The 72089-nt window shown below is 41.4% G+C and overlaps 2 protein-coding genes across 4 annotated transcripts; both read left to right on the top strand.

Annotated features, from left to right (window-relative positions):
- Positions 1-16383: 16383 nt before the first annotated feature.
- On the top strand, positions 16384-46195 carry LOC136869551 (uncharacterized). Of its 2 annotated transcripts, XM_068227121.1 has the most exons (5): positions 16384-16480; positions 31739-31944; positions 41018-41167; positions 45150-45236; positions 45290-46195. In XM_068227121.1, the coding sequence occupies exons 1-4, from the start codon at positions 16474-16476 to the stop codon at positions 45231-45233; spliced, it is 447 nt and encodes a 148-aa protein (XP_068083222.1). In that variant the 5' UTR covers positions 16384-16473; the 3' UTR covers positions 45234-45236; positions 45290-46195. The 2 variants fall into 2 exon arrangements, with proteins under 2 accessions (XP_068083222.1, XP_067000960.2); XM_067144859.2 differs by having other exon boundaries at positions 45150-46195.
- Positions 46196-52945: 6750 nt separating this feature from the next.
- LOC136869525 (uncharacterized) lies at positions 52946-69870 on the top strand. 2 transcript variants are annotated; one of them, XM_067144856.2, is made up of 5 exons: positions 52946-53075; positions 58525-58860; positions 66033-66238; positions 67730-67879; positions 69359-69870. In XM_067144856.2, the coding sequence occupies exons 2-5, from the start codon at positions 58593-58595 to the stop codon at positions 69443-69445; spliced, it is 711 nt and encodes a 236-aa protein (XP_067000957.2). In that variant the 5' UTR covers positions 52946-53075; positions 58525-58592; the 3' UTR covers positions 69446-69870. The 2 variants fall into 2 exon arrangements, with proteins under 2 accessions (XP_067000957.2, XP_067000958.1); XM_067144857.2 differs by lacking the exon at positions 58525-58860 and having other exon boundaries at positions 52948-53075.
- The last annotated feature ends 2219 nt before the right edge of the window (positions 69871-72089 follow it).

The raw sequence follows: 72089 nt of genomic DNA, 5'->3' as shown, positions 1-72089 counted from the left end.
CAGCTGGTGGCGGAGCTGTTGAGGATCCAACCAGCCTTAGGGCTGAAGACTGAACATACATGCACATGATTTTACCCTTGGGGTTTTAATTTTACTGTTTGTTTACGTGTCTTTTTATAGGCTCTCTCCGTGGATTAATGGTAGTGTGTCAGTCAGTGGACCCCACGATCGCGGGTTCAAGCCCAACAGAGGTACTCGGATTTCTAAGAGGAGTAGTAGTAGTAGTAGTAGTAGTAGTAGTAGTAGTAGTAGTAGTAGTAGTAGTAGTTGTTCCACGTCTGATGGCAAATTTGGCATTTGTTACCATTATATTTATTTATTTATTTATTTATTTATTTATTTATTTATTTATTTATTTATTTATTTATTTATTTATTTATTTATTTATTTAAATTTCACTGCAGCAACACTCCAGTATCATTTCATTTTGTCTGTCATTAATCATTGCCCCAGAGGAGTGCAACAGGCTTCGTCAGCCGGCACAATTCCTATCCTTGCCGCTAGACGGGGGCTTCATTCATTCCACTCCCGACCCTGCCGAATGACTGGAAACAGGCTGTGGATTTTCATTTTTCATTTATTTATTTATTTATTTATTTATTTATTTATTTAATCCGTTTACCCTCCAGAATTTTATTTTTCGGGACTCAGCGAGAGATCCCACCTTTACCGCCTCAAGAGCAGTGTCCTGAAGCGTGAGACATTTGGTCTGGTATACAACCGAGAAGCAGGGCCAGTACCTCGCTCAGGCGGCTTCACCTGCTGTGCTGAAGAGGGGCTTTTTAGGGGGGAGGGGGTGAATATTGGAAGGGATAGACAAGGAAGAGGAAAGGTATCGGCCGTGGCCTTGAGTTCGGTACCATCCCGGCATTTGCCTGGAGAAGTGGGAAACCAAGGAAAACCACTTCGAGGATGGCTGAGGTCGGAATCGAAACCCTCCTCTATTCAAATGACCTCCCGAGGCTGAGTGCACCCCGTTTCAGTCCTCGTGCCACATTTCAAATTTCGTGGTAGAGCCGGGAATCGAACCCGGGACTCATTGTTTCTGTGGTGATTGGCAGTGAGGTGTGTTGTCTGAATATCAAGAAGAGAGTGTTAGAACAAATACAAACACCCAGTCCCCGAGCTAAAAGAACATATCACACGCGATTAAAATCCCCCACCCGGCCGGGAATCGGACTCGGGACCCTCTGAACTGAAAGCCGCAACGCTGACTACTCAGCCAAGTAGATGGGCACTTTCGCTCAAACAATAATTTGAAAAAGATATTTAAGGTTTTCATCTGATTGGCCATCTTACATATTGTAATCTATATAAACAAAGGGAAAAACAATAATGTTTCTTTCTAAGCGTACCACTAACTACTTTTACGGTTTTCGGAGACGCCAAGGTGCCGGAATTTAGTCCCGCAGGAGCTCTTCTACGTGCCACTAAACCTGCCGACACGAGACTGACGTATTAGAGCACTTTCAAATACCATTGGACTAAGCCAGGATCGAATCTGTCAAGTTGGGGTCAGAAGGCCAGCGCTCCAACCGTCTGAGCCGCTCAGCCCGGCAGTCCATAGAGTAATGTATAACTTGCGAAGTAACATGTTCTATGATATTCTCCCTGAAATTTCGCTGAAACATTTTATCCTAGGTGAAACCTACGCAAATAATTCCGAGTTTCCAAACCAAACGCCAAAGACCTAGTTGCTAACACTGAACCCGATCTTCAGAAACGAAGTTAAAAAACATAGTGTATGAGCTTTGGTGAATATCCAGTCATAAGTCGACATATACCGCACAAAAAATTGTAATTTCGTTTCTAATTGATTTTGTATTCAGGACCCAATAAAAGGTTACTTCATTTGACCGGGATCAATTCCGAAAGGGGCACATCTGTTAGGTCACGACCAGTTCCTTCCCAATCCTAGCCGTTGATTGATTGATTGATTGATTGATTGATTGATTGATTGATTGATTGATTGATTGATTGATTGATTGATTGATTGATTGATTGATTGATTGATTGATTGATTGATTGATTGATTGATTGATTGATTGATTGATTGATTGATTGATTGATTGATTGATTGATTGATTGATTGATTGATTGATTGATTGATTGATTGATTGATTGATAATATAGGCTACATAAAATTGCTAGGCCATGGAAAAGTTTGTTTATCTTAATTTTTACCGAGCGACTGGCCACAATGGTTTGGGTCATGTAGCTCTCAACTTGCATTCGGGAGGTAGTGGGTTCGATTCCCACTGTCGGCAACCCTGAATATGGTGTTCCGTGGGTTCCCATTTTTACACTAGGCAAATGCTGGTGCTGTATCTTAATTAAAGCCACGGCCACTTCCCTTCCGCTCCTAGCTCTTATCTAACCTATCGTCGCCATAAAACCTATCTGTGTCGGCGCGACGTAAAGCAAATTGTAAAAAAAAAAAAAAGTTTTTTTCATATAGATACTGCAATCCCTCCGAGTGAGTTCGAACTGTGTAGCTGTTGGCTTGCATTCGAAAAATTGTGCGTTCGTGGGTACAAATATCACAGTATGCGGCCCTGAAGATGAGTTTCCGTGGTTTCTTATTTTCACGCCATGTAAATCTGGGGCTGTACCTTAATTAAGGTAACGACCATTTCCTTCAAGTCCTAGCCCTTTCCTGCCCAGTCGTCGCCTGAAGATCTGCCTCATTTTGTGCGACGTTAAAACATTAGCATAAAGTAAGATACTGGACTCCTTGTTGAAGGAAAAAATGACTCCCAGCGTAGATAAATAACTGGGTGAGTGGACATCAACCCGATTGCCACAATATACTCTTTCACCCTTTCATCATTATTGATGTGGCTTATATTCTCGAAGCAGAGAGCACGAAAATCAATCATAAATTTGAATTCCTTTAATTTTCATCTCAGATATTGGTCACATTTTAGTAGGTAGATTTTCACGTTTTGACTCGTCACTGTTTGTTGTTTATCTGGTGTAGTTGCCAGTATAAATCTAGAACTCAATAAACGGAGTGCGGTTTACAAAGAAGTTTAATTAAGCCGCGCTCTTACCTAACTGAGTTTTATTTCACACTTCATGCCGCGTGTCACGAAACAAAGAACTCTGACAGCATTCCCACATGACAGGAGGGTGAAAGTGTCACGAAGTTTGAAGTTGAGGAACTTTGGACTAGGAAGTTAAGCGTCTATTTTGTCGCAAAGACTTGGAGACAACAACGCACCATAATATCGTAGAAATATACTGCACAGCTTGAATTAACTTGTTGCGCTTACTCTGTAAATAAAAACACTTTATTCATGAAAAGTTTTTAACCATAAACCTGGAGGGAAAATTAAGTTACATTCTCAAAAACGTAACATCAGAAGGCACATATATTTCTCTACGGGCGCATTCTTATGAACTCATCAAATGAAAGATAATAAGTATTTAATTGATTGATTAGGTAGTGATATTCTGCGCTCTCTCTCTAAGAAATAGGAGTGTATACATTATGTAATTTGTTCTTTATATCGGATTGATGCAGTTCGTAGAATTTGTTGGTTAGGAATTCATTTATCGTTTGTCAAACTAACCTCATACTAGGTAATTTTATCACAAATAATTAGAATGTGCGACATCTACAACAATCACTGCTTGCAACGTAATGCAGTCAAATAAAGCTGAAATATATTTTTTTTTCCACCCTTGAATCATCTTAGAATAATGAACTGATTGTTAATAAAATATTCACGATATCGTTTAGCAGTACGGAAAATTTATGTAAGAAAATCATATGGAGCAGGAATAGAATCATTTCTTTCATAACAGTGTTCAATAGTTACAATGTTAGTGCTAGTGTTTGTAAATAGTAAGTAAACCAGGCAGCCCGCGAGCGCCGTACTTTCTACTTACAAATGTCCCGCATGCAATAATGATGCATGGGATGCCTAATCACTTATTTTAGAAGGAGCGCTACAACGTGCTGTCATAGCAGTAATTTTATTGCAAACGTTCCATAACAGGATGCATTTGTTAAAACGCCAAGTCCGGCTCCATGGCTAAATGGTTAGCGTACTGGCCTTTGGTCACTGGGGTCCCGGGTTCGATTCCCGGCCAAGTCGGGAATTTTAACTTCGTCTGGTTAATTTCTCTGGCTCGGGGGCTGGGTGTTTGTGTTCGTCTTAAATGTATAAGTTCAATTATGAAGTCAATAATTAATACTCAGTCGTCAGAAACATTCAAAATTGTAGCTGGCTAAATGGTCGTTAGGACCGAAAGCAAAATTTAAACAAATAAATAAATAAGTAAATAAATAAATAAATAAATAAATAAATAAATAAATAAATAAATAAATAAATAAATAAATAAATAAATAAATACGCCAAAGATGCAGGAAAGAAGATGTGATAACATCCATTTATACACGTGCTGACATTCCACTCTATACGAAAGTTGTTTGCATGAAACGAAAACTAATACTGTTCGGCGAAATACGTGTGTAGAAGGCAGACGTCTGTTTTGAAACTCCTGTGAATACCGTCTGCGAGCTTCGGCTGCATTCCGATCAAATTCTCCATAGATTAAAATTATGTCTGTGTATTCGTCGTTACCGAATACACTAGCCATTGCCGATATGCAGACAGAAAATGTAGTGCTGCTGTAACATACACCAGCCTGGTATTATGCGGTCGAAAACGAAGTTTACTAATGCAAGGGTTTGCATTAGACGAATCCTCTCGGCCGTTATTCTTGGCTTTCTAGACCGATCACTGTTTCACTGTGAGATAGCTTCTCTGCTGTTCTCAAGTAAATTGAACGGACCTCGAATGAGACCTCGGATCCAGCTAAAAATCCTGACCTGACCAAAAATCGAACCCGGGGCCTCCAGGTAAAAGCATGCACGTTACCCCTAGACCATGGGAGCGGCAAATAGTAAGAATTGAAATATAATTTGGTATCGAAGCGTTTCCACAAAGGAATTATGTTTAGAATGTTGAACGTTCAGTTGGTGATTCCAAACTGAAATGCTTTTATGACATTGCCTTTGTACCTAGATATTTGATGGTATTCTATAATTTACTATTAAATTTATTTTCAGTTTGTTTCTAAGTTCTTTTGTTTATTTGTTTTGTTATTTTTGTTTGAATTTTGCTGAGTTTAGGGAACCAAGTGTCAAAATACAACTAGTCCGTCCACTGTAATTGGAGCTAGTCTCTGTTACAAACGATATTTAAATAAATAAATAAATAAATAAATAAATAAATAAATAAATAAATAAATAAATAAATAAATAAATAAATAAATAAGTTCTAACGGTATCCTTAGCAGTGTACTGTACGTTGAATAATGGTCCATCCGTATAGTCAACAGATTGTACGTCACCGTGTTCAGTTACAAAAGCTGCTTCAACCTCTAGTGAATCTCATGCGGCAGGCACCTCGGCGGTTATAGTGAACGGTGGTTGTTCATGTAACGAGGCTTTCTTTTATGCTTATACATTTGAACTGTTCCCATTGGCCTCAGGTACATAGTACACTGACTGACAGAGCAAATGCAACACCAAGAAGGAGTGGTTCGAAAGGGATGAAAGTTGGGGAAAAAAACAGAGACGGCACGGACGAAAAATTGATGTTTATTTCAAACCGATATGCAGGTTACACAATGCGCACGGCATCGACTCAGTAGGATGTAAGACCACCGCGAGCGGCGATGCACGCAGAAACACGTCGAGGTACAGAGTCAATAAGAGTGCGGATGGTGTCCTGAGGGATGGTTCTCCATTCTCTGTCAACCATTTGCCACAGTTGGTCGTCCGTACGAGGCTGGGGCAGAGTTTGCAAACGGCGTCCAATGAGATCCCACACGTGTTCGATTGGTGAGAGATCCGGAGAGTACGCTGGCCACGGAAGCATCTGTACACCTCGTAGAGCCTGTTGGGAGATGCAAGCAGTGTGTGGGCGGGCATTATCTTGCTGAAACAGAGCATTGGGCAGCCCCTGAAGGTACGGGAGTGCCACCGGCCGCAGCACATGCTGCACGTAGCGGTGGGCATTTAACGTGCCTTGAATACGCACTAGAGGTGACGTGGAATCATACGCAATAGCGCCCCAAACCATGATGCCGCGTTGTCTAGCGGTAGGGCGCTCCACAGTTACTGCCGGATTTGACCTTTCTCCACGCCGACGCCACACTCGTCTGCGGTGACTATCACTGACAGAACAGAAGCGTGACTCATCGGAGAACACGACGTTCCGCCATTCCCTCATCCAAGTCGCTCTAGCCCGGCACCATGCCAGGCGTGCACGTCTATGCTGTGGAGTCAATGGTAGTCTTCTGAGCGGACTCCGGGAGTGCAGGTCTCCTTCAACCAATCGACGGGAAATTTTTCTGGTCGATATTGGAACAGCCAGGGTGTCTTGCACATGCTGAAGAATGGCGGTTGACGTGGCGTGCGGGGCTGCCACCGCTTGGCGGCGGATGCGCCGATCCTCGCGTGCTGACGTCACTCGGGCTGCGCCTGGACCCCTCGCACGTGCCACATGTCCCTGCGCCAACCATCTTCGCCACAGGCGCTGCACCGTGGACACATCCCTATGGGTATCGGCTGCGATTTGACGAAGCGACCAACCTGCCCTTCTCAGCCCGATCACCATACCCCTCGTAAAGTCGTCTGTCTGCTGGAAATGCCTCCGTTGACGGCGGCCTGGCATTCTTAGCTATACACGTGTCCTGTGGCACACGACAACACGTTCTACAATGACTGTCGGCTGAGAAATAACGGTACGAAGTGGGCCATTCGCCAACGCCGTGTCCCATTTATCGTTCGCTACGTGCGCAGCACAGCGGCGCATTTCACATCATGAGCATACCTCAGTGACGTCAGTCTACCCTGCAATTGGCATAAAGTTCTGACCACTCCTTCTTGGTGTTGCATTTGCTCTGTCAGTCAGTGTATTTCACAATGCTGTACTCCCCGTCGCTAAAATGGTTATGCTGGTGAGATGAGAATCGTTTGTATAGAAGCATTTCTGTGGCTGGAAACGATCATACTGTAGATCAGAGGTGCTCACGCTGGACATTCCTTCCCGCGAGCGCCCAGCACTGTAAGTGGGCGGACTGGCAGGCGATGAGCGCAGCGCATGCTATTCAACCACAGTACGCTGTGGCTACGTCACAGGCCGTGAAGGATGGGCGAAGTTCTCCCGGTCACTCCCGATCACTGCTGCGATAACCGAGTTTGAAATGGAGGCAGAAAACAATGAAAGAAAGAGAGCAGAAATCTACGTCATTTTCAATTTATATTATAAGAACAAAGTTCGGAAATTAAGTAGCCTGAAGATGGGATAATTGTATAAATGTCTGTGACCGTTGAGGTTGGTTTGGTTGGTTACGTAAGTGATGAAAGGCATGTTGTCGGTAATAACCCCTCCCAACTGAACCGAGTTATTGTCACGTTCGTTCATTAATTCATCTGTTGTCAGTACATGCAGGAAGTGTTCAACGTAGCTATCTACATCTTATGGTTTTTAAATAAATAAATTCATTAATTACATCTATATTTTTCAGATTTCTATCCGTTTTAGGTTAACTCAAGACCGTATCAGTGGTTTGTTTTTAGCTTTCGAGTCTGTTTGTGCGTTTGTCTGTTCCACCATCACGGCGAAACGGCTGGATAGATCTCGACCTAACTTCATATTTATTTACAATATAATCATCCAGGGGAAGGTTTAGATATGAATATGATTTAAAACCACTGAATAGACTGGGGGTTTATAGGAAAATCCAAAAATTTGCTTCAAATTTCTCTTATACTATAGATTTCCGTAAAATTCGTGGACTATGTGTGAAACGTACCTTCATTGTAAACAACTCTTTTCATATACATAATTTCGCTTACTCTTAAAATGACGCGAAAATTGCTATTTTCTGGGGGTTTCATGCTCTGCATTGTGTGACCGACAGGCCGACAACCAACCTACCGGTTACCATGGCAACGTTTCTGGCTGCTTGCCAGCAGGGAAGTAATTTACTTCCGTTTTCGTCGTCATTCCTGTAAACTCGTGGTTGTTCGATGGGTAGAAGGCAAGCGAGACACCAAGGTGCCATTCTACAGTGTATTTCTCTCTTTATATCGAAAACTCCCCATATTCATTGTGAACGGAATTAGCCAACTGAGCCTGATGTTATTGTATAAATTCCCAAACTCGATTGTAAATAGCAGTAGAGAACGTGGTTTGCCATTATTATCAAAATTTCCCAACGCGCACCGTACTTTCTGTAGGCAGACTTGAAAGACTCTAGTGAGTTACTGCTGCGGATGTTATTTGGAACAGAGTTCCATAATCTAGTTCCCGTCGCAATAAATGATTTATTATAGGCAGCTGACCTGCTAAAGGGAATGACAAGTGTAGTAACAGAGCGTGTATTATGCTGGTGAAAAGAGGATGACAGATGAGGGAGTTCTCTCAGTTAGCAGTCTGAACACCAACACGGCTTCATGAAGATTTCTGAGTTCTTTAAATTTCAGGAGGGAAATTTGCTTGTAATAAGGTGTGACATGAGTATAGTAGGGTAACGAAAGTATAAATCTGATGTAGAATCCATGGTCTTTGTAGCTTTCTAATATGTTCTTTCGTAGTATCTATTGAATATTTATCGAACATATGGATGATGATAATAATAATAATAATAATAATAATAATAATAATAATAATAATAATAATAATAATAATCCGCCTCTGTGGTCTAGTGGTTAGTGTGATTAGCTGCCACCCCTAGAAGCCCAGGTTCGATCCCGCCTCTGCCAAGGAATTTGAAAAGTGGTACGAGGGCTGGAACGTGGTCCACTCAGTCTCGGGAGGTCAACTGAGTATAGGGTGTTCGATTCCCACCTCAGCCATCCTCGAAGTGGTTTTCCGTGGTTTCCTACTTCTCCTCCAAGCAAATGTCTGGATGGTACCTAACTTAAGGCCACGGCCGCTTCCTCCCCCTCTTCCTTGTCTAACCCTTCCAATCTTCCCCTGTTGAGGCCCATGTTCAGCATAGCAGATGAGGCCGCCTGTGCGAGGTACTGGTCCTCCTTAACAGTTGTATCCCCACGACCCACAATCTCACACTCCTGGACACTGCCCTTGAGACGGTAGAAGTGCGGTCCAAGGGAAAACCCCATCCTGGAGGGTAAACAAATTAAGACAGAAAAAAAGGAGAATACGTTTTCGATGTGGCCAATGGCATATGTATTTAAGAAAATAAATTGTAAGCACCTTCCCTTAAACTACCACTTCATCCAAAGTGAATAAAAATTTATAGCCTAGACTGTAGTACCCTATTCCCAGACTTCACATATCGATTTTCATTATATTCTGTCCCCCTATTTTCTCGTGTTTTTGCGCATACATACATACATACATACATACATACATACATACATACATACATACAAACATAGATACATACATACTTAGAGGAGAGTCGTATAATATGGAATACCATTTACGTTTGGCAGTATAACTTATTACCGAAATCAGTTATGAAATATAAATAAATATGGTTTGAAAATTCAAATAATTAGCCGAGATTCTGTATATTTTTAAAATTGTAAATTGTTAATGTCTTAACGTCAAAATTATTTCTTTCAAAAAGTTGCACTTGGTGGGTAATACGGAATAGTCGGCTAATATGGAATAGTAGAGTAAATATTATGTAAATTAAAATACAACTTCAATAAATTCTTTCATTTACATTTAAGGAACGTTCTTACAGGTGGACGTACACAAATTTTAAAAAATCGAAAGAATAAAATTGGTAATTAACTTAAATGATAATCTGTATACACTAATTATTCATGAGTTCTTTTTCTTTACAGTCACTTGTTCATTCAGTGACAAAAGTCACAGATGCAAAAACTGAGATCTATAATTAAATGTTATAATATACCAGGATTAATGCAATTAATTTTAAATTTTAATTAATTTTAAATTTCACTTTACTTTGAAACTAAAACAATATTTCCCATTGAAACAAAATCACCGATCACGTAACACCTGCTACTTAAATAAAAATGCTTACGAGTTTCTAATTTATATAAAACCTATTATACATTCTAATTTTAATTTGACATACGAATCCAAAATTATGTGGGGAATTACGGAATACATTACCTATACGTCGGATAATATGAAATACCTAGTATTCCATATATCCCGACACACCATGTTTGAATTAAAGGATTCGTCATGCCATAAACTTTGCACAACAAGGAAGTTACACTGGTGTAGCAATATAAGCAACTCTTGTACAATATGTAACATTGGATTTCCCAGGAATAAACTCAGTTTTGGTAATTAATACAAGCTTTAAAAGAATTACCTGCAAATGCTTTTCAAATATGAAAAACAAATAGTCTTGCTCCACGTACTAACCTCACTCACGAGCATGTCGAAACTGAATACAAAGCATCATGAGAACATTTACCGTGATTCGACGAGTTTCCACCTGAAAGCAGTAGCTTACAGGCAAGATATTGTGGTATTCCTTATTGCCCGACTATTCCATATTACCCGATTCCCCTCTACCTACAAAGATGACGGAAAATTTAAAAGTGCATTTCCTTGCTACTGTGGACACGACCAATACAGATAAGAATGTTTTTTAATTATGAACAATGTACAGACAAAACTCTTATTTTATACGCAGTGTATAGATTTGTATACCCAGTCAAACAGAAAAAGCGGGACCTTTATTCGTCCCTTAAGCTTTTGTCGAGACAGCGCAACAGCCACTAAACGAAGGAATAATTCTGTTTAATACGGGACATCTGGTCACCATAGAGTGTAATAACATACACCTATGTATCATAATAATGCAAATAATTATGTACGAAGATGCAGTTTCTAGAAAAACGTTGTCATGAGTACGAGTAGGTTGACTCTGTTAACTCTAACCGTAAGAGAAAGGCAATATTCTCAAATCCTTTAGGCATGTTAATGTTTGTCCCAGACAAATTAATACGAAAATGGGCCGATGACCTTCGATGTTAGGCCCCTTAAAACAACAAGCAATTAATACGAAAATAATTAAAATTGATCAAAGCTCTCCGATTATATCATGTCAGTGTGACAATATACATCTAATTGTAAATATAATGTAAGCATTCTCATTCCCTATACAGTAATTGCCTTCAGACTCAGTTCAAGCATCGAACTTGTTTAGAGTTGCTGTGTGCGAAACAGAGAGTGCTTTACTCTCTCCATTCTCATCCAGTTTTTAATTTGGCACTGGGGGTAAATCAGCGTTCTCTGTGTTGAGGCTCGCGGCGCTGCAACCATAACAATATCTGCGGGTGGGATGCTGCCTCCAGGGAGCTCTGCATTGCGGCGCGGGGGTGGAGGGGGTGGAAGAGGTGACGCTTGCCTCCAAGGCACCGATCGCTCCCAGCGGGAAGACCTCAACTTCACGAGCTGTGAAAACACTAACACGTATAGCTCCCAGAATTAGCCAAGTCTGGAGATGAGACGGGGTATTTCATTTCAATGGCACGTCGCGTTCGGTAATTCTGAGTAGACTGGCAAACGTATATCAGCAATGAGGACACGCTGTCAATTATAATAATAATAATAATAATAATAATAATAATAATAATAATAATAATAATAATAATAATAATAATAATAATAATAATAATAATAATAATAATAATAATAATTCATTCATATCATTTTTGCCCTTATGGTCAGTGTTTGAACTCGAATATCTCATGATGACACAACTTTCACTTCTTTCTCTTCTTCCTCTTCTCTTCCCAAAATCTCTTCATCCTTTGGCTGTGCTCCTGTTTCCTTTGTTCTGTCCACAATGTTCCTGTCTTCTTCTTCTTCTCATTTACTATAAATTTTGTATTCCTAATTTTGTTTCTGAATTCTTTTCTGTCTCCTATCATTTGCCTGTTGATCCCCACCTGCCTTAAGTCTTCCTCTATTTCATGATACCAATTTGTTTTCTTGCTTGAACTGTTTACTACATCAAAGATTTTCTTTGTAAGTCTGTTGCTGTCCATTCTCTGTATGTGCCCATAAAAAGTTAGTCTGCGTTTCCTGATCATGTCTGTGAGTATGTCAGTGTGCTGGTACAGCTCTTCAGTAGGTCGTTTCATCGATATGCCATCTCTGTGTATTGGTTCAAATATTTTTCTGAGAATTTTACGTTCTATTTTTTTCTGTCTCTATGATGTCTGATGCTCCAATTGTGGTCGTTTCTGACGCATACAATGCTTCTGGTAATACGACTGTTTTGTAGTGTCTATGTTTGGCCTGTCTTGATATGCTTTTCTTATTATAATGTGACCATGTGAGTGTGTATGCTTTCTGGAGTTTTTCCGTTCGTTCTATGTTAGACGCCTTGTTTGATCCTCCTATTTGTATGTATTCCCCTAAATATTTAAATTTTTCTACTCTTTTTACGAATCCATATACAGTATGCATGGTGTGCACATTGTTGTTTTGTCGTTCCATGTGTTGGGTCTTCTCGTAAGATATCTGTCTACCTGTTTTGGCAGCTATTTCATGCAAGCGTTCCAGTGCTTCCTTTGCCTTCTGTGTATTATTGCTAAGTATGGCTATGTCATCTGCAAGTAATAATAATAATAATAATAATAATAATAATAATAATAATAGGACTAATATAAAACAGAACAGGCTTAAGAATTTCTGTAGATAAAACCAAATGTATGACAAAGAGCCTATAAAACATGCTCCAGAATTTCTAATATCAGAAATTGGTCGAATAAGGCAGGTAAATAAATTCAGATATTTGGAAGAAACAATTCAAGAAAATGGTTTGGAAAAATCCGCTGTAAAAGAAAGGATACACAAGTTGGAAAGAGCATATGGTGTAACTAGGAATAACTATAGCAAAAAGTGTTTATCTACAAAACCTCAAAATACAACACTACAGCACAGTAGTCAACCCGGAATGCCTATACACGAGTGAATGTCTAGCATTGAATTACAAGCTCAATAAATTAGAAGTGCTGGAAAGAAGAATTATACGGAAAATACTCGTTCTGCTAAGAACTACAGAACTCTGGAAATCAAGAAGTAATAAAGAAATATACCGGAACATAGAAAATATAACAGAAACAATGCGGAAGAGGCGAATGATATCATTTTGGACATTTATACAGAATGGATGACAACAGGTTAACCAAACAGATCGTCAAATGTATTTGGAACAAGAAGTCAACAACCTGGATTCGTGAAGTCAAGAAAGATTTGGAAAGAAACAATATACGAGAAGATACAGCAACAGAGAGAGAGAGAGAGAGAGAGAGATTTTTATAAAGAAAGTGTTAAAAATGGAAGGATCCCAAGCTTGGGAGGGAAAGAAAACAGACTCAACATGGTCCGAGGAGACGAAAAGGAGACATAGCGAGCAGATGAAGGAGGATTGGAGGAAGAAGAAGGAATAACAAATGATGAATCATTAAAATTGTCACATGGTCCCGAGAAGACCCTAACGGAGGAAGAAATAATAATAATAATAATAATAATAATAATAATAATAATAATAATAATAATAATAATAATAATAATCTAGTCTACCTACACTAATATTATAAAGAGAAAGTTTGTGAGTTTGTTTTGTGTGTGTTGTTAAATATTCAGCCCAAAGACTTTGGATATTCAACAGCTCTGCCATCAGCTGCCATAGATGACCTAGGCGTCACTGAAGAGGAGTACAACGGGAATGAGATGTCATACAGTTTCCCGTCACTTTGTCATTGCATTATAAGTAAAGTAGTTATTTCATATCAGTCAACCAAGCCCACTGAAATGCACGCTCCAACTGAGCGACATTTGCACACCATTCATTACAGGCACGGGTTGCACAAGGGAGGACATAACCACCATCGCTCATACCTCAGCCACTTTCATATGTTGAAGTCCAGGATTAGACTGATTGTGAGAGAGATTAATGAAAACAACAAATTTGTTCTGGCTCATAACAAAAATAGCGCACCGTGAACTCTAAATCCCGCCAGCAAAGGCAATTTCTATACGGTGGCTCATCTCCGGAACCACTCAACGGAATTTTAGTATTTCTTTGACCATCAGAAGGCGTTTTTAAAAAAGTTGTGCGTCCAGCACTCTTAAAAGTAAATACGCAGGTTGAATTGTTAGTCCTATTAAAAATGGAGCGAGCCAAGTGTACTTAGAATTCAATTTTCTACTACTACTAAAATAACAACAACAACAACAACAACAAAAAGATAATATTCTTCTTAACTAGCGTAAAATAGACCTACCTCGCTGTTTTTATGACATATGCTTATGCTTAATCCGATACGAAATGGACGAATTGTAAGCCGTATATACCAGAAGCATACACGAATGTATGTTGAGCGCTCAACCCGGAGGCTGGTTTTGTCCTCAACAGCTCCGCCATCGGGCGTCATAGTTGGCCCAGGCGTCACCGAAAAAGCATACTAGAGAAATGAGGAGTGTAGTAGTTTCCCGTTGCTTTCCTCACTGAGCCAGAAGTTATTACATATCAGCCTAGAAGGATTAAATTAAATTTCCTACAAAAATGCGCACAAGAAAGTCCTTCGTAACTCTAACAGTTTGCCAGAAAATTGCGCCTTAGGAACATTTGGGACATACGCCCATACAGCTCATACGTCGAGCGTGGCTCAGCTGCATGTATTAGGGTAAAATCGTTATTGATATCTAATAGTCCCACAATCGCCATACTATTTCATACTGTGAGAGAAACTTTGTTACATTGCAAGGCCAGTGTCAAAGAAAAGAAATTTGGAACAAACCAAGAAAAATTTACGTCTGGGACTCTTAAAAGACAACAGTTCATCAGAAGTATGTTAGAAGAACATGTAATATTTTCTAGCTACGGGAAATGACACGTTAACGAACGTACAGGCTGAAGGGTGAGCTGAAAAGTGATAATGATTGATCACAAGTATGTTTTTATGGGACTTTAAAATCCGATCTCTAATTCATTAAAATGCTGGTGGAACCGCGGATACTACTACTGCTACTACGACTCTTCCAAGTCATTTCCCGATTTTATTGGGGTCGGCACAAACTTGACGATTAGGTCTAGATTTACGGCCGAATGCCCATTCTGACGCCAACCATATGTGGAGGAATGATGGTTGGTGGTGTGCTGTGCTGTGTGTAGATGAAGAGAACTGTATTAAGAAGAACATAAGGACCAAGTTCCCGAGCTAAAGGAATCAAGCATATGCAGTTAAAATCCTAGTCCCAGCCGGAATCGAACCCAGGGCCCTCTGAATAAACGGTCACTATGCTGACCATTCAGTCAAGGAGCCAGATGATGATGATGATGATGATGATTATTATTATTATTATTATTATTATTATTATTATTATTATTATTATTATTATTATTATTATTATTATTATTATTATTTGTTTATATGCCAGTCTGACTCCTTGGCTAAATGGTCTGTGTAGAGGACTTCGTTACATCACACCGACACAGACAGGTCTTATGGCAGTAATGAGATAGGAAAGGGCTTGGAGTGGGAAGGAAGCGACCGTGGCCTTTATTAAGGTACAGCCCCCAGCATTTGCCTGCTGTGAAAATGGGAAACCACTCTTCTACTGCTTTTTCCCACAACTATGAGGTCGTGGGTGTGAACTGTGTCGAACATGTGGATTTGGTCCTGTTTTACGTCTGGATGCCCTCCCCGACGCCAAACCTGTATGGAGGGACGTAATCACTATTGCGTGTTTCTGTGGTGGTTGGCAGTGTGTTGTCTCAATAATAAGAGAAGAGTGTTGGGACAAACACAAACAGCCATTCCCCGAGCCAGAAGAACTAATCTGACGCAATCAAAATCCTCGACCCGGCCGGGAATCGAAGGCCTCAACGCTGACCATTCATCCGATGAGTCGGACATCAACTAGATCTACATATACAAGAGAAATACTCAGTCTATCGTCATTCACACACTCAGCTGCACAAAGAGCTTACCGAGATTAGGCCTACCTCTTGAAAACTACCAACTGACGTGTGTTCTGTACAGCTGAGTGTGCGAATTATTATTATTATTATTATTATTATTATTATTATTATTATTATTATTATTATTATTATTATTATTATTATTGCTGTTGCCGTTTTCCAACCGTCCGTTCAATTGCTATAGATTTTAAGTATCATCTGATGTCGGAGTTTTGTTTCACACAAGTTCTTTAACATGCCGGAATCCAAGTACATGGAATAATTGTCGCATTTAAATATCCTAAAATGCCTCCGATTCAGCAGGTAACGAACCCGCTATCTTGTTCATTTGTACGCCTCCTTTATCTTTCTCTTAAGTTGGCACCGCTTGTGTAATCATGGTGACGTCATTCCACGGCCGGCGACATGTTGCTGCGAGGGCGATTGTCAGTTGTTTGCTGTGCGCCGAGACCACGCGCTGTAGACTAGGTGCTGTTATTCTTCTGTGTCATGAACGGTGAGTAACTGTTATTCTAGCTCTGAATCATTATAAAATTGTTATTATAGACACTGACTGTGAAGAGGAAAATCTGAGCCGAGTGTCACTTGAAAGAGCAGTTATATTAAACCAGTGATGCAGTTCAGTACGGTACCTTAGGTAACTTCTTGAGTGTATTGTGTTTATGGACAATATGCATCATGTTAGTAAGCGTTTAGCATTCAGTTCGTAATAAAAGGTCGTGTAATGCCATGCTCAATTTCCCACACAAGCTGACTAACATCGATTACTGAATGCTCTTGGGAATCGATAGTGCATGTCAAGCTGTGCATCTTCGTTTCATGTCAGTAGTCTCAACAATTTGGACTCCCATTCAGTATTTATTAATAGATTCGCGTCTTGTGGGATGTTTTGTGCTTCTTCATTACACCGGGCGAGTTGGCCGTGCGGTTAGGGGCACGCAGCTGTGAGCTCGCACCCGGGAGATAGTAGGTTCGAATCCCATTGTCGGCAGCCCTGAAGATAAGTTTTCCTTGGTTTCCCCATTTTCACACCAGGCAAATGCTGGGGCTGTACCTTAATTAAGGCCATTGCCGCTTCCTTCCTATTCCTAGTCCTTTCCTGTCCCATCGTCGTCATAAGACCTATCTGTGTCGGTGCGACGTAAAGCAACTAGCAAAAGAAAAACCTTCTTCTTTGCCGCCTTTTCCACACTTAAGGGGTCGCGAGTGCGAATTGTGACGCACATGTGGATTTAGCCCTGTTTTACAGCCGGGTGCCCTTCCTGACTCCAACCCTAAATGGAAGGATGTAATCACTATTTCGTGGTTGATAGTGTAGTATGTTGTCTGAATGTGAAGAGAAATGTGTTGGGACAAACACAAACACCCAGTCCTCTAGCCAGAAGAATTAATCAGACGCGATTAAAATTCCCGACCCAGCCGGAAATCGAACCCAAGACCCTCTGAACTGAGGGCCTCAACGCTGACAATTCTCCAAGGAGTCGGACTCATTTTGTACTCATACATTCATATAATAAATATCTAGTTACGACGTTATGATAGCATTGTTATATACTCTTCCTTAAACGACTGAAGCCATAGACTCGGAGGTGTGGCATGCAGTGGCGGCTCGTGGGTATCAGCAGTGGGGGGCGCGCCTTACTTTCATAATTGCACAAATGTTTTGAAACATTTTATCAAGATACACACTTCGAACACTAAACGGTGCAGTGCATAAGCAATTATTTTTATTATTTTTATTATTATTATTATTATTATTATTATTATTATTATTATTAATGCAATTTAGTACAAAATAGTGCATACCTTCATCTTCTGATCACGTCCTCGTCGGCATTTTCTTCTTAACCATGTTTTCGAGGAAATCCGATCTCTGAGATGAATTCGAAAACAATGCAGGTATCGCTAAAAAATTGAAAAGAAAATCCTCACTTTAGGAATATGATTCGTTGATTGTTCCGTGATAAGATTAAGCTTATGGGCATAGCAATGTACGCAATATGCGTACGGATAGTGCTCACAAACCTTTGCCTGAACTCCACCAAGAGAGCCGCTAAAAACATGGGCTCCATCATAGCTCTGTGCAATCAACTTATCGCGACAATGGCCTACCAGGGGATTAATCTGTTATAGTAAGGTTTCTGTTATTCCACTCGCCGATTTGTCAGATGGATAAAATAATCCCCAGAATCTTGCATGTACCGATCCGTCGTGAAGGAATCTCAAAACAATGACCAGCTGATAATGGTTCGAGATGTCGGTTGTTTCATCAAACTGTATACCAAGAAATTCAGCCTCTTTAATCTGTTGAGATATTTCATCCCTACGCACTGCCAGTATGTAACTTTAAATATAATTTTGAATCATCTTTGACGTTCCTTTAAATACACTAACTGTTTCTAAGTGTTGCTTCATTACGCTATCCAGACCAGCCGTGAAGTTAACTAATCCCTTAAATACACCTGGGCTTACGTGCGGCCAGTATCCAGTATTCGGGAGATAGTGGGTTCGAACTCCACTGTCGGCAGCCCTGAAGATGGTTTTCCGTGGTTTCCCATTTTCACACCAGGCAAATGCTGGGGCTGTACCTTAATTAAGGCCACGTCCGCTTCCTTCCCATTCCTAGGCCTTTCCTATCTCTTTATCGCCATAAGACCTGTCTGTGTCGGTGCGACGTAAAGCAAAAAAAAAATACACCTGGATTTAAAGAATTATCTTCTTCATTGTGGCCTCGGAATGGCAATTCAAATTTCGCACAAAAACGTACGTAAGTGATGAGTCTCTTTAATATTTGCCTGTTCTTGTTCACGATCGAATGAAGTTTACGAATAGTTTCACTGTAGTGATCACTTAAACAAGAGCCGGGCTGAGTGGCTCAGACGGTTAAGGCGCTGGCCTTCTGATCCCAACTTGGCACGTTCGATCCTGGCTCAGTCCGATGGTATTTGAAGGTGCTCAAATACGTCAGCCTCGTGTCGGTAGATTTACTGGCACGTAAAAGAACTCCTGCGGGACTATATTCCGGCACCTCGGCGTCTCCGAAAACCATAAAAGTGTAGTTAGTGGGACGTAAAACAAATAACATTATTATTATTACTTAAACAAGACACGACATTGACTTTACCAAGCATTTCGAAGTCCATGGTTCGTTCGTAATCTGTTTTCCCTCCAGGGTCGGTTTTTCCCTCGGACTCTGCGAGGGATCCCACTCCTACTGCCTCCAGGGCAGTGTCCTGGAACTTCAGACTCTGGGTCTGGGGATACAACTGGGGAGGATGACCAGTACCTCGCCCAGGCGACTTCACCTGCTATACTGGACAGGGGCCTTGTGGGGGGTGGTAAGTTTGGAAGGGACAGACAAGGAAGAGGGAAGGAAGTGGACGTGGCATTAAGTTAGGTACCATCCCGGCATTTGCCTGGAGAAATGGGAAACCACGGAAAACCACTTCCAGGATGGCTGAGGAGGGAATCGAACCCGGGCCTCTGGGGGTGGCAGCTAATCACACTAACCACTACACCACAGAGGCGGCAAAGCCCATGGTAGACTACTAGTGATATGTTCTTGGGATCTTTCATGCTTTTTAATTTTCTCATTAATATACTTGATATCACTTGCCCTGTGGTGATCCATTTATCTCCTTTCCTAGAACGGGAGAACTGCAGGCAAGGAAAGCAGTAAAAGGTTTCTGAGATATCACTTCCACATATCCACGGGTTCTTGTCATATACGTCAGGAAAATTAATATATCTTTGGAAAGCCTGATTTTCATTTTTCTTGGTCTCCGATTTTTTTCATCGAGAAGTCTGGTGTCGGTTTACCCCACTCCTTCAGTTCGACTTTCTTCTCGATAGAAAGAGAAGAAAACGTTAGTTCTTTAATATGTTCGACGGTAATCACACTGTACAAAGTGCAAACATAACACTACGCCTATATATAAATCAAAACCCTTCTCCTAATTTCACATTGTCACAGTCACCTCACGAGATCATTCATCAACACAAAGCTAAAACATCGCTCTCCCCACTGAGTATGGCCAGCATGAGTCAAGGGCTAGGAGACAGTAGCTACAAAGTGGCGTACGGCTTTTTAGTGCCGGGAGTGTCCGAGGTCAAATGACTAAATGGTTAGTGTGCTGGCCTTTGGTCACAGGGGTCCCGGGTTCGATTCCCGGTAGGGTCAGAAATTTTAACCATCATTGGTTAATTTCGCTGGCACGGGTGCTCAGTGTATGTGTCGTCTCCATCATCATTTCATCCTCATCACGACGCGCAGGTCGCCTACGGGAATCAAATCAAAAGACCTGCACGTGACGAGTCGAACATGTCCTGTGACACTCCCGGCACTAAAAGCCATACGCCATTTCATTTAAGGTAAGATTTTGTAGTATAGGCTACTGCAATCTGAATATCAACGTACGGTAATTCACTTGTATCAGTGTCCTTTTAATGACAAGTCTTGCATACGCGTACCACACACGCACAAGCACCTTCCTTGTGTTCTATCATCATGTTGTAGCCTATTACCCCCTCCCCTCCGCCAAAGGCCGATCCTGGATACGCTACTGGCTTCATATATGATACTTTAAAAAAATGTATATCACTTAACGTTGAATACATAATAAAGGGTGCGGCAGAAATACCTGACGAATTTCAGACGTAAATAACTCAGCAATACAACAAGCCATTCACAATTTTGTTGCGCAGTTTAAAAGAGCAGTGTTTGCCATTTATGTCACATACAGTAGATTGGAGCGAAATAAAGGTCGTATTAGCCACAGCTTTCAAACAGGTGTTATTGTCGTGGTGCACACAGTCTTGGCCTTGGAGAACACGTGCATCGTCTCGTCCGGGCCAGTGTTGCCGACTTATATTTTCAAGATCCGCTAAATAATACTAGAAATCCGCCAAGAAATCCGATCTCAAATAATGAGCAATAAAAATGAGTATTAATATTAATAATAATAATAATAATAATAATAATAATGAAATGGCGTATGGCTTTTAGTGCTGGAGTGTCCGAGGACAAGTTCGGCTCGCCAAATGCAGGTCTTTTGATTAGACTCCTGAAGGCGACCTGCGCGTCGTGATGAGAATGAAATGATGATGAAGACGACACATACAGCCAGCCCCTGTGCCAGCGAAATTAACCAATTAAGGTTAAAATTCCTGACCCTGCCGGGAATCGAACCCGGGGCCCCTGCGACCAAAGGCCAGCACGCTAATAGTAAAAGTAAATATCAATACTCACCTGATCTCTGAGTTTCACTGGGAGTGGTGAGAGGAATATTCTTAAAAAGTCAATTAGCCGTCCTCATTCACGTCAAAGAGTTCAAAGGCGGGCTCGTCTGTTGCTGTGCTAGTGCTAGGACGTGGATCGCCCGTGCTGCCACCCTGCCTGTGAGGCGGCGCGGCGAGCTAAAACTTGTAGGCGTTTTAGTACCGGGTGCAAACTACGTGAATCCTCTACTTCAAGGCCCACACACAGAACAGGCCAGTTCATTAGCCGGTCTTCCGTCATAGCATAAATATGAATAGTTTCATTATCTGTCGTCATTCGTCAACTAAGAGATAAGTACCCTTTCCCCATGCATTACAAATTTATTATACCATGATCTCGTAACATCAAATCCAAATAACATGTTTTCCTCATGTGACTGCTAGCTCCTGACAAGAAATACAGAATAGCTCGGAGACAGACTGGAGTAGACATTTAAAAAAAAAGCACACAATGGATAGAACGCTAAATTTCGCTATAATAAATCTAGAATTCCGCCAAGATATCCGCTGTCCGCTAAATGATATATTTCTCCGCCGACAGTCTTCTAATTCCGCCAAATTTAGCGGAAAATCCGCTAAGTTGGCAACACTGGTCCGGGCTAGTCAGTCAGTCAGTCAGCCAGTCGCTAGCATAGCGTGGAGTGGTGAACACTGAGGTTTCGTGATTGAGACTTATTTCAAAAATGCCGACTCTGTTACTACAACACAGCGTTTGTTTCGCAGACACTTTGGCTTAGGTCGACATGAGAAAGTTCCGAGCAGGAACACCATTCTGTTATGGATGAACAGTTTGAGAAAAAGTAGTTCGAGTCTGAAATCGAAGCCGCTTGGTAAGCCTCGTAGCGTCCGAACACCAGAGACCGTCCCGTGCAGTGAGACACGCCGTTACGTAATCTCTTCAACGTTCGGTGCGTAGGCATTCACGTGCTATGGGACTCTCGGATCGCACCGTAAGGAGGATTTTACACGCAGACATGAAGTTCCATCCGTAAAAAATGGTGGGTGTTGAGAAACTCAGTGAGCGTGATTAGGCCAACCGCAGAGCGTGTTGTGAGACTATCCTGGAAGCTGTAGCAGCTGACACCAGTGTCCTGGCAAGTGATGAAGCGCACTTTCATTTGTTAGGCTATTATTTTCAAAACCTATTGCGTATGTGTACGTGACGCAAATGGCAAACACTACTCTTTCCAACTGTGCACTAAATCTTTAAATGGCTTGTTGCGTTGCCGAGTTATTTACGTTTGAAATTCGTCAGGTATTTCTGCCGCACCCTGTATTTTTGAAATAAGCTAAATAAAGAATACAAGACTAAATAATTTTTGAAAGCAGTACAACAAAACTCAATTCATAATTCAAAATATACTTCATTTCCATTACCTGTATTTAATTAAGAATTAGATAGGCACAAAAATACTAAGACATAAACATCAAATATTTAAACTGACATGGAATAAAGCTGCATTTATGATATTTTTGGGAGCAGTCAAATTCTGCCTAAAGAATACAAAACTTTGTTATCTAGGTAATTTTTAATTCTTTCTTAAATATGGGTCTGACAACAGTTTTATTTCCGGAGAGAGTTTATTGTAAAATATTGCTCTCTTTTTTAAAGAATTCGGTTCAGTATACTGTTTACTTTTACCCTTACACTAAAAGAGGTAGTTATCTTGACCTCTAGTTTCTTAATTGTACATGTTATGGTGGATTACAATCTTATGTGTATTATTCCTTACCAGTAAGATAACTTTAAATACCGGTATGTTAAAAAATATTTTTGCTGAAATGCAAGCCTAGATGATTCTCTCTATTTTATCCCAAACTAACTACCCTTTTCTGTAATTTGAATAACCTGTCCATGTGAGTATGTGCTGCACATTCCCTTATTTAAATACTATATGATAAATGAGAACGTATTTAGCCATATTACATTGTACTCGAAGTTTGATACTCAAGGTTTAAGTAGTTATAAGTTCGTTTTAAAACGAAGGATTTAATATTAATTTTCTTACAAATTTCATCAATCTGTCCTTCCTATGTTAAATTATTGTCTATTGTAATACCCAAGTAATGTCAATGTCTACCTCCAAATCGAGTTTCCTCTTAAATAGTATATTATATCGTACCTCCACATGAAAGCCTCCGTGGCTCAGGAGGCAGCGCGCCGGCCTCTCACTGCTGGATTCCGTGGTGCAAATCCTGGTCTAGGATTTGAATGAAAAAGAAAACCAGTAAAGAAACAAACCATTTTAGGCGGGTTTTACGGAACTGCGTTTAGGCCGGAAGTGATTTTCGAATTTTTTAGTTTGATAGAGCTATACATGACATAATTTGAAATATTTCCCGGCCCTTTAGACCAACTCTCGGCACAATTGAGGAAATTGTTTAATTTTATGTTTTTCATAGTATGGAGAGCCCTAATTTATCAACTAAGAAATTTTTTCAACATTAATAAAGTTATAATTTTGTCCGTACACTTCGTTCTTCGTTTCTAACGTGGGTATGTTTTTGGACTGAGGGTGTATCTGGAATTAGCATCATCAGTTTAGCGTAGAGAACTTTGCGTGGACAGAAAACCGACACCGTGGTAAGCGGTGTTCATCTATCTAGACTAAGTTGTCGTCATCTTCTTCCTCGCATTATTACCGTGTGCCAGAATTCTGTCTTCTACATACAGTGAGTTCCCAGAATCTTTGATTGGCGGTTCGTCTAGGTCATAGCAAAGCCCCTTACATACGGTAACGTCACCGAAGGCAGCAGAATTTTTCTCATAATACGTATTTTGCGAATATTTATGGCCATAAATTGTGTGCTAAATTAGCGACCGTTTCGTTGGTCGTAGATCTTGATAAGTGGGGCTATCTTGTGACACGGCATGGGAATGTTGTTTCCTGGATCAGCTGCCATATTGTTGGGCGTAGATCTTGATAGGTGGGGTTATCTTGTGACATGGCATGGGAATGTTGTTTGCTGGATCAGCTGCCATATTGTTGGACGTAGATCTTGATAGGTGGGGTTATCTTATGACATGGCATGGGAATGTTGTTTGCTGGATCAGCTGCCGTATTGTTGGACGTAGATCTTGATAGGTGGTACTATCTTGTGACATGGCATGGGAATGTTGTTTGCTGGATCATCTGCCATATTGTTGGACGTAGATCTTGATAGGTGGTACTATCTTGTGACATGGCATGGGAATGTTGTTTGCTGGATCAGCTGCCATATTGTTGAACGTAGATCTTGATAGGTGGTGCTATCTTGTGACATGGCATGGGAATGTTGTTTGCTGGATCATCTGCCATATTGTTAGACGTAGATCTTGATAGGTGGGGCTATCTTGTGACATGGCATGGGAATGTTGTTTGCTGGATCAGCTGCCATTTTGTTGGACGTAGATCTTGATAGGTGGTGCTACCTTGTGACAAGGCATGGGAATGTTGTTTGCTGGATCATCTGCCATATTGTTAGACGTAGATCTTGATAGGTGGGGTTATCTTGTGACATGGCATGGGAATGTTGTTTGCTGGATCAGCTGCCATTTTGTTGGACGTAGATCTTGATAGGTGGTGCTACCTTGTGACAAGACATGGGAATGTTGTTTGCTGGATCATCTGCCATATTGTTAGACGTAGATCTTGATAGGTGGGGCTATCTTGTGACATGGCATGGGAATGTTGTTTGCTGGATCAGCTGCCATTTTGTTGGACGTAGATCTTGATAGGTGGGGCTATCTTGTGACATGGCATGGGAATGTTGTTTGCTGGATCAGCTGCCATTTTGTTGGACGTAGATCTTGATAGGTGGTGCTACCTTGTGACAAGGCATGGGAATGTTGTTTGCTGGATCATCTGCCATATTGTTAGACGTAGATCTTGATAGGTGGGGCTATCTTGTGACATGGCATGGGAATGTTGTTTGCTGGATCAGCTGCCATTTTGTTGGACGTAGATCTTGATAGGTGGTGCTACCTTGTGACAAGGCATGGGAATGTTGTTTGCTGGATCAGGTGCTATATTTTTGGACGTAGATCATGATGGTACATATTTCTTTTGATTTATCGGGACTCTTTATCTCCTCTGTGCCGGCCCCACGGTGCAGGGGTAGCGTACCTGCCTCTTATCCGGAGGCCTCGGGTTCGATTCCAGGCCAAGTTAGGGCGTATTACTTGATTCGAGGTCCACTCAGCCTAAGTGATTACAATCGAGAAACTATCTGACGGTGAGATTGCGGCCATGAAGAAAAACGGCCGAGAGGATTCGTCATGCTGGCCATACGACACCTCGTAATCTGCAGGCCTTCAGGCTGAGCAGCAGTCGCTGCCCTTCGGGGCTGTTTTGCCATGGGGTTTGTTTTTGTTTTTGTTCATCTCCCCTTTGTGTGGAGTTCAAGGATGCATTATCTATACCCCCTGCAAGTTGTAAGAGGCTACTAAGAGGGGGAACAACGAAAGAATCTGTACTCGTTCTCTCGTCTTCTAAGGACAGAAACATATACATGATTTTCCGTGTAGCAGAGAAATTTACCTCGGTCTAGGTAAACAAATGTCAAAATCAGCTTCAGTTCATTGTCTGTCTGTCTGTCTGTCTGTCTGTCTGTCTGTCTGTCTGTCTGTCTGTCTGTCTGTGACATCACTGGAAAATGGCGGAACATAATTTCTCAACATTCGGTATTTAAGTTCAGGGAAAGATGGATTGTGGACTATATATTATTTCATTAGTATACAGTGGCATCGGTATATTAACGGAATCAAAAACAGAACATGTCAAATTGTCCCGGAAAATATTTACAATGGGACTGACGCGGGACTGGCCCTTGTTAATGACCATCGCAGAAGATGCTGGGAATGGCCTTATCTGAAGAAATGAAAAACTGAGGATCCAAAAGTCGTTACTTCATTTCACTTTGTCAAAAACTATTGGTAAAACACAACACGCGAAGGTTCGCCTGGTCGCTTTAACGCATGCACAACAGTAAATTTGTAAGAATTCAGAAGCAGGTCTTTTTTGAAAATGTTTCGACACGACGATATCTTAATTCCCACTTGCACAGATAAACGGCGTAGAGATTTCGTCGGACTTCGTTTACTCGAGCAATGTTTTCTGGTGTTCGAAATTTTTTCGAATAGTTCACGGTTTTTATTCGCTGCAGAGCCCGTTACACGCCATTTTAGCACTAGGTTTTGCGTTGCAGACGTTGCTGGAGGTTTTGCCAAAACACTTCCAGTCTTAAACTCTTGCACAAATAGTTTCACACACATTTTCCACGAATCGTGCTTCACATAACGCTCGACAATGAACACGCGCTGTTTTGTCGTGAGCACAATTTTGTGTTGCATTCAGCTGTTCACTAAACACTAGTGATGTGCGCGAGTGATGCCTGGAATCGCGGTACTCGATTCTTTCGAGTCCAGGCTCGGACTCGCTTCGCTTGCGAAGGCTCGATGATAGCATGACGTCACACGTTCGTTCACTCGCCGGCTCGTAGATGGATGAAGCATGCGTACAAGCGGTCGCTGAGGGTTTATGGGATTGCGACAGCGCGGTACGATATGAAAAAACAGAATGAATGCGCAAAAGAAATAACCTAAATTTGATAATTACTTGAGAACGATAATAATGCCACTTAATACGCATAATAAGATATGAAAATATCCGTTTACGGCGTCTCGCACACACTTCACTGAATATGCCATCTATTCTAATATTGATAATATAGCTTATCTGGCCTTCATAGCCCAACTTGGCCGGTTCGATACTGGTTTATTCCGGTAGTATTTGAAGGTGCTCAAATACGTCAACCTAGTGTCGGTAGAATTACTGGGACGTAAAAAATCTCCCGGGGGACTAAATGCGGTACCTCGGCATCCCCGAAAACCATACAAATGTACGTACTTGGACGTAAAATTTATAACATTATTATTATTATTATTATTATTATTATTATTATTATTATTATTATTATTATTTCAAATCCCTGTCACGGTATGTATGTTGTAATTAGTGTATTTTAAACATGTGCTATTTGTAGACTATAGACGGTATTTCTGCACACATTGTATTGCTTCGCTACTGGTAAATTATATCTCATGTAGCCATTATGCATACACGGCGTAGATGTGCTAATATGATCGGTAGTATGACAGATTTATTGTAACCATAGCCTATTGCTAACCGCGCCAAAGCCTACAATCGTCCGGGGGAACAGGTGAATTACAGCAGTTTATATGTACATCATACTTTCGGCAGATATAATGTCGGGTATTAAGATGAGGCGTCCAGAATGTGACGTACGTTCACGCAGCAAATCAGCGGACAGAACGTCATTCTGTTCTAGCTAAACAGCTGACAGTTTGTTAGTAAGTCACAACCTTTAGTGCCTATGATGATGATAATAATAATCATAACAATCGAATTATTGACGACCGATGACTGAACAACATCAATCATCAGCAGCAAACATATTGCACTCCACACCACAAAAATATTCTGTGGGTGACCCTGAATGCTGTGCACTCCAGTACTGTAGATTTTAGTTCTAAGGCATGTCCACAGATAGCGACACCAGTATGCTTGGACTCGAGTCTGGAGTCGAGTAATACCGATTCTAAGAGCACATTACTCGATTCTACTCGATTCCGTCGCTAGCCCATCACTACTAAACACGTCTGCTCCTCTCACTCACACGTAATGACACAGAGACGTACTGGGGAGTTGCGCACGCGCAGACATGTAACTGCAACCGATTGGTGCATCGAAATCACAGTTACCAGTATTTCCTGTGGTCGGCAGTTCTCCTGTTCATTAACAAGGGTCAATACCCCGTCAATTCCGGGTCACTTTTGTTTTGCCCACCTCTATAATAGTGGAGATATCCACTAATTAAGATTTTTGTGCCTAGTTCATCAGTGGTGAACATTGCTGACGTGTCAACAATAAATGATTTGTCCTGCTGCTGCAACTCATCTTCAGTATTACCGCTTCAACGGTACAGAACCTAAACCGTGAATGGCAGGCTCAACAGTTAGTCAAAAATACATCATTAAACCATCATGAAAACTAATATTTCTTGTAGACATGATTTTGAAACTTCCTTTACATTGTCATTCTCTGCTGATTTAACCACACGATGGAGCTTTCGAGCTAGTCATTTGCTTTACATATAGCTCGGATCCAAACTATTCTGACTAATTTCAAGCATATTCTCGTTTATAATGTAGAAGTCGCGTGAATCCGAAAAAAAAGGAATATGTTTCATATAAAACGGGAGGGTCGAAGAAGGAAGAGATTGTATTTCTGGTCATTTATATTCTCAGATCAGCTCTCGGGACCACAAATTGGAAGTGTCACTGCGTGACTCTTATCTAGTCGAATTCTAGCCTGATTAGATAAAAAATGCTATCATATTACAAATATTTATGCCTGTGTGTCCTGGTGTAATCATGTCATGGAAAGGTTTCCCTTATCAGATAAAGAGAGGTGTTATCGAACATGTTTATGAAATGAAGGGAAACGATGAATTGCCTTCCCAGTTTTAAAAAATCACTTGGATTGCCTTCTATTTACGTGAGCTATGGTACGTAAATTGCCTCCTCTTTACATGAGATACGGTGCATAAATTGCCTCCTCTTTACATGAAATATGGTGCTTAAATTGCCTCTCTCTACGTGAGCTGCTGTGCATAAATTGTCTCCTCTTTACACAAGGTACTGTGCATAAATTGCCTCCTCTTTACATGAGATATGGTGCTTAAATTGCCTCTTTCTACTTGAGCTGCGGTGCATAAATTGCCTCCTCTTTACATGAAATATGTAGCTTAAATTGCCTCTCTCTACGTGAGCTGCGGTGCATAAATTGTTCCCTCTTTACGCAAGATACTGTGCATAAATTGTCTCCTCTTTACATGACCTGCGGTGCATAAATTGTTAACTATTTACATGAGATACGGTGCATGAATTTCCTCCTCTTTACAGGAGCTGCGGTGCATGAATTTCCTCCTCTTTACAGGAGCTGCGGTACATCAATTGTCTCCTCTTTATATGAGCTGCGGTACATAAATTGCCTCCTCTTTACATGAGACACAGTGTAAAAATTGCCTCCTCTTTACATGAGATACGGTGAAAAAATTGCCTCCTCTTTACATGAGCTGCTTTACATAAATTGCCTCTTCTTTACGTGAGCTGCGGTGCATAAATTATCTCCCCTTTACCTAAGATACGGTGCATAAATTGCCTCCTCTTTACATGAGCTGCGGTACATAAATTGTCTCCTCTTTACATGAGCTTACTTACTTACTTACTGGTCGGCGCTACAGTCCATGTAGGTCCTTGGCCTCCTTAATCACCTGCCTCCATTCGTCCCGGTCCTCGGCTTTCCTTCTCCAGCATTTAACTCCCATCTTTCTAAGGTCATACTATGATATCATGTTTCCTTCTCTTAAGCCGTTTTCCTAGCTGGGTCGTCACCAAGTTATCCGTTTTTCCTGTAGTACGTCTTAAGGTATCCGTAACATTTGTCTTTTTACGAGGTAGGGGACTTACCCCTACGCCCAACCCCCAACCTGGAGGACCAGGGTATCACTCTTAGTCTGGATCATCACCTTAGACCTGTCCGGCTTGGGTGGCCCTACCAGGAGCATGTGCTCCCGCCGGCATAGCTCTAAGGATCATTTGAACACGCAAACCTCCAAACACCCGGCAAAATGTATTTTGCCTTCGTCAAGGTGGTGATACCTTCAGGAGGTCTTTACATGAGCTGCAGTACATAAATTGTCTCCTCTTTACACGAGCTGCGGTACATATATTGCCTCCTCTTTACATGAGATACGGTCCATAAATTGTCTCCTCTTTACATGAGCTGCGGTACATAAACCGTCTCCTCTTTAAATTAAATACGGTGCATAAATTGCCTCCTCTTTACATGAGCTGCGGTACATAAACCGTCTCCTCTTTACATTAAATACGGTGCATAAATAGTCTCCTCTTTACATGAGCTGCGGTACATAAACCGTCTCCTCTTTACATTAAATACGGTGCATGAATAGTCTCCTCTTTACATGAGCTGCGGTACATAAACCGTCTCCTCATTACATTAAATACGGTGCACAAATAGTCTCCTCTTTACATGAGCTGCGGTACATAAATTGTCTCCTCTTTACATGAGCTGCCGTACACATATTGCCTCCTCTTTACATGAGATAGGGTGCATAACTTGCCTCCGCTTAACGAGAGATACGGTTAATAAATTGCCTGCTGTTTAAATAAAAGAGTGAACATGCTTCATGTTCATACAAACGCCACTGTAACCACGTTTTCTTTACTATTTGCAGACTTAGGACTGTCAGTAATATAGGCTTAAGTAAGTAATTCGAACAACTTACTGGTAAGTACGAAACTTGATGTATTATTTTGTTAGCCTGGTACAAAAATTCTCCGCTGCTTTACGCCTTAACTGGTTACTTATACTTTGTCTATTGAAGGTTTGTTCACTAGGCCTCTCATGTCTGTGTTCGGCTATATTTTCTACAATTAACAGTTGATATTAATTTCAAAGAAACTCTTATATGATTTTGTAGTACATGGCCTTCTTTGTACTCCACAGCTCATCCTCTTGTTGAAGCTAAACTTGAATCCATCGATGCTATGTGTTTACCCCTTTTTACTGACCATAGATTAAATGAACACAAAGATTCGCTTATATACTTTCGCATGAATATTGAAACGTCGTCTGCCATGACGTCGTTTGGACGGGCGAAGAAGTATTACCGTGCGAGATGTACTCTGTGGCGGATTTGGATATTCGTCGTCCTTAGCAAATGTGAAGCCATTTGCGTACAACAACTCCAGTAGGCTAAACAGGGGGCAATTAACGTTCTTGTAAGGTGGCAAACAGCTCTCGTGGAGGCAATTTACATGGCTCCGGAACGAAAGGGTATAATATTGAACGTCAATGAAATAAATGTCCAAATGTATAAAGATATGCGGCACAGACTAATCAATTAAATGCATTTCAAGACATTCACTCTTTTATTGTCTGAAATGCATTTCCTTGGCCTTACCCCTTTATATTACCCTTCGTTATACTCTATTGGTTATTCCCAAGGAATGATGATCTTGTCAAGACTCTTTAAATCTCTGGGCTGAATGACTCAGATTGTAGGGCACTGGCTTTCTGAGCCCAAGTTGATGGTCCGATCCTAGTTCAGTCCAGTGGTATTAAATATCAAATTTTGGAGGTGATCAAACTCGCCAGCCTCTTGTTAATATATTTACGGGCACGTAAAATAATTCCTGCTGGACTAAATTCCGGCATCTCGGTGTCCCTGAGAACAATATTAAAGAATGAAACCTCACAGATGATACATTAGACGCTGAAGTTTATTGTTCACTGGCAGCCCAATCTAGAGGGGGCTAAGAAGACAACTTAGGCTACTTTTGAGGCTCTTTCCCCTTCAACTACCTCATTTCTTATTATGACTTTTTCAGACTGCATGACGTGCTACTGGGTAAACGAGGCCTGGGGTCATGTAGACGACTCGGCGGTGCTAGTAGGGGTGGATGAAGATGGAGGATACCTCTACGTGGGACGTGCTGCACATGAAGGAGACCTTCTACCAGCAAAAGTGGCTCCCACACATCAGGGGGCCTTCGTCGCTTACAACGGCAGAGAACATAGCAAGTTTCACTACGAGGTACGGCGCCAATATCTCTGAATAAGCGAAACAGTTATATTATTTGGAATAGACTTCCAGCTTATTAAGTCTACCGAGTATTTATAATACCGGGCACTAGTGGGAAGAGGTTGACAATTTTTGTTTAATACTTAACATTTTTAAATAGATATTATGACAACGATGGGAGAGGAAAGTGCTAGAAATGGGTTTGAAGCAGGCGTGGAAGGTACAGCCGCAGCATTTTCCTGATGTGAAAATGGGAAACGACGAAAAGCAATCTTCAGGGTTGATCTCCCGAATGCAAGCTCACAGCTGCGCGCCCCTAACCGCACGGCTACTCGCATGGTGTTAACATCTCTTTGGCAATGTACTATTTATGTAGGCCTACTCTGCGCGACCTAATATGCTTGAAATCCATTTGAAACACAGTGTGGTCGTGAAAGCTAAAAATTCAATTCGTATGGTGTACAGCGGGCGACTAGCGCACACACAACAGTTACGCTGACCGTAACGCCAGACTTGTAGCTCAGATCGCTGCCAACAGACCAAGAATCACCGAGCCAAGCGGGAGAGCACTGGACGCGAAATCCGAAGGTTGAGGGTTAGGTCCCCACAGGTGTCTGATTGGCCAGTTTTGTTCTGTACTGAACATCTCTGTGGTACTACACATGCTGAAAGTCCATATCAAGTATCGTGCGGTCGTGGAAGTTTCAGTTATATCGTTACCTGTTGTCGTTCAAATAGCTTCAGTGATCCCATCTCAGCAGCAAACGTACAGCTTTATCATAACTTTTCCACTTGCTGCAAAAAAAAAAAAAAAAAAAAGTTCAACTCACCTGAAAACAGAATGCTCTTATTTTCTCTGTATGAATGATGCTATGCTGTTGTGTAATAGTCTAAACTGCTGCAGACCGACCGAAAGCTCGTTTTGTCCCTTAGAATATAAGAGAATGATCAGGTTCTTTGAAATGTGCGTAAATAGCCCACAATTGAACTGATCTGTATAGTTAAGGCAAGGTCGAACGTTTGTGTCCCTAGACAAGAGCTTCTCAAACTTCTTCTCACTCATGACAAAAAGTTCAATGTACTGGTATGAAAAAAGAATTCTAAATGACAAGTTTGAAAAATTCAGTCAAGCAACTCAATATTGAAAATATCCTAGGGATATGAGCTACGAATTTTAGTTAGATAAAGTATAATAAAGAGAAAATATGTTTTATTTATTCCTAAACATTATAATCTTTTTCTTATTCATCGTTATCGTGTTGATTACTGTATATTGGCAGTTTGTCTTTTTTACCACTACGAGTGAGTCAATGCAGAGTTTAAATTAAGCAACTACATTCGATGTGGACATTTTTCAAAAAAATCAAAAAACTTCTGAGGAACACATTACAGAAAATGTATGTAAATGAGTTAATCTGGCCAGGATTTGAATTTTTAAAAACGAGTAAAGAAACAAGCGATTTTAAGCTGTTTCTCCCGAACTGCATGTAGGCCGGAAGTGATTTTCGAATTTTTTTTAGTTTGATAGAGCTATCGAAGACTCACAATTTGAAATCATTTTGGGCCCTTTAGCCCTTCAACTTTCGGTACAATTGAGGAAATTGCTTAACTTTACGTTTTTCGTAGTATGGAGTCCCCTATTTTATCTGCTAAGAAACGTTCTCAGCATTACAATATCAGTATTCACCTAATTTTTAAGGCAGTTTTAATTGAGTGAAAACCGTTAAATACACGTCACAAGAAGATAAGGTTATTAAATGAAATAAAAAAATTATAACACATCACAATAAATTTATGAGTGTATGTGTGCATTAAGTATTATGCAATAATAATAATAATACAGCATTTGTATAGAAGTTTCACAGAGCAATGTATGCTAACCTCAATATCAAAATAATAACTAAGAATGAATGATTTTTAATATTAAATTGAGAATTCAGAGATTATGAAATGAAAAATGGAAACCTGCAACCTGTTTTCCAGTCGTTGACCGGGTCAGGGATGGAATGAATGAAGCAGATACAGGCTATTAGTACGATGGGGTCGCCACTCCCAAAGTGATTTATTTATGACTGATAAATGCTATGAAATGAGAATGGAGAGTGTTGCTGGAATGAAAGATGACAGGGAAAACCGGAGTACCCGGAGAAAAACCTGTCCCGCCTCCGCTTTGTCCAGCACAAATCTCACATGGAGTGACCGGGATTTGAACCACGGTATCCAGCGGTGAGAGGCCGACGCACTGCCATCTGAGCCACGGAGGCTCAAAGAGAGATTATGAATCAACAAAATTTAAATGGGATGGTTGAGCCTACACGGCGTGACAGTTTTCCGACGTGTGATACCCCAAGTGAAACTTTCAAGGGAGGTATAGCTCCAAATTTAGTTTACTTTGGTACCGTACTTTCTATTTTTTTTTGGTACACTATGTATGAAAAACATATTTTACATATACGTTCTTGAAAAACGGATCGTAAACTGGATGGCACTTTCTTCGTATTTCTTTCCATATTTTAATTCAGAAGGACGCCAAAACGATGATGTTAGACGCAGTTTCTCACGATTTAAAGATAAGAGGTATAGAACTAAATGAGGCTACGGAACTAGTTACAAATAGAGGATTGTGGTGGCGATTAGTACATTCAAAGGGGCTTGCAGACTGAACGCTGAATGGCATAGCAGTTTACACTGAGTGGCCAAAAGTCATGGGAAGACACTGGATGTGATGTTAATAACGAGCTGCTCCTCTGCGAGCCCTCAAAACGGCAGCAATTCGGCGAGGCATCGACTCTACAAGGTGTTGGAATCGTTCTGGAGGAATCTGGACACACGCATCTTGCACTGCTACCCACAATTGGTCTTGTGTATGCAGTTGGTGTGGGGTTCATGGAGTGTACATCAGCATCAACAGCATCCCATAAATGCTCGATTGGATTATAATAGGAGGATCTGGAATGCCAATCCATGGTTGTAACTTCACTGGAGTGTCCCTTCAACTACCTGCGTGCCTCCACAGAGCGGTGACATGGTGCATTGTCCTGTTGAAACATGGCTTCTCCATCAGGGAACTCTAGCGCCAGAAAGGGATGCAGATGTTCTGAAAGAATGTCCACATAATGTGTACCTGTCAGCGCTCCCTGCAGCCGAACAGTGGGGCCTAACTGCGACCATGAGAACGCCACCCAGACCAGAACTAAGCCACCTCCCGCGTGGATACAACCTTTTTGACACGCAGAATAGCTTCATAGGGCATTCGCCACACTCTCGCGCGCCCATTGGTTCGATACAACTGGAACTGGGATTCGTCGGACCATACCACATGCCTCAACTGTTCTATGGTCCACTGTCGATGTTCGCGGGCCCATGCACGTCGTTAAACTCTGTGTCGATGTGTCAGCAAAGGGACACGAGTTGACCATCGGGTCGTGATATCTAAGCGGTGCAGTTGCCTCCTTACAGTCCTTGACTCCCAACAATCAACTGGGCGGTGATCTGACTCACATTAGCCCGTCGAGCGCCCAGTATGGTTCTGCGGAGGTGACATGATGTCCGTTCGTTAATCACCTGTGGTCTTCCTGTGCGGCGGTTTACGCGGGTGGTAACATTATATCTGCGATATTCAAGATACACCCTCGATACTGATGACCCCGGAAACCCAAATTCGCGTGTAATCTCCGCAATGCTATGACCCATGCGCCGTGCGACGATGATCATCCCACGTCAAAGTCGCTTAACTTGTGACGTGTTGTCATCTTCACGACACTGGTGTCTGTGACAGACATCTCAGCTACGCCGCAGCTTGCTGCAACGCTCAACGGTCATACAAGGCACATTTTCTAATAGACCACCGCTTCCCATAACTTTTGGCTACTTCATGCATAATGAAGATATATGCACGTATGTATTTTAGTGTTTCTCTGGAAGGCTGTTCGCGTACCCTACAAACTCTCGGCTTGAGAACTACTGCTCCAGAGGAATACGCTTGAATATCAACGATTTCCTTGGTCACAATATTATGACACTCTGTATGACCAAATTAAGGTTTAAACAACTTTAGTAGTTTTGCTTGAACGCATAGGCTTTCCTTTGAGTTATGTCGAGCCGGTTGGAGGGGTTGCCTGTTAGAGCTTTGGTATTGCTGACCTCGTAGATATATCCTATCCAACAAAGACGAAGTGGAGAGGAAAATAACTTTTGCTTTAAGTTATTTTGACCTTCATAATTAGCATTTGCATTTTTTTACAATGTTATCAACAAGCAAGTTATTTATCTTTTTTTCTCCTTCACACACCCAATGTGACCTGTATTGTTGTTTGTCAAAATACTTTGACTCGTAGTTGGATGCTTCAGTAACAGTACGAAGTGAATGTGGAGGTAATGAAATGAAATGAAATGAAATGAAATGAAATGGTGTATGGCTTTTAGTGCCGGGAGTGTCCGAGAACATGATCGGCTCTCTAGGTGCAGGTCTTTTGATTTGACTCCCGTAGGCGACCTGCGCGTAGCGATGAGGATGAAGTTATGAATACGACACATACACCCAACCCCCGTTCCAGTGAAATTAACCAATGATGGTTAAAATTCCCGACCCTCCCGGGAATCGAACCCGGGACCCGTGTGACCAAAAGCCAGCACGCTAACCATTTAGCCAATGGAGCCGGACAATGTGATGGTAAGAGTAACAACACACTCTCACTGCACTTCACTGAACTGTCCTCTTGACTCGACTCTTCATTAATCCTTACCACGTTTCCTCCCTCCTCTTGGATGGCCTTCTACCTGCCATTTTGCCGCGTTGTTAGGTCCTTTTCCTGTTTGAGCTCCTCATCCGTGACTTTCAATTTTGCCACAGACCAGATACGCCACCAAATACCATTAGATACCACCAGCTTTTGATCCTTTATATATGCCCTAAGACCCTGGTGCCTAGCCCTCCCTAGATGCTTCTTCAGAATTTTCAGGTTTTCGTTCTCTTCTCTTCCCAAGTCCCTCTTGACCCAAATTTTTTCACCATGCAATTTCCTTGCATTCCTTAACACTATTTCCGCCATCAGAGTTGATATTAATTTCACTTTAATTGGTCTCTCTCCGTTCACTTTTCCTACTCTTTCAACATTGTCAATGTCCGCTTCGCTGAAATTGATTTTCATTTTATTTTGGACGACGTCCACCATTTTATATATAATGTTCACTTTTTTCTCACTCCTTTCTTCCTGCAACCCATCTAGGAATATATAATTCTTTATCCTTTCTTGGCTAATGTTGTCCATGTCCTTCTTCAAAAATACCACCTCCTTTTCCAGGTTTTTCTCCTTTAATAATCCAGTTGCAATCTCATTACTTTCTACCTATTTTACCGTGTCTCACCATTGTCCTTGGAACCGTGCGTTCATATTTTCGAATCCCTTAGCTCGGTCCTTTCTCATTTCCTTTACCTGCTCGACTCCAGCGTTTTCTTTAACAGCTGCTCCTATCAATTCCTTAAACTTCTCCCAGTTCATGTTTGGGCCGGGGTTCAACTCCACACCCCCTATAACCAGTAGCATGGTTATCACCGCCGCTACCATTAGCACCTCGTCCAACTTCCCCTGCACTCCCTTGCTCGCTGGCCGCTCCGCCGTCTTTTTCAGCCTTCGCTGCCAGCTCCCAATCACTGCCCGGTATTGCTCAATGCGCACCATGTCTCTCCGCACTCACCACTCAACACGTCCACACTGGTTGGTTGCTTGCTCAAGTTGAACTGTGGAGTAAGCCTGACAGTTCACGTCTTTTGTGGAAGGACCAAATTTTTCTGAAAATCTCCTTGTCATCGATTGCCCTGTCATGAGATGGCAGAATGAGAATTTTACTTACAGTGTATAGATATTTTATATTTTATTTTATTTTATTTTATTTTATTTTATTTTATTTTATTTTATTTTATTTTATTTTATTTTATTTTAACTGTGCCAGGCGGAGTGGTTTAGGCGGAAGAGCACTAACCTTTTGAGACCATGTTGGTGGTTTCGATCGTATCTCAAAGTGCTTAAATGCGCCGCAATCATGTTGGAAGATTTACTATAGTCGTCTGACGAGAAGTCGCGTGCATGCTGAGTAAGGTGTGTGGAGGGTAAGCTTGGCTGCTGTGAATACGCCAATATCAAGTCTCAAGGCCTGACAACAAACATCTCCGACCGCGGTGATTCTTGTGAACGAAAGTGCTGTTGTGAAGTTTCAAACTGGTAATGCAAATTGCGCTTTAGTTACACATTTACTGTAAGTACTGCACAATGAACAGTTTAATAACGAACACGCATCTCTTTCAGAGAGCTCACATTGTTTATCACGACTAATGTTTGTAGCTTAGTGTAATATCTGTTTACTCATGCCGTACCTACAAGCTGCCACGACTTCTCGTGAGACGCAGATAGTACTGACACGCGAAAACCCGAGTGTGTTTGGCTGCGTGGCTCGGGCCAAGTAGCTGATAGCTTGTATTTGAGAAACAGTTAGTTCGGATCGGATTATCGGCAACCCTGAAAATAAGTTTCCGTGGTTTCCCATTTTCATAATAGGAAACAGCTGGGTTTGCGCCTTAATTACGGTCACGGTCACTTCTTTCCTAATTCTAGCCCTGTTCCATCCTATCGTCGCCACAAAAATAACCCAATGAGTTGGTGCGACGTTAAACCACTAGCAAAAAAGCCGTGTGAAAGAAGAACTGCGGGACAAAGTTCCGTCTCTCTGATGTCTCCTAAGACCATAAAATGTATTATCCAGTAATCGGGAGATAGTGGGTTCGAGCCCCACTGTCGGCAGCCCTGAAAATAGTTTTCCGTGGTTTCCTATTTTCACACCAGGCAAATGCCGGGGCTGTACCTTAATTAAGGCCACGGCCGCTTCCTTCCACTTCCTAGGCCTTTCCTATCCCATCGTCGCCATAAGACCTATCTGTGTCGGTGCGACGTAAAGCAAATAGCAAAAAAAAGTATTATTATTATTATTATTATTATTATTATTATTATTATTATTATTATTATTATTTGACCTCTTCAACATCCATAAAAACGTTGCCATCGGTATATAATACTACGGATACTGTTCCCATATCAGTTATAATTATATTTCAGTTATTTTTTCATGATAAAATGTATTCTGTAGTAAGGTGAAAGATAGAATATGTCTATATTCAAGACGGAAAAAAATGTGTCTCAAATAAATAGTTGTAAGAGCGAAGTAGAGAAACGTTATCTGTGAGCACAGCCGGTATTAAATATATATATTTCTGGTGCATTTCACGTAGTCAGTCATTCTGAAATTAAAATAAATACAGTACAGTGGAAGTCCGATTAAACGCGAACCGATTCACAGCGGATTCGGATGGACGCGTTACAAAGTATGTCTCCGAGGGAAAAAATCATCAGTAAAATGATGATTTTTATGTATTGACGAGAGGGATTCTGCATTCCAATCTGTAACTGTTCCCGACTCCGCGCTAAACAGACTTCAAGGGATGACTGGATGGGGGATTTAGAAACTGCGTACCTGTATATTCACAGATATTGTGGGACGTGAACAATTGGCCAAGCTTTTGTGTACACAGGGGAAAGTTAAGATGACCTTCCGCCACACCCACCCCCTACCAACAAAACAAAGCAGCTCGATTTCTTCTGGGTGGGAATACTTGGGAGAAAGGAGACGAGCCAAGTATTTGGGCGAGCTGCTCGACTGTTCCGAGCTGTCAGTGGAGAGAGGTGTCCGGCTCCATGGCTAAATGGTTAGCGTGCTGGCCTTTGGTCACAGGGGTCCCGGGTTACATTCCCAGCAGGGTCGGGAATTTTAATCAACATTGGTTAAGTTCGCTGGCATGGGGGCTGGGCGCATGTGTCGTCTCCATCATCATTTCATCCTCATCACGACTCGCAGGTCGCCTACGGGTGTCAAATCAAAAGACCTGCACCTGGCGAGCCGAACATGTCCTCGGACACTCCCGGCACTAAAAGCCATACGCCATTTTATTTCAGTGGAGAGATGGCGTTGGGTGGTGTCATTAAAAGTAGGAAAGATCACAATATGAAGACAAAGTTGTAATTTAAGAGGACAAATTGGGACAAATATTCGTTTATAGGAAGGGGAGTTAGAGATTGGAATAACTTACCAAGGAAGATGTTCAATAGATTTCCAATTTCTTTGCAATCATCTAAGAAAAGGCTAGGAAAACAACAGACAGGGAATATGCCACCTGAGCGACTGCCCTAAATGCAGATCAGTAGTGATTGATTGAGTGATTGAACTTAAACTGTTTGCCTTACAAAACAAGTGGTCATGTTAGTTCCTAGCTTTTATCAGATGATATTTTAGTTATGTCTGGAGTTCGGTGCAGGTGCTGTGATGTCACAAAAAAGAAAAGCATACTCTTTGAACGATAAATTTAACATAATCGATCGTGTGAAGAATGGAATGTATAGTGTATTTCATAAAATTCTGTTCTCTTGCAGCCTACTATTTTTCCCCAATCTTTCGTCGCCCTATAGGTAATTTTCCACTTACCGCGGTTAAGCTATATAACGCAGGGTAATGCATGTTCCACAGCAACCACGTTGTACTGAAGTACTTTGGGAAGAGTAATCAATATTAACCCTTAGTCAAGTTATCTCCATACAGGCTACGATGGCTCCTTGGAGGGGTAGAAGGTAAAGGCTTCCATTATCCGTAACCTCGGCGCTTGGTAGTGTGGAGTGGTTAGCTCTACGCCCGGCCGCCTTTCCTTCCAGGAATTAACCTGGTACTCATTTTTGGTGTAGGCTGACTGAACGTCAGGGCCATATGCACCTCTGGAAGTGGAAATCTCGTTTTTTTTAAATCGACTTTCTGACGGAGAATCAAACCTACGTCCTTCCGGATGAACCGATCACACCTTTACCGCCTCGGCCAGGCAGCCCCTAATATTAACCCCTACGGTTTATAATATTAAACGTATACTAAAATAATAGAAGTGCTCTTCGTATTTGAATGTCTTGTATCTGACATAAAATCAAATATTTGTGTTCTCCTCAGAACAGAATTCTGCTGTCTGGACATAACACCTCTTTCTCTCCCCCTCTAGTTGCTGACAGTTGTGAATGGCTCTATGGACTGGCAGAAGGCTAGTGATGGGGATATTCCTGCGAGAGCGTTTCCAGTCGGGTGGACGAAAATGGGAGAAGATGTATACGTTGGCAGGGTTCCGCATCAAGGAACTGTCACTCCTGGAAAGGTAAGGGTTTAGCATCCGCTCATTGTAATTGAATCGGTTATTTGAGAAACCACACATGTCCATTTTAGGGTAAAATAGGTTTAATGCATCTATGCTAAAATTATATGTATTCCCATCTTTCAGAGAGAAAGCAGACATGTCCGCCTCATTATAAGGGTTTTACTAGGATCTTGAACATTTTCTCCTGGCCTACTGTTTATAGGCAGGACATATCTGATGAACTCGAATAACAGGCATGAAAAGACATTCTCTCGACGTCATTGTTAACAGAGAGGATGTCCCTGAGTAACTGTAGAAAGTGTTGTTAAGACGGACAATGTTGGAAAATGTCCTAATTTTGACTGTTATGTTGTTGTATGAAGGGACATTTAAAGATGAAACTTAATTACATCATTAAAGGGTGGTACGTAGTGTGCTTAAATGTTGGCAAGCATTATATATAACCTCATTTTGTTATGCTTTTAGCTGTCAAGAATTTCTTTATTTGAGAAATCACACATGTCCAGTAGCTTTTAGTCCCCATATCGCTCTTTTTTCAGAAATGATCATAATTATTACAAAAGATCTGATAAATAATTGCTATAAAACCAGACACAAATTCCAAATATTAGAAACTGCAGGCAGTTTTTTCCACTTTTCTCAAAACTAGTAGTAGTGGACATGTGTGCTTTCTTAAATAACCGATTCAATTGGGAAGTAGACTAAGGTTTTATCCTCTCAAACATTCAGGGCAAAAACATGCATGGCATGAGTCTGACTGTTTTCGCTTATAAGGGAGAGTTACGAAGTTGTCGGCGAGATTCTCGACGAAACCCACAACATAGTTCGGTGACGGGTTTAAAGCAACACGTACGCTATGTCCAAAATATGTTCCACAACCGATACATTTGCAAAGCGGGACCTACAGTTTGTGCGGCTCACAGCTAGGGTTGCCAGGTTTTAGAAATGTCAATAAGGGACAGGTCATGTCGACACGACATTTACTCAAGAAAATACTGATATAATTTACTGTAATATAATTACATAGTAGGTACTAACTTTATTACAGTATTTTGTTGTTTCATTTTCTACATAAAAGTTTAAAACCCATATTTTTCTTCACTTTTAGCCTTTTATCAATAATGCTGAATCTCCCTTGATCAAGGCATGAAATTTCTGACAACTGTGATAAAATTTAAGTGAGACTTGAATAATTTTTTATGTTATCAAAGTTGCTGAACATCTATTTCTTTCATCATTCCATTTCTATTTTAGAACTGAAAAATCTCCTTCAATATATGCATTTGAACCAGGTATACTTATAACATGAGATACCAGCATAATATATTTGGAAAAGCATCTAAATTAAATTAACATTAGAGAAATAACTCACCCATTTTGAGTTCACATTACAATTCGGATCACTGTCAATATCAGCACAGTTATATCTCGCTCCAACATTCTTCATAAAAAGCTATCCAGATTAAAAGATGGACAAATTTCAGGCAATTTTGAAGTATAAATCATTTCTTCAAAGCCGGGCTGAGTGGCTCAGACGGTTAAGGCGCTGGCCTTCTAACCCCAACTTGGCAGGTTCGATCCTGGCTCAGTCCGGTGGTATTTGAAGGTGCTCAAATACGACAGCCTCGTGTCGGTAGATTTACTGGCACGTAAAAGAACTCCTGCGGGACTAAATTCCGGCACCTCGGCGTCTCCGAAGACCGTAAAAGTAGTTAGTGAGACGTAAAGCAAATAACATTATTATTATTATCATTTCATCAAATTAAAAAAAAAAATGTTACATGATTCAAATGTAAAGCCTCTAGCTTCTTTAAAATATTGACATCAGCTGTAAATAGATAATTTTAACCATGGCAAAAGTCAGTTGTTTAAATATGGGGAAATAAGGACGTCCCGTATGCTGTTAAAACGGGACAGTACTTCAGACCTTCAAACACTCTACTCACAGCAGAGTCACCCTCTAGGAACACTGTAGCACCTATTGTGTTATAGTCTTTGATAGTCACTGTGTCGACCTGATATTTGCATTTTCTTCCAATATGTTGTTGCAAAGTCGCATATAATTCCCGTCCAGTTCACCTGTCAGTATATGTCGGAGCCGTTTCGTCAGCTTCGTAGGTCTCTGTTGCTTCGTTTACCACTAGTATTACATCAGTATGTGGGTTACATATAATGTTTCTACAAAAACAACTAACGTATCAGAATGGAAATTAACTCGAACAAAAAACAAAAACAGAACAGACGAAACGGAAACAAAGACAATACACTTTCAAGACAAAAGCGCAGTCGCTCCTTTAAAGAGTTGCTAATTAACGTACGTCAGTGTAACACACTGTCATGTGAACAGTAATAAAATAAACCTTTAAAATCTACCGACACGAGGCTGACGTATTTGAGCACCTTCAAATGCCACCGGCCTGAGCCAGGATCGAACCTGCCAAGTTGGGGTCAGAAGGCCAGTGCTCAACGTCCGAGCCACTCAGCCCGACGTAAAAGTAGTTAGTGGGACGTAAAGGAAATATTACTATTACTATATATAGTATTTCACATTTGTCATAAATATAACGAGTTGACTCGGGAACTCAGATTATAAAGGGATAAATATACTCGTGATTGAATAAGACAGAGTGATAGGAAGATCCGCGACCTGATATCAGTTTGACAAGACCACAGGAGGGTCACTGGAGTAACGGTGTCTGACCAGAGAGTAAGGAACAGGTTAAAATAAGTGCCCTAACGACCCAGACGTTCTGTTCGAGGGCCCCGTTTAACGTAGCAGCATCACGCAGCTCGCCTTCTGTTTGCCCGTACCCACGTCAACGGGCAACTTCCCCAATGGAGACCTGTGTTTCTCACAGACAAGTCCAGATTTCCCCTGACACAGCGTGATGGACGTCAACGTGTATGGAGACGCCGTGGTGAGCAGTACATGCCAAATGTTGTCCAGGAAGGTGACCGATTCGGACAAGGTTCTGTGATGGTGTGGAGTGGCATCAGTATAGATGGCCGTACAGATCTTGTCGTCGTCCGTGGTAATCTTACCGCTGCGGGGTACATGGAGCAGATACTGCTTCAGCATGTGTTGGTTGCTGCATACGATGTTGGTCCTGAATTCGTACTCATGCACGACAATGCCAGGGCTCATGTAGCGCGCATCACCAGAGCTGTCTTGCGAGAACTGGGCATTCAAGAGATGGAATCTCCAGCAGTGAGTCCCGACCTTAGTCCCATCGAGCATGTGTGGGATAGGCTTGACAGAATTATTCGTGGGCGTCCTGTTTCACCACAGACTCTCCAAGACCTCGAACAGGCTCTCATTGAAGAATGAGACCTGATATCCACCGTGGAGGACTTATCACTTTGTTCTCGCCCCTATTTGGACATTTCCGTTTGTATTCTGAGAATGAACGCGAATCCATCGGATGTTCTTTTGTATACTTCAACGGTAAAGAATAAAGGTTTAGTTGGTAATATACCTGGGTGTGAAGTATTGTTTTGTGGAGCATGGCATACGTTCAAAAACATGTTCTCCTAATTGTTTGAACTGTGTAATTAGTGGAAATTCCTTTACTTGCTTTTTAATTCCTAAGCCAACAGTCATTCAGATTTGATCAGCTTTGTGTTTTCTTGTCTTCAAGACTTCGAAAACGTTTCAGTAAAATAGTTTTAATTCCAAATATGTACCTGGTATGTATATAGTCGCTCAAGAAAAGATTGAACGTATGATTCTGTCTGTTCCTCGCATTTAATATTTCATCAAACTTAATTTGTATCAAAATATAATTCACAAACCCTGTGGATACACGCAACATACGTATAAGTTCATTGTTGTTTTCGAGAAAAATGTACCTGCGATGAATCTAAACAATACCATGCGCTCATACTTTTTAATAAGCAACTGTACATTTACTCCAACTTTCCAACATTTTCCTGATTGTATCATGGATGACGTTTTGTTTTAATTATTCGTTTTCTCTTTCAGATTGTCCCGAGCGAAGGAACGTGCAACATTTCATTTGGTGGTGTCGAGCTGCGCTTTACTGAATATGAAGTCTTGGTCCTTTAATGATTCCTCTGTATGGCAGAGCCACATCTCTTCGCAAGACGAGTTGATCATTTTGAAAGGAATGGTGAACAAAATTAGCTGCCACTGGCTAATTCTTGCACATTGTACACATTTGTCTTATGTGCGAAGTGAAGCCAGCCACTGAAGAACAGCATAAGTTAACTTCGTAATTTTTCAATAACTCTAGAAAGCATATATAGGTCCGTTGGACTCACTCAGTTCTCTTGAACGTTATGATATTCTTAGTAATGATTCGTCGGTACTGGGGTTCTAGAATTTCTCGTGTTCTATAAATTCAAGTGAACATCCCTTGAGGATTTCATTAACAGTGTACGTATAATTATTATCGATTTGTTGGAGGAAAGATTTTAAGACACAAAAGAAAACTTGATCTGTTGGTCCCACTTCATTTCCTGTGAAGAAGTATCTTTCCCGTATCGTACTAACATTGAGTGCAAAACAAAACAGTGTCGAACGCAAGATAAATGCTCCTCTCATGATTCTACCTACTCAAGAAGTGTGTGATTTAATTTGCATAAACAGACATCAACTTATCCCTATTTTTCTGTCGCTCAATAGACCATCTGTATATTCAACCAATTATATTTTTTAAATCATTGCTTACTAGCAAATTCTCTGGAACGCTCTGGAATGCCTTTCAATTGACAACACCGACGTCTGTCAAAAGTTTGCTGTCGTAAGATAGTGCATTCCCTGTGACTACACGTAGATTAGCTGTGCCACAAGAGACAGAGCTGATTTCGTTACAGTGTACAAAATGTTGCAGACCAAATTACAGCAGTGTTTAAGCGTAATATTTCCTTTATATCAAGAAACTAGGCACACCTGTTTCAAGGGACTGATAGTCGAAGTGCCTGATAACAAATGAATGCTTTTGAGAAAATAAAAAGGCAGTAATAATGTTTAAATATTTAAATATTAAATAATCCATGTCAGTATTATGTATTTGCTTTTAATGCTTCCTTTTCTAAGTCTTCGTCATTAGTTCAGATGTCTTAACTAGACCGCCAATACTTTCTGAAACAATAAGTAGCCCTCAGACCTGAAAAGGTTGACCACTGCTGCTTTTTGTCTTATTATAAATAACAATCTGAATATGGTCCCCTGCCTCACATTACATCCCCGTCCGTATCAATTCATCACAACCTCCCTTTCACAGGTACCATTTATGTGTGTGTGTGTGTGTTTTTGGCCTTGCTTGACGTAGTTAAGGCTCTATGTCTCTTCTTAGACTAAACCAAGATCATCAATTACATGAAACTAATACAACTTACAGTTAATACAAAGTAATTTTAAAAAGATGATAACTGTATTAGAAATGTGAGGGCGATAATAATAATAATAATAATAATAATAATAATAATAATAATAATAATAATAATAATTTTAACTGTAATAATAGACATAACTAATTTGAGAGTAAATAATTGTACTGGTTTTTGAATGACGAACCTGACATTAATGCCCGGGTGTGCCAACCTCGTTTACGATTTATTCGTGGTAATATAGATAGCTTACCGTGGTTACGTTGATTTTCTGTTGCATCAAGCCCGGTTTAGACATTTTTTACGTCTTACCGCGATTGAAAGTGTACTGGTCGTGAGCGAGCGGTTAAACAGCTAATCGATGCCTTTAAGACCTACGAACGCCAAGAACACATCAGGAGTAAGTTGCATATTACGTGCAACAAGTTCGTGATCCGATTTAACAGTTGACCTTAGCAAACGCATTGCTTGCTTCCAGGTGCCGGGATCTTATTGTTAAAATTGATCTGGAACCACATATCGTATATCTACAGTATCTTGAGACTGTGGCGTCTGTGTTACAATTAATAGGCGACCGGCTCGAGTTCCCTACTCGTAGAAATAATCCTGTTTCGCCAAGAAATAATCTAAGGAAGTGAGTATTTCTGTTTCAAATACACTAAAATATAATTAAAACAGCGGTATCGTTAATAGATACGTGTCGTTTGGTGACGGGCGTTTCACTACTAGTACACGCCCCACGCCGGACCGAAAAGATGGTGATGATGATGATGATGATGATGATGCTTGTTGTTTAAAAGGGCCTAACATCGAAGGTCATCGGCCCGGACCGAAAAGAAAGACGTTTACACGTCAGAATGTCATCAATAATATTTCGAACCCATTCCAACTAGATATTTTATTTCAACAATACTTCTCACGCGGTAAGTATTCTCCGTCAAAATCCTGACACAACCCCGTTCGATTTTCGATTTTGTTTAACATCGCGCTAACACATGTTAGGTCTTCGAAACGCGTGGATGAGAAGGTAGCGCCCATGAACTTAGTACATTGGCTTGGTGTGCAAATAGAAAACCACGGAAAACATCTTCAGGGCTTCCGATGGTGGGGTTCCAACCCACATCTTCCGAATGCAGGCTCACAGTTACATGACCCGAACCGCGCAGCGAACTCGCTCAGTAATCTCGGTTCGCTGGATGATGCTGCTTTCCAGTAAAAGTCCCGCGAGACAAAAAATTCAGAGTTTAATTTACGGTACGTAACTTAAGTTTATTTGTTATGAATTTACAGTGTAATTTAGTAATTGGCTTGTTCATTGCATAAGATGATTGCTGTAAATATTATATATCGACCTCGAGTGGGACAGAAAATGTTACAGCTATCAAGTAAAGGCGGTCTAAAGGGGTTATCGAAGGCAGTATCAAATTGTATAAACATTTTATAGATAATTTTTTTTGCTAGTTGCTTTATGTCGCACTGACACAGATAGGTCTTATGGCGACGATGGGACAGGAAAGGGCTAGGAGTGGGAAGGAAACGGCCGTGGCCTTAATTAAGGCACAGCCCCAGCATTCGCCTGGTGTGAAAATGGGAAACCACGGAAAACCATCTTCAGGGCTGCCGATAGTGGGGTTCGAACCTACTATCTCCCGAATACTGGATACTGGCCGCATTTAAGCGACTGCAGCTATCGAGCTCGGATTTTATACATAACGAGTCTAGTCTGAACTAATTATAATTCTGTATAATGAAAGAAAAGCGGTCTTCGTACAGCCCGTAAAGGCCCTTAGAAGGCTTTCACTATCCTTAACCTCAGCACAGTGAGATAAAGTTGTTAGCTCTATGCCCGACCGCCTTTGCCCAGTCTTCGAAACATAGTTTCCTGCGCACGTGTCACGTAGTTAGTTAAGAAATGGAGGAGAAAATTACCACAGCCGTTCGGTTTCACCATGTTTTGTAGGTACTATGTGAATCATGTGGACTGCAATGCAGTATGTAGGTATGTATGTACACGCATCGTGAGAAAATGGCTGAACAGAATTTAATGAAAATCGGTATGCAAATTCGGGGAATAAGGCACTACAGTCTAGGCTATAAATCATTTTATTCACGCTGGGTAACAAGGTAGTTTAGAGGAAGGCCTAAAATGTAATCCACCGAGCAAGTGGCCGTGCGGTTAGGTTCGCGTAGCTGTGAGCTTGCATTCGGGAGATAGTGGGTTCGAACCCCACTGTCGGCAACCCTGAAGATGGTTTTCCGTGGTTTCCCATTTTCACACTAGGCAAATGCTGGGGCTGTACCTTAATGATTGCATCATTTCCCGACATAACATACCGATTTTCTCGTGATGCGTGTACATACAGACATAGACAGAAATTACGGAAAAGTAAAAAGTGCATTTCCTTGTTACTGTGGACGCGACCGATACAGAAATACCATTCTTTTCAAATTCTGAGCAATGTACAGACAAAACTCTTTTATTTCATATATATACATATTCTTAGGCAGAGTACCGACCCATGTAATAATTCCCAAGTTGGTTTATACAACCTATGACAATAAAGTTTGGTGAATGAAGTCAGAACGGTCGATCCGGCAACACTGGCGATACACAACGCTGCACCTGCGTAGCAGCAGGTTTTGACCACCTGCTCCCAACGAAAACATTGAGAAGGCAAGGATTAGCCATGATACATGGTTTTGATTCACTGAAAATGTCAGAACTATTAAACTACGCATGCTGGATAATTATACCTATATATACATACATTGTGGCTCAAGTTACTGTCGAGGCATGTTGTGTATAAATGGTAAATAAATAAATAAATAAATAAATAAATAAATAAATAAATAAATAAATAAATCTAGTTGACAAATGTTAGAAGCAATGTATCTCTTGAAAATAATTTGAGGAACTTGAAATTTATCGAAAATAAAGGGAAATCTCTTATTCCTCGTCCTACAAAATGAATTCCAGTGACAGTAGAGGAAGCATGGCATCAAGTAAGCATGACAAAATTGGTGAAGTTACACTTTATAAGAATTGTGAAGAAAGGAATAGAATTAAGTAATTTGATAGATATATATTTATCAGATACCGTTATAGGAAGTGAATCATAACTGAGAAATAATATTAAGGAAGCGGAAATTTTCTCACCGAACTGGAGTGTTTATCGTGGAGACAGGATAAGAACAATAGAAGGGGGAGTATTCATGCTGGTGCAGGAATTTGTAAGCTACGAAAAACTTGATGATTTTGGGGTGTACAGACCTGATGCGGAATTATTTGATAAGATAATCAGCTACGTGTGGAATGGCAAAGAAAGGAACGTATTATAGCGGGTGATCTGAACCTAGCAGATATTAACTGGGAAGGTAATACAAATAACAAAAAGCACGACCAAGAAATGGCGAATAAGTTAATATGGGAAGGACAGCTGAATCAAAAAGTGATGGAACCAACTAGAGGGAAATATTTCCTAAGACGTGGTGCTAATAAAACCAGATGAGCTCTATTGAGAAACTGAATAGGTAAACGGTATGTGGTCATGAAGCTATATATGTCGTAGTTAAACTAAATGTTGATTGATTGAGGTGGATTTCCAGGTGAATCAGATAAAAGGTTTATCTCAAATAACTCATAAAACGTTAAGGTATCGAAAATCTGTTTTCACTTTCGGTAAAGTCACTTACAGTATTTTTCCAGTGTCAATATCTGCCGAGATAACGGCACTGTGCTTTTAAATAGAACACCACCATTTTCCACACCTAGCTTTAGAGATACATTTATTTTCAAAACTTGACAAGTACTTCCCCAGAAAAAGGAATGTCCTCGAATATTCTTCGTTCACCAGTCAATAACAATGAGACCAAGGTACGCGCTACGTCCAGAGTTCCTTCGCCTTCTTTTGACAGCTACCGTACGTAACCCATACTCTCTACTTTTGTCTTACCTGATTTTCCCCCCTGCGTGAACTGTAAAAGTAGTGACGTAAAACTAATAAGATTAATTATCATTGATAGGTAACGAGCGTCTTTCTTACCCATAGGCCCCGGATTCGATTCCCGGTCAGGTCAAAAAAATTAATAGGATCTGAGGGCTGGTTCGAGGTCCACTCAGCCCACGTGATAACACTGGACGGTGACATAGTGGCCACGGTCTAGAAAATCAACAATAACGGCCGAGAGGTCGTGTCGTGCTGATCACGAAGCGCCTCGTAATCTGCAGGCCTTTGGGCTGTGTAGCGGTCTCTTGGAAGGTCAAGACCTATCAGGGCCATGGGAATTGATTTTTTTAACACATATACATACATCTTCATTATAGACTGTTATGTCTTTCACCGTTCAGTCTTCAAGCCTCTGTTAATTTACTAAACAGACTCCACAATCCTGTACTTGTAATTATTTCTGTGGCCTCATTTAGTTCCATACTTTAAATCATTAGGAACCAAGACGAACCATCGTCGTCTTGATCTCCCTCTACTTATCTTACCCTCGATGACAGAGTCCATTATTCTCCTAGGTAATCTATCCTCCTCCATTTGCGCCTCACATGACCCCATCACCTAAGCCGGTTTATGCGTACATCTTCATCATTCGCGTTCATTCCTAAGTTAACCTTCATATCCTCACCCCGAGTTATCTCCTGCCATTGTTCCCACCTGTTTGTACCAGCTATCATTCTCGCTACTTTCATGTCTTACTTGTAACTTACGAATAAGGTATCCTGAGTCCAACCAGCATTCACTCCCGTAAAGCAATGTTGGTCTGAAAAACAGACTGATGTAAAAATAGTTTCGTCCGGGAGCTGACTTCTTACTTGGGCAGAATACTACTGATCGCAAATGCGAGCTCAGTGCATTGGCACTTTGAGTCAATTTTGTATACTATCATCCTAGGAGAATACACATCCTAAATACTTGAAATGATCTACCTGTTCCAGTTTTATACTCCATGCCTGATATCCCTTATTATCTTAGATTTCTTCCCTACCGACATTTCTTCAGTCTCGGAAAGGCTAATTTTCATACCATAATCACTGCGCCTATTTTCAAGTTCTGGTAGCAGGCTTTCAACCCAGTCTGCCATTAAGACAAAGTCGTCGCGGCATAGGTCAAACTGCTTACTACATTTCCGCATAACCGAGTCCCTTTCAGCCACTTTATACCTTTCTTTATTAATTTGCCTGAAATTACAGTGACCACACGGATCCAAAATAGGCAACTACAACAAATTTTTAAATTAATAACCTAGAGGTCCGCCTCTGTGGTGAAGTGGTTAGTGTGATTAGCTGCCACCCCCGGAGGCCCAGGTTCGATTCCCGGCTCTGCCACGAAATTTGAAAATTGAGACGAGGGCTGGAACGGGGTCCACTCAGCCGTGGGAGGTCAACTGAATAGAGGGGTGTTCGATTCCCACCTCAGCCATCCTCGAAGTGGTTTTCCGTGGTTTCCCACTTCTCCAGGCAAATACCGGGATGGTACCTAACAACGCCACGGCCGCTTCCTTCCCGCTCCCTCGTCTATACCTTACAATCGTCCCATTCCCCCACAAAGCCCCTGTTCAGCATAGCAGGTGAAGCCGCCCGGGCGAAGTACTAGTCCTCCTAACCAGTTGTATCCCCGACCCAAAGTCTCGCGTTCCAGGACACTGTTCATGAGGCGGTAGAGGTGGGATCCCTCGCTGAGTCTGAGGGAAAAGCCAATTCTGGAGGATAAACGGATTAAGAAAGAAAGAATAACCCAGAATAGTTTTGAACAAAGGAAATAAAATATAAATAACAACAATGAAATTTGTGATTTGCGGCGTCTTAAGTGCTTCAACATGAAGATGGATGTAAACTGTATTTCAGTATACTAATGGATCCTTTCAGTACTGTAAGGGCAACTGCATGTTCATACAATCGAGAACAGGGTACGTATTATTATTATTATTATTATTATTATTATTATTATTATTATTATTATTATTATTATTATTATTATTATTATTATTATTATTAAATATTTATGCATGGTTTTAGTACTTTGTGACTCCAGATCTAGTCTAGGATATAATCTCTTGAATTCGAACATCCCTAGTCACTGCATTTAATGATTCCGGAGTAGCAGGAGTAAAGTCGAAACTCGAAAGAACCTAGAACGCATGAGCTGCGATGAGTGATTCATAGGTATTGAGCAGTGCATTTCACACACGAGGCTTGCAGATAGATATCACGCAACTCCTCGTTTCACAGACATGTTACCAATGGCACACTACGGATTGAAATCGAACATATATGACGTGAACGAAGGCTTCTTCTATCTCTCTATCTCTCTCTCTCTCGCCAGACAAAGTTATGTTTCTGCCTCCCACCAGCAGAGTGTGCTACTATGCACAGACTGCCTCCAAGGCGAGCCAACCTTGCGCAGTGGGGAGTTGTTTTCAGGCGAGTGAAAGTGTTCACCTCGGTTACGAAGCGTCTCCTTGTTGCGGTGAATTGTACACAACCCAGCCGGCATGTGCGCTCTGATCGTTAGATATGACAACCCTCCTGTGGAAGAACTTAGTTTACCTTGTGAGTAAGAAGACTTGTATTATTCTTTTATATTTTCATGCTTTATATGGAGATAATACTCAGTAGAATTTCATCTAAGTTATCTGTCGAACAAAACGACCATTGTTGAGGTTATATAAGATGAATCTTCTGAGACAAAATACACGGGAAAAGTGTCTAATTATGCAGTAGCTTATACCTGTTCTTGGGGATGTAAAAATGAGAGAAAAATGTGGTATGTTCCTAGAAATTATCCTAAGGGGCATGGGCGCCCGCAAGCCCCCCCCCCCCCGGGTTGCTCCCCCCACTGGAATGCTAGAAAGGTTGATGTTCAATATCATACCAGATTATTTCATAAACTGAACTTACTGACAGTCATCCAGCACCTGTTATAACCGGAAATTTCTGTAAACAATTTAATGTTGCTCACGTTATATTGGTTTTAATATTCAAGAAAATTGTTAATGTGCCCCCCCCCCCTGGAAAAGATCCTGCGGGTGCCCATGATTATGGATGTGTTCTCGATTAGGAACAGTCTCGTTGCGGAGAATTGCACAAGCGAGGCGGTATGTGTACCCTGATCATTAGATACAATCCCCTCCCATTGAAGAAATTAGTTTACCGTGTGAGTGACAAGACTCGTATAGTTCTATCACAGAGTGCCGAATGACATTGTCACTGAGCTTCTCGCCAAGGCAGCTGCGATTCGAATCTCGCCTGATACATACGGAAGTTACGAAATGAAAAGTCATGTCCGTGTGGTTCGGATTCCACGTAAAACTGGAGGTCACGTAGCTATAATAATATCAGCAGTCAAATGAAACTACTAATTTGCGTTCATCTTAGATAAGTCGAAATGATTATGGATGTGTTCTCGATTAGGAACAGTCTCGTTGCGGAGAATTGCACAAGCGAGGCGGTATGTGTGCCCTGATCATTAGATACAATCCCCTCCCATTAAAGAAATTAGTTTACCGTGTGAGTGACAAGACTCGTATAGTTCTATCACAGAGTTACGAATGGTTGTGGAAGTAAGGGGATATTGAAGGAACTTACTAGAAAATTGAATTTAGCAAAACAAAGTTAACTAGGAACAACATAATTGGCAGTCATATGAATGTAAGTAAACAATGGAAGGGTATGTATAGGTACCGTACTTGAAGGCAGTAACAGGTTCCATGAAGGATATTCCACAGATCATAAATTACCAAGAGGAATGTATATGCGAGGAATTACAGAAAGCAGAAGTAGTTGGATAGAAGGATAAAGTCCAGGAAGAAGTGGATACTACGACTGCTGAAGTACTGACTTTTATATGGAGAGTGGTTACAAAAGCCCCAATGTATAAGGTAAAGGGTGATAAATGTAAAGCGGATAATTACAAGCCAGTAAGCTTAACATGTGTTGCATGTAAACTGGCAAGGCTGAAAACTTTGGGTTGGGAAGATGGAAGGGAAGGGGGATGTTCCGAGCTGTCAGTGGAGAGACGGCGTGACGGGACATCAGTAGACGAATAAGCTTGAGTGGAGCTTTTAAAGGCAGGAAAGATCATAATATGAGGATGAAGTTGGAATTAAAGAGGACAAATTGGGAAAAATACAGTATTCATGTATAGAAAGATAAATTAGGAATTCAAGTAATTTACCTAGGGAAATGTTTGATAAATTTCCAAGTTTTTAAAATTTCTTTGTTTTACGTCGCACCGGCACAGATAGATCTTATGGCGACGATGGGATAAGAAAGAGCTAGGAGTGGGAAGGAAGCGGCCTGGCCTTAATTAAGGTACAGTCCCAGCATTTTGCTGGTGTGAAAATGGGAAACCACGGAAAATCATCTTCAGGGGTGGCAGCAGTGGGGTTCGAACTCAATATCTCCCAAATGCAAGCTCACAGCCCCGCGCTCCTAACCGCACGGCCAACTCGTTCGGCTTTTCCACGTTCTTTGAAATCATTTAAAAAGGACTAGATAAACAATCGATACGGAATCTGCCACGTAGGCAACAGCCCTAAATAAAGACCAATGATGATTTCGTGTGGTTAGATCTATCATTAACTTGGCGCATCTCTTGTAAGACAGACCCTCTGACGAGAGTGGCCAGCTTCTGCCATATATGGGAAACTGAGTGTTTGTGTGGTGGGGGATAGTGTCGTGTGTGGTGTACGTGTTACAGGAATGTTCTCTAGATGACAACACACACATCCTTTAAGATTAACATTCTCGGACATGGCCGGGATTCCAACCTGGAGCCCCGAGAACCGAAAGTTAATACGCTGCCGACTTAGCCATAGAGCTGGATAATAATAATAATAATAATAATAATAATAATAATAATAATAATAATAATAATAATAATAATGTTGTTTGGGTCATCAGTCCTTAGACTGGTTTGATACAGCCCTCCATGCCACCCGATCCTGTACTAACCTTTCCATTTCTACCTAACTACTACATCCTACATCTACTCTAGTGTGTTTATCATATTCATGCCTCCGTCTACCCCTACCATTCTTACCACCTGTACTTCCCTCAAAAACAAACTGCACAAGTTCTGGGTGTCTTAAGATGTGTCATATCATTCTATCTCTTCTTCTGGTCAAGCCTCGCCAATTTAATTCAGCATCTCTCCATTCGTGAGTCGATCACCTATCTCACCTTAAGGATTGTTCTGTAACACCACATTTGAAAAGCTTCTGTCCTCTTTCTGAGGTAGTTGATGTCCATGTTCCACTTCCATACAATGCAACGCCCCAGACGAAAGTCTTCAAAACCATATTTCTAATTCCCATATCAATGTTCAAAATGAGAAAATGTCTTTTCTTAAGAAAGACCATTCTTGCCTGCGCCAGTCGGCTTTTTATGTCGTCCTTACTCCTGCCATCGTCAGCTATTCTACTACCTAAGTAACAATATTCATCTGCCACCTTTAAGGCATTTCCTAATCTAATATTTCCTGTATCACCCGACTTCGTTCGACTGCACTCAATTTTGTCTGTTTTGGATTGATTTATTTTCATCTTGCACTCATTCTTCAAGACCGAGTCTGTACCATTCAGCAATTTCTCCACGTCTTCTGATGAATCAGATAAAGTAACAATATCGTCAGCAAATCTCAGAGTTTTGACATCCTCTCCTTGGATTGTGATTCCCTTTCCAAACTCTTCTTTGATTTCCTTTACAGCCTGTTCTATATACACATTGAGAAGCAGAGAGGGCAAACTCCAGCCTTGCCTCACTTCTTTCTGGATCCCTACTTTTTCATAGCCCTCGATTCTTATTGTTGCAGACTTATTTTTGTACAGATAGTACTGTAGATAAACCTTCTTTCTCTGTATCTGATCCCGATCGCTTTCAGAATGTCGAATGGCTTGGTCCAATCAACATTACAGAATGCCTTTTCCAGATTTACGCCGGCCTCGTGGTGTAGGGGTAGCGTGCCTGCCTCTTACCCGGAGGCCCCGGGTTCGATCCCGGCCAGGTCAGGGATTTTTACCTGGATCTGAGGGCTGGTTCGAGGTCCACTCAGCCTGCGTGACTAGAATTGAGGAGCTATCTGACGGTGAGATAGCGGCCCCGGTCTAGAAAGCCAGGAATAACGGCCGAGAGGACTGCACGACACCTCGTAATCTGCAGGCCTTCGGGCTGAGCAGCGGTCGCTTGGTAGGCCAAGGCCCTTCAAGGGCTGTAGTGCCATGGGATTTGGTTTGGGTTTTCTAGATTTACGAATGCCATGCACGTGGCCTTGCCCTTCTTAATTGAATCCTTAAGATCAGACGTAAAGTCAGGACTGCTTCACGTGTTCCTACATTTATTTTTATTTGCTTTACGTCGCACCGACACAGATAGGTCTTATGGCGACCATGGGAGGGGAAAGGCCTAGGAATGGGAAGGAAGCGGCCGTGGCCTTAATTAAGGTACACCCCCAGCAATTGTCTGGTGTGTAAAAGGGAAACAACGGAAAACCATCTTCTGGGCTGCAAACAGTGGGGTTAGAACCCACTATCTCCCGAATGCGAGCTCACAGCTGCGCGCCCGTAACCGCACAGCCAACTCGCCCGGTCCCACGTTTCTTCTGATGCCAGACTGATCTTCTCCCAACACAGCTTCACCTTGTCTTTCCATTCTTCTGTACATAATAGGCGTAAGTATTAAAATTTTGCAAACATCACAGCCTATTCTAAACTAATGCTGTATTAGTTTCACACTAGTCAGTACCTACTTTATTGGGAGTAGGCACCAAACATTCTGTCTAAAATCGGATGGCGATTTTGTATCATGAATCTTGCACATTAAATGGAAAAAAATGAAATGTCGTATGGCTTTTAGTGCGGGAAGTGCCCAAGGACAAGTTCCTCTCGCAAGATGCAGGTCAGGTCTTTTGATTTGACGCCCGTAAGCGACCCGCGCGTCGTGATGAGGATGAAATGGTGATGAGCACGATACATACACCTAGCCCCAGTGCCAGCGGAATTAACCATTTATGGTTAAAATTCCCGACCCTGCCGGGAATCAAAGCCGGGACCCCTGTGGCCAAAGACCAACACGCTAACCATTTGGCCATAGAGCCGGACACATTAAATGGAATAACCTCACCATGCTGGTTTCTCCTAAGGCAGTCAGTAATTCTGAGGGTAGTCATCATTTCCATGTGCCTTGTTCCTATTTACACTGACTGAGCAAATGTCATGGGATAGCGGAGCACTGATGCGCAGGTGTATTGCCTGCGCACCACACGCTCCCTGTGCCAGCGGCAGTTGTATAGGAGACCTTGTGAGCAGTGGCTGTGCATGTGACAGGTGTAACATGGAACGTCGTCGTGAGCTGACACAGTTCGAACGGGGTATGGTGGTCGGTGCCTGACGGATGGGAAGTGCGATTTCGGAAGTGGTGCAGGAATTCGGCTTCACACGATCAACCGTGTCCATAGTGTATCGTGAATGGTTGAATGCGGGTGTCACCGTCTACAACAGACGAACGACCGGCCGTCCAGCCACCCTCGATGACCGTGACCGGCGACATCTGAGACGGATTGTCAATAGTGACAGACGGGCAACCGTGCAACAAATCACGGCTCAGTTCAACACAGGCCGTGCTAGATACGTCTCCCAGTGGACAATCCGTAAGAACATGGGTTCTATGGGGTATGGGAGCCGGCGCCGCACACGGGTGCCACTGTTAACCCAACGTCATCGGGCACAATGACGCGCATTTGTCGCTAGTCACCAGGGATGGACCCTGGAACAATGGCGTAACGTGATATGGTCGGACGAATCACGTGTATGGTGCAAACCACATGAAGCGATGGATCCCGCCTGCCTCGAAGGTGTGGTCCAGGGCGCTGGTGTGTCTGTTATGGTCTGGGGTGCATTTTCCTGGTATGGAATGGACCCCTAGTTGTTCTGGAAGTGACTTTGAATGGTACGTGGTATGTTGAGCTGCTCGGAGACCATCTCCACCCATTTTTGCCTTCCAGCGCCCAGACGGTTCTGCGGTGTTTCAAGATGATAACGCGCCGCCACATCGCTCCCACGTCGCCCGGGAATGGTTCCAGGAACATGCAGCGGAGGTCCAACGACTGTCATGGCCACCCAGGAGCCCCGATATGAACCCTATCGAGCATATCTGGGATGTCCTGGAACGCAGGCTCCGTGCCATGGATCCTGCACCCACGAACAGACCAGCATTGGCGGCCGCTCTGCAAACGATTTGGTGTCAGCTGCGTCCAGAGGACTACCAGGGACTTGTCGACTCACTTCCACGGCGTCTCGCTGCAGTTCGCAGGGCCAGAGGAGGCCCCACACGCTATTAGGTGACTATCCCATGACATTTGTTAAGTCAGTGTAGATCTCTTAAATTTCTGTCGAATTCTGACATCCAAATTGGATCTCGCATTTTATCAATATCAGTAACCTCTCCTTATTTCAGAACCTTATCAGCTATGTCTCTGCCTTATATAATTGTTGAATATGTTCTGTTAAACTACACTTCGAACCCAGAACGCTACTAACCCAGACTCCCTCCCACCAACCAAGGAGGAGATTCAAAACATTTCAGAACTCATATCCAACACAGCAGCGGGCGAAAATGGGCTTATTACGGTGTTGTGGAAACATGCCGACGAGAAGTTAATCCAAAGTAATCACAAGATCATATCTGACATCTGGGTGACAGAAAAACTACTAAGTGATTCTACCTCAGCTATCATCCATCTGCTACACAAAATGGGAGGCAAGTCTAACCATAACAACTACAGAGGGATCTCCCTTCTATCGATGACCTACACGGTCTTCTCAAAGGCACTACTCAAGAGAGTAGAGACTGAACGGGGCTCCTGCATAGGATAGTACCAAGCCGGGTTCAGGAAATCAAGGTCATGCGCGGAACAGATCCTGAACCTCAAAAACATCCTCATCTACAACAAGGTAAGTGCCTCGCCCTACGCAGCAACCTTCGTCGACTTCCAGAAGGCCTGTGACTCACTAGATAGGCAGTCTCTTTTCCAGACACACACTGAACTGTCACTAGACAACACGACCTTGAACCTTGTGAAAGCGACTCTGATCAACACCGCCTCCAAAGGCAAATTCAGTGGGGTACTATCAAGGAGCTTTGGGATCAGAATAGTTGTTAGACAAGGGGATGGTTTACTCCAGTCATCTTCAACTGCTTACTGGAGAAAGTCATTTGTGAATGGCGTGAACGGCTACAGAATGAGAATCTGTTATATAAAGGAAAAGCTAACAACAGTCAACTCCCCATCGTAGATGATCTCGTACACCTCGCACGCATTGTGAAAGCGCCAACTCTCCTGCCTCAACCACATAGTAGCTATACAGTAGTAGGACAAAGAATCGCCATCAACAAAACGTTTATTGCCAATATCAGAGATGCGCCTGATCCCACTGGGAGACACAGTAATACGAAGAAGTAATTCCTTCAGATCATCAGTGATGACTTGGCCATAAAAAAACAGGTGCGTCAAGCTGGGGAGTTCTTACCACCTCTATAAGAACATGCATAGATATAAAACTCTCTACGTCTTAACCTCAAACTCACACACTACAGTAACGTAGTGAAACCATCAGCACTGTGTAGCTAAGAATGCCTGAGCATGGTCAGCAACAACTCCGAAAACTGGAATTGAACGATCGAAAGATCCTGAGAAAAGTCATGGACCCCATCAGAGAGGAAGGTAAATACAGAAGCGGGCACAACAAGGAACTCTTCCAACAACTCCAGAGCATTACGACAGTTGTAGGGAAAAGAAGACTAATTTCCTACGGTCATGTAGTCAGGGTGGACAACCAGTGACTCCTCTCAAGAATTTTCATGTCTAGAGGGAAGGCCACTAATGCCAAGTAGACAACACTATTTACAAAATAAGTAGAACATCTAAAAATTGACGCACAGGATCTAATCAGAACATCAGACACTCTCCTGTCAACAACAGCTAAAGACTGCGCCCCTGAGGAGAGGTGAAATGGACTCACTAATGCAAAGACATCCTTAGCGTGAGGACGACGGAGTACTGGGATAAGAAGGAAACCCATCAGAGTTAAAAACCACGCGGTTCACGGTTGGCCTAATTGAACCCCCCAAAAAGGAAAATAATCATGAAACTATCCTGTCCTTGTTCGGCTCTATGGCTAAGTGGTCAACGTCTTGACCTTCGATCCTCTGGGCTGCTGGTACGATTCCTGGCCGGGTCAGGGGATTTTAATAAAACTGTTAATTCCCTTGGCTCGGGAACTGGGGTTTGTGCCGTCCCCAACATCCATATTGCCAACAAAAAAGAGTACCAGGTTAATTCCTGGGAGGCAAAGGCGGCCGGGCGTAGAGCAAACCACTCTACCCCACCAAATGCCGAGGTTACGGATGGTTGAAGCCTTTACCTTCCACCCCTCCAAGGGCCTTCATGGTCTGTACGGAGATGGCTTTGCTTTGCCAACATTATTGCAACTCACCACACTGTCTACCACACTAACACCCAGAGGGCCTGCCTAATAAGGGCTGCAACAGGTTTACAAAAGCCGCACGTAATAATAATAATAATAATAATAATAATAATAATAATAATAATAATAATAATAATAATAATAATAATAATAATAATATCCTGTCCTTTACACATGATAGATGAATTCAGTACTTCCATTACAGTCACTTAGAGAGGAAAAATTGTACTCACAAGGAATAATTCCAGCTCATTTCGTTCTTTCTTTAACGGCCTATTTCATATAGGCTTTCGTGACGTTGTGATGATAATTGAAACACACTCCCGGTATTTGCTGACTGTAGGTTTCGAACTCATAACCTCCAGAATGCAAGCCAATAGCTACACGAGTCGAACCGAGCAGCCTACTCGTTCAGTGGTTTAAACCGTCTGGGAACGGAAGTCGTTAGCAGCTCCCAAATTTACCTTAACTGCGTAATTGAAGAAAAATGTAACATTTGTTTGCTCTTGAATCTCTTCAATACTTCTAATGCATCTTCCATAAAACGATTTTGTTCCTTTTATTCGCCGTACTCACAGACGACAACATCGCCCACATAATACTCATTCTCAACAAAGACTTGCATTTGTGCGGTTTTAGATCGATTCCCACCGTTGGCAACCTTCAAGTCAGTTTCCAGTTTTCTCCCATTTCCACATCAGGCGAATCCTATGACTATATTAATTACGACCACGGTCACTATTACCCAAATCCTCGCACTTTTGCATTCCATCGTCGCCGAAAACCTGGATAGGTTAGTACGACGTTACCTCTAGGAAATAAGAAATCGCTGACCTGAGAATGTAGAGGACACAAATGTGCCATTTACAGTAACTGTAAGAATGAAAGCTTTATACAAATTATCCTTATCCTTGACATCAGCCAGAACTAATAATATTTTTATCATTCTTTCGCTTATAATTATAATTTCGTGTGGCTATTTCTAGCCGAGTGCAGCCCTTGTAAGGCAGACCCTCCGATGAGGGTAGGCGGCATCTGCTATGTGTAGGTAACTGCGTGTTATTGTGGTGGAAGATAGTGTTGTGTGTGGTGTGTGAGTTGCAGGGATGTTGGGGACAGCACAAACACCCAGCCCCCGGGCCATTGGAATTAACCAATGAAGGTTAAAATCCCTGACCCGGCCGGGAATCGAACGCGGGACCTTCTGAACCGAAGGCCAGTACGCTGACCATTCAGCCAACGAGTCGGACAATTCTTTCGCTTATTAGAGCGATAAGCCCATGTCACACATGGGGAGTTCATGGCAGGGAGAAGTGTTCTGTTTACTCTCTTCGTGTTTGAAAGACGTCGCTACTCCCTGATCGGTTAAAAGAAAACTTCGTCGGTAGATTCTTTCTTGATACTTGGTACAGTCGGGATGTGCCCTAGGCTATATATTATTTGATTCAAATACAGTCGTCTTCAACTTTTCACATTGCTAGCTGGTTTCATAATATACTTGTAGCGATAACTCGCTTTGTATGATGGCACGATCACAGTATAAGAGTGAAAATGGAAGAACTAGTACTCGCGAAGTTAATGAATCAGGTCAAATGAGAACAAGATGTGGTCAATGGATATTAAGGATGGAGGAGGAGTACAGGAATCACAGATTCAACTCGGTTTCCTATGTTTGCCGGTCACTTCTTATCTCTTACAATATTCTGAAAACTTTAACTTCGATTTATGAATGATAGTTTTGCTTCTCTTGAAATACAGCTGAGAGAGATTCGCTAAAGTTTCATAAGATGTTAGATGTTCGTCAAACCCTTCCATATCAACAATCTAAAATGACAGTGAATGTAACCTTGAGTCCTGATATATTTCCCCTACAGAAAAGCACCACGTCCTGGCTATTGTTCCTCATTTGCAATACAATACAATACATTCCTCTCTTTAAATTAGATCTAATTAAAATAAGAGAAAGAATTCCATACCATTACCAAATTCAAAACAAAGAGAGGATCACACCAGGAAAAACAGCAATACTATTTTGCTTTACAAAGAAATGTGTGCCAAAGAAATATAAAGGTACATAAAATAAGTATTAATGCACATAATGAAGGTTGGGACACATATTCTTCCTAGAATGTGAATTGTGTCGCATATGGCCCTGTTTTACGGCCGAATGCCCTTCCTGACGCAACCTTACGTGGAGGGATGTAATCACTATTGCGTGTTTCTGTGGTAGTATATATATATATTTTTTTTTTTTTTTTTTGCTATTTGCTTTACGTCGCACCGGCACTTATGGCGACGATGCGATAGGGAAGTCCTAGGAGTGGGAAGGAAGCGGTAAGGTAAGGCCCCAGCATTTGCCTGGTATGAAAATGGGAAACCACGGAAAACCGTCTTCAGGGCTGCCAACAGTGGGATTCGAACCCACTATCTCCCGGGCGCAAGCTCACAGCTGCGCGACTCAAACCGCACGGCCAACTCGCCCGGCCCAGAAAAATTAATCAGACTCAATTAAAATCTCCGGCCGGGAATCAAACCCGGGACCCTTTGAATCGAAGGCCCCAATGCTGACCATTCAGCCATTCCGAGAATATTTATAAAATCCGAAGTAAGTTAGTTTGTTCGTTATTAAAGAAAACAGCATATAAAGGCCCTAAAATCAACCGTTTACAAAATATTTAAAAAACTATCCTCTCTTGGAAACTGAATCAAGGAATGGCCAGCTGTAACCAACTCAAGATGCTCCATTTAACTTTCCCTCTAGCTCTGTAAAAAAGGCAGTGCGCAAAATGGCGATGCTAATATCAACAACTGCGTATTTTGTGGTGCCATCTCTCAACGTCCTCAAAAATGCTTCTTAAAGTCTACGAGGTCTGCTGTGATAGCTCACTTTACAGCTGGATTTTTCCCTATGATACAATTTAGCTAGAAGCTTACGGCGCGGAGTCTATGTGGTCTGACACTGTTGTTAGCCGGTTCGAGTCCCGTTGGTCGAAAAAATGTTCACCAACAGAATGTAGGCCGGCAGGTTAGGAGAGGTGGCGGTAAACAGTTTCGCGACGGCTGTAGAAAAGGCTCAGAAAAATTCGCTGAAAGTCGCAGGCATTCATTTGGGAACTCCATGTTTCTCTCATGAGGCTTGTTCCAGAGTTGGAACTCAGAAGAATTTGTACATTTACGCTCCTAATACTATGACACGTAATATTGTTTATCCTACGGCACTGGATTAACGATTGCGCTGTTAGAAAATATGTACAAAGTTAATGAAACGATATCAATAATTCGCAATGAATTCAAAACGATACCAAACTACAGAAAAACAAAGGTAATTCAATTTAAATTTATGATGTATTTGTTGATATAATATTACATTCTATTACCACAACAGTTCATATGTACAGCAGGGACGATTAAGGGGTGCAAGGAGGGACAGTCCCCCCCCCCCACTTTTGTGGAGAAAAATGACATATTTCTTTCATTTTAGCCAACTAAAACTAGGAATTATAAGAAAAGTAATGTAAAAATTCTGCTGTCTAAAACCTAATTATTTACTTTAATTTATTTAAATATTTAAAAGAATACTTAATGCAAAAATACGCACAAAAATTCGACCCAACTAACCGATTTTTCAACGCTACAGCGAGTAGTGGAGACTCGTGTAGCAGCGTGTGGAAGCGCGATTGGTGTCTGATGGCATAAAACCTTAGTTGCGTACAAGCATAATTGTTCCTTTCGTGAAAGTTTATGCCTTTGCTGGCGGGACCTAGTGTTTACAGTGCACTATGGCTTCTGGTGCCGGCCCCGTGGTGTAGGGGTAGCGTGCCTGCCTCTTACCCGGAGGCCCCGGGTTCGATTCCCGGCTAGGTCAGGGATTTTTACCTGGACCTGAGGGCTGGTGCGAGGTCCACTCCGCCTACGTGATTAGAATTGAGGAGCTATCTGACGGTGAGATAGCGGCCCCGGTCTAGAAAGCCAAGAATAACGGCCGAGAGGATTCGTCGTGCTCACCACACGACACCTCGTAATCTGCAGGCCTTCGGGGTGAGCAGCGGTCCCTTTCAAGGGCTGTAGCGCCATGGGGGGGGGGTTATTTCTTCTGGTATGGGCTAGAGCAATTCTGTTATTTTAACTTATCTATCTCAGTCTTATCCTTGGCTTTGACAATAAGAAAGTGACTGAGGTATGAGCGATGCTAGTAATGCCATTCCTTCTGCAGCCAGTCCCTGCTATGAATGGTGTGAAAATGTTGCTCATAGGATCGGTTGGTGCATGCATTTCAGTGGGCTTGGCAGTCTGATATGTAATAGCAACTTCTGGCTCGGTGAGGAAAGCAACGGGAAACTACCTCAATCCTCATTTCCCTATTACGCCTCTTCAGTGATGCCTAGGCCATCTATGACAGCCGATGGCAGAGCTGTTGAGGATCCAACCAACCTTAGGGCTGAAGACTGAACATACACACAAGGAATCAAATTCTCAAAGAAACTATTATTACTGCAGTTACAGTAAGTTGGTACTGTCAACATTTACTTTTCTGTCGAAATTCACTCAGAGAGCATTAAAAACTTATCATTTTGTAACTATTGTGTGTCTACACCCTCCCCCACCTCACTATATCCCCCCCCCCCGGTTCTATTTTGTTTTCTATAATTTGTGTGCCCCCCCGCCACTTCTAATTCCCTATTGCCGCTACTGCATGGGGGCCTATGTATTATTTCATTACCTCGAAACTTTGCAAGTACATCCATGAACGTATTAATGAACATCATGATACATTGTGGGCGGAGCTGCTAGTAGACTAGGCTATAACACTTTCTAACATTTAGTACACAGATCTGATAATGTGTAATCTATGTTTAATATATTGAAAGGCAAATAACTGTAACAATAATTATTTAAATGAATATATTAAAACTATATGGATCACAATAAAGGAATACTTTCTCCTCTGTTTCTGGTAAGCCGGAAAGAGGGAAAAGGAATATTCTCTTTGTTTTCTTCTCTTTCTATTCTATTCCTTCTATTTCAGGGGAAGCAAAATGTTTCTGGCTCCAGCGCAGTTACGGAACTTACCACCCTCGCTCAGTTTTTGTGGGCCCTGACAAGAATGGTGGCCCTCTGCTTGTATGTAGAGTGCTACACGGTGGCCATCTTCTACCTGCTAAACTAGCGCCCCGCTATTCGTGTGCTTTTATAGCATGGAAAGGCCACGAACCTAGCATACATTATTACGAGGTAAGTTATCAACTCCGCTCTTGTAATGTAAAGCAGAGTTAATTAAAAATGCATGTGTAGAACCCATTTTTAAATTCATTTAAACCTTTGCCAGCATTTTACTTTTGCTTCTCTACGTTTATATGAGTCGCGAGTAAGCAACATCATCTTTATCATCAGCATTATTCTTGTGATCATGAACAGCAAGATCATAGTTCACTGCGGACTGAATGGTCAGAGTACCGGTCTTTTGTTCAGAGGGCCCGACGTTCGATTCCCAACTGGTCCGTGGATTTGAATCGCGCGTGGTTGATTCCTCCGACTTGAGGACTACTCTTACTATACATCTTCATTTACATACACCACACCACACTGCAAACCACCACAGAAACACATGACAGTGAATCTGTCCCCGCACATAGGGTTGTCGTTAGGACAAGCACCCGGCCGTAAAACTGGGCCTGATCCACATATAGTTTGGAAAAGGCGAGGAAGAAAAACAGCAAGATCATAGCATCCAGTTTTACGAACAAAACATTATTTTGGTTTATTTGGGACGTGGCGTTGTCAAATTTCCGCTCATGCGGTTCGTTTAGCATTGTATAGCAAATAGTACTGATTTCATTCTGCCAGGCAGAGTTAGCCTACAGAGCCCAAGTTGGCGGGTTCAATCCCGCATCGGTTCGATAGTACTGAAAATGCTCAATTACGCTAGCCTCGTGTCGGTAAGTCGGTAGATTCCGGCACCTCCGTGTCTCCGTTACTGGGACGTAAAACCATTATTATTATTATTATTATTATTATTATTATTATTATTATTATTATTATTATTATTATTATTATTATTAATTACTTCCTGTAGTGCCTTCTCCATTACTGGAGGTTAGCCACAATTACTGCGACCTTACATCCGGGAGATAGCGGGTTCTAACCCCACTGGTGACAGCCCTGAAGATGGTTGTCCGTGGTTTCCCATTTTCACACCAGGCAATTGTTGGGGATGGGGGCTGTACCTTAAGGCCACGGCCGCTTCCTTTTCACTCCTAGGCCTTTCCTGTCCCATGGTCTCCATAAGACCGATCTGTGTCGATGCGACGTAAAGCAAATTCTTTTTTAAAAATCCCAGTATGCGTTGCTATCTATCTACATTTGATTTCAAAATTATGCGAGTGGAAGAAGTTAGGATAGTTCTTTGTTATTTGGTACCTTCACATGGCACCAACACATCAAAAGTTTTCGGTGACGCAAGGATGGGAAGCTAGACACCGTGGACTTAATCAAGATACAGCTTCAGCATTTTCCTGGTGTGAAAATGGGAAATGGGAAACCATATTCAGGGCTGCCGACAATGGGATTCGAACCCACCATCTCCCGAATGTAAACCCACAGAATACACGACCTGAACCGACCGCGCAGCCAACTCTCTCGATTAACACAAAGAAGAGGGACAAGAAGTGTCAAAGCGACCAATTGGAAGTTCACTAAGATTAATATTCCCTTTTTTGTTCTCAGAATTTGGTTTTGGGGAGTGGACACGCCGAGTGGCGAAAAGCAAGTGATGGAGATGTTCCTGCCCAAGCTTTCCCGGTAGGCCTTCAAGGAGATGGTGAAGTGACATATTCTGCAAGAGCTACAGTTGATGGTATCCTCACACCTGGAAGGGTAAATATTTCAAATGCTCCTGTGAATTTCAATATATTTTATTAACTTGGTGTTGAAATTAGACTTGATAACCAACTTTGTCTTTGACTAGCAAGTTTATTTTGTACAATCTAGGACTTCTTGTAATTTTTAATGTACTAACACCTAAACTTACTGATTAGTTTCAGTTATGATTAGCAGAAGTACATGTTACAGTAAATAAAATAATTAATTCTCAGTTTTACATAATAGACGATTATTATGTATTACGTAAGTCGTTAGCCGGGCTGAGTAGCTCGGATGATAGAGCGCTGGCCTTCTGAACCCAACTTGGCAGGTTCGATCCTGGCTCAGTCCGATGGTATTGGAAGGAGCTCAAATACGTCAGCCTCGTATCGGTAGATTTACTGGCACGTAAAAAGACTTCTACGGGACAAAATTCCGGCACCCCGGCGTTTCCTCAAACCGTAAAAGTAGTTAATGGGACGTAAAAACCAAAAACATTATTCAGTAATTTATTGTAGACGAAGTTGGGGCTCAAGGCCCTCTCTTACACTTAACCACAACATTAAAATTATACTACTATGTAACAGAAATAGTAAAAATTACAATAGACCATGACAAAATTAAATAATACAGTATTAATAGCAAGCATGAGATAGTAATAACAGAAATAATTATAGAATGTAACTTACAACATGACAATATAAATGAAGATAACACTTATAAAACTAACAGTAGTAATAAAAAAGAAGAAAATGCAGTAAAAACGTATAAGTAGCAAATACATTTCTAATAACTTGTCAGGCAATTAATTTATAAAGCCTTTGAATGTATTGCCGGCCCCGTGGTGTAGGGGTAGCGTGACTGCCTCTTATTCGGAGGCCCCGGGTTCGATTCCCGGCCAGGTCAGGGATTTTTACCTGGACCTGAGGGCTGGTTCAAGGTCCACTCAGCCTACGTGATTAGAATTGAGGAGCTGTCTGACGGTGAGATAGCGGCCCCGGTCTAGAAAGCCAAGAATAACGGCCGAGAGGATCCGTCGTGCTGACCACACGACACCTCGTAATCTGCAGGCCTTCGGGCTGAGCAGCGGTCGCTTGGTAGGCCAAGGCCCATCAAGGGCTGTAGAGCCATGGGGTTTGGTTTGGTTTGGTTTGTTTGAATGTATTTCTACAGATGGTGTTAAAAGTAAGGGGAAATAAATGTATTTTCTCTTTCTTAGTATCCAGATAGAACATTCACATTGGCTGGATTTCCCCTTGAAAACTGGAAACATTATCAATTTCGATAAAACACAACAGTTAAACAACAATCTGAATTGGACAGTGTTCTGAACACACGAGTGAGATGTGCCCAAAGAGAATATATAGGATGTGCCGCTTGCCGGACACCGATGTAACTCGTTGGTGTTCGGCGTCGTCTACAACTTATAATAAGATGGAAGGAACATCTTAGCTCTATTGAATATGCTGACTTAAAACACCTTTATCTTTCCAGATCGTGCCCAGTGAAGGCGTCGCTCGCATTTCGTACGACGGAAAAGAATGGACATTTCGAGAATATGAAGTACTCATCATCAGCTGAGAACTTCCAGAATCTCATCTTGAATTCGAATTTGAAGATGGAGTGCTATTGTAGAGGAGAGAGAAATGAAGATCGGGCACTGAACTATGATGTTGGGTCTATGTTCCTGATGTTGGTTATGATCAGGATTTTAAAGCAGTTGAATAAAAGTATTCATTCTTGCAACATATGACATATTGTTTTGATTGAATTGATACTGAATAGCAATGGCCATAATACTGTACATTAGTTGTATATGAAGAACGTTAGCAGTAAAGAAAAATAAATGTTGTTCTTTCTTAGTTTCCAGAAATGTATTTCTACAGATGGTGTTAAAAGTAAGGGGAAATAAATGTATTTTCTCTTTCTTAGTATCCAGATAGAACATTCACATTAGCTGGATTACCCCTTGAAAACTGGAGACATTATCAGTTTACTTTATTGAAACTTACCCACCGGCTATTTGTATTTCATGATCGTGGAATAAACTGTTATGGCCGGTTATTTTGGAGTCAGTACAATAATTGACATTGTATAAATGATTATCATCATTACCCACCTTTAATCTATCTATATATATAAAAGAACATGTTCTGACTGACTGACTGACTGATTCATCATCGCCGAGCCAAAACTACTGAGCATAAAGAAATGAAATTTTGAGGATACATTTATATTACAATGTAGGCGCCCGCTAAGGGAGGATTATTGGATATTCCGTCGCAAAGGGGGTAAAAAGGGGGTGATTTTTTTGAAATGAGTGTATCTATATCTCAAAACTTTAAAAGTTCACAGATATAACAGTTGGTATTTAGAATCTCCTTTAAAAATAAAGAAACGCATGTTTCTTTTATTTTCAGAAAATCCCAATAGGAGGGGTGAAAAAGGGTGAAGAAGGGGTTCAATGCCTTTAATCAGGATACCGGTACTTATATCTCAGAAACTGAAGATGTTACAGACCTGAAACTTGGTATTTGTGATCTCCTTTAAAAGTAAAGAAACACGTTTTTTTTTTTTTTGGAAAGTCCAAATAATAGGGGGTGAAAAGGGGGGTGAAATTTTTAAATGAGTGCATCTATATCTCAAAACTTTATAAGTTTACAGATGCAAAAATTGGTATTTAGAATCTCCTTTAAAAATAAAGAAACACGTATTTTTTTGTTTTCGGAAAATCCCAATAGGAAGGGTGGAAAAGGGTGGAAAAGGGTGAAAAAGGAGTTGAATGCCTTTAATGAGGATAAGTATATCTCAAAAAGTGAAGACATTACGGACCTGAAAATTGGTATTTGGGATCTCCTTTAAAAATAAAGAAACATATACTTTGTTTTTGGAAAATGCAATTAATGGGGATTTGAAAAGGGGGTGAACTTTTAAAATGAGTGTATATATATCTCTAAAATTTTAAAGTGTACAGATGTAAAAATTGGTATTTAGGATCTCCTTTAAAAATAAAGAAACACGTATTGTTTGTTTTCGGAAAAAAGGAGGGTGAAAAAATGGTTGAAAGCCTTAAATGAGGATAGAAACAGAAGATATTACAGACCTGAAAATTGGTATTTGGGATCTCCTTTGAAAATAAAGAAACACGTATTTTTTTGTTTTAAAAAATCTAATTAATGGGGGTTAAACAGGAGTGACAAATTGGGGTGAATTTTTAGAAAGACATATCTACAGTACATCTCAGAAACGTAAAATGTTACAGACGTAAAAATTGGTATTTGGAATCTCCTGTAAAAGTAAAGAAACATAGGTGATTTGTTTTTGGAAACTCCACGTAAGGGGAACTAAAAAGGGGGTAAAATTTTAAAATGAGCATTTCTACGGTATATCTCAAAAACTTAACATGTTACCGAAGTGAAAAATAGTGTTTTGTTATCTCTGTTGAAAATAAGTATTTTTTGTTTTCTGAAAAACCACTTGCGTGGAGGGGTAAAAGTGACTGAAAATGGGGTTGAATTATTTTAATTAGGATACTGATATCTCAAAAGCTGGAGATGTTACAGACGTGAAATTTAGTATTTGGAATTTTCTTTTAAAATAAAGGAATACGTATTTTTTGTTTTCGGAAATCCACCTAGAGGGAGGCGGGAAAATGAACAATGACGGTAGTTGAATTATTTGTATGAGGATACCATAATCTCAAAAACGAAAGATTATGCAGACGTGAATATTGGTATTTGGAATCTGCTTTAAAATTAAACAAACATGTATTGTCGGAAAATACAATGAAGTGGGGGGAGGGTGAAATATTGAAAAATTAATTGAATTAATTGTACGAGGATACTTAAATTTAATAAAAACTAAAGTTGTTACAGACGTAAAAATTGATATTTGGATCTCCTTTAAAAACGAAGAGAAAAGCGCTTTTGGGCGAAATCATTTTGGGGGGCGGGGTGAAAAGGAGTCGAATTCTTTTTATATGGACACATATCTCAAAAACTGAAGATATTAGAGTCGTGATAATTGGTATTTAGAAGATTCTTTACTATTAAAGACGCAAGTATTTTTAACGGGAAATTCACTTAAGGGGGGGGGGGTGAAAGGAAGTGAAAAAATTGAATTCTATTTATGGGGATACTTATATCTCAGAACTGAAGGTAACAGGTGTGAACATATGTATTTGGAGTCTCCCTTAAACATAAGGAAACACGCGAACTTTTTTTGG

Source organism: Anabrus simplex, chromosome 1 (assembly GCF_040414725.1).
Source record: "Anabrus simplex isolate iqAnaSimp1 chromosome 1, ASM4041472v1, whole genome shotgun sequence".
Taxonomy (NCBI): domain Eukaryota; kingdom Metazoa; phylum Arthropoda; class Insecta; order Orthoptera; family Tettigoniidae; genus Anabrus; species Anabrus simplex.
The sequence above is the reverse complement of the archived record's forward strand: the minus strand, read 5'-3'. Positions and strand labels throughout refer to the sequence as shown.

Excerpts from the sequence above, each read along its gene's own strand:
- LOC136869551 (XM_068227121.1), top strand. Across the intron at positions 31,945-41,017 it reads ATAGCAAGTTTCACTACGAG|TTGCTGACAGTTGTGAATGG; the intron begins GTACGGCGCCAA and ends CTCCCCCTCTAG. Across the intron at positions 41,168-45,149 it reads GAACTGTCACTCCTGGAAAG|ATTGTCCCGAGCGAAGGAAC; the intron begins GTAAGGGTTTAG and ends TTTCTCTTTCAG.
- LOC136869525 (XM_067144856.2), top strand. The coding sequence starts at position 58,593 with ATGGTTCCAGGAACATGCAGCGGAGGTCCAACGACTGTCATGGCCACC. Across the intron at positions 66,239-67,729 it reads CTAGCATACATTATTACGAG|AATTTGGTTTTGGGGAGTGG; the intron begins GTAAGTTATCAA and ends TTTTGTTCTCAG. Across the intron at positions 67,880-69,358 it reads GTATCCTCACACCTGGAAGG|ATCGTGCCCAGTGAAGGCGT; the intron begins GTAAATATTTCA and ends TTATCTTTCCAG.